Here is a 72,089-nt window from a genome sequence, read left to right on the forward strand (position 1 = left end):
GCTGTGCCGTGCGTGTGATCATTGCTTGTACAGCCCTCTCGCAGTGTCCGGAGCAAGTATGGTGGGTCTGACACACCAGTGTCAATGTGTTCTTTTTTCCATTTCCAGGAGTGTATATCGAGAGGTTGTAACAATGGAGAATTGTACTGAAATGCAGGAGGATCTGCAGCGAATTGACACATGGTGCAGGGAATGGCAGTTGAATCTGAATGTAGACAAATGTAATGTGCTGCGAATACACAGAAAGAAAGATCCCTTATCATTTAGCTACAATATAGCAGGTCAGCAATTGGAAGCAGTTAATTCCATAAATTATCTGGGGGTAGGCATTAGGAGTGATTTTAAATGGAATTATCATATGAAGTTGATCGTCGGTAAAGCAGATGCCAGACTAAGATTCATTGGAAGAATCCTAAGGAAATGTAATCGGAAAACAAAGGAAGGGGGTTACAGTACACTTGTTCGCCCACTGCTTGAATATTACTCACCAGTGTGGGATCCGTACCAGATAGGATTGATAGAAGAGATAGATAAGATCCAACGGAGAGCAGCGCTCTTCGTTCCAGGATCATTTAGTAATCGTGAAAGCGTTACGGAGATGATAGATAACTATAGTGGAAGACTCTGCAGGACAGACGCTTAGTAGCGCGATACGGGCTTTTGTTGACGTTTCGAGAACATACCTTCTCCGAGGAGTTAAGCAGCATATTGCTCCCTCCTACGTATATCTCGCGAAGAGACCATGAGGATAAAATCAGAGAGATTAGAGCCCACACAGAGACATACCGACAATCTTTCTTTTCACCAACAATACGAGACTGGAATAGAAAGGGGAACCGATAGAGGTACTTAAGGTATTCTCCGCCACACACCGTAAGGAGGCTTGCGGAGTATGGATGTGGATGTACATGTACATGTAGAATAGCTTCCAATTTGTCTCTGGTCCATCTATATACACTATCAACACAATTGAAGGATAACATTCTTGAAACGCCCTGATTGTCTTCAATTGCGACGCAAAAGTTGGCAGTTTGGCTCACCGGTTTCTGCATCCTTCCTCTGTAATGGTGAAAAAGCATGGTGCTCAGCGAAGACACGCTCATGCTCGACAACGCTTCGAACAGCAAGGTGTCTACAATATGGAGCTCAGAGCTTCGTGTGAGGTGTAGGATGGGGTAATGATGTCAGATGGGGACCAGATTTCATGACAATTTTGCCCAAAGACCCCGTGGACGTGTTACACTATGGGAAGATAGTAATACCCCCTCTTGCCACTTTTCATCCCATCTCTAGGGGCCGTTTAAAGCAATTCTACGAAACCTGAACGTGATTCGAAGCATCAAAAGGTGCTTACGCTTCTTCACCTCTCCTGCTTTGCACCCTCCAGTGGCATTATCACGGAGGAATGCACCATTGACACAAGCGTGAATAAAAAGGCAGAAGTTCTTCCAGTTCGGCTACACTCTTGATGCCACCCACCCGCCTTTGTTGAGCGCTTTAAAAATGTACCTGTAAAAGACAAACTGTGACAGAGTCCCGGTGCTTGCAAACAGACAACGATTTGATAATCCCCCCATCCCGCATGCTTACTAGAGGGTGAAAAGCAGCAGCCTAGAGGCTGACCTAGATTATGCTTGACAAATTAAACGGCGAAACCGACATGAAACCTGCAGAAGATGGGTCAAATCGGAAGACTTGCACTAGGTTGGGCCCAAACGACCAATTTTTTCATTTTTATCTTTCAAGTTTTCTTCTGTGACTTCTGGTGTTGAGAAGAGCTATCGGTTCCATTTTGACACACCTTTTATTCTAAGGGGCTTTTCAAGATTTTTCGTTCCATGTGGCCTCACTGCACTCGTGTCGTCAAGTTCTCGGTAGAAATACGTTGGTCTGAGCTTTACTTAAAAGTTTTCCTCATAACTAGTGGAATTGCTTAAAAATCTTCAATGTATGTGTTCTATCTCGACAGGTGATAATGGACTGCCCATCGCCATGCCATCGGTTTTCTCTTAATATTTTCTGTCAGACTGGAAGTAAGTTGACAAGGTAAGGCTCCTAACGAGTTCAGTGGAGCAATGTCGAAATTTTCCACTATTAGTTTCAAGGAATCAAAAGTGGGACTCTCGTAAATAGGAGGAAATCATCGAAACTGCCCATAAGACGCGTATTGCGCAGCAAATGCCGAATGGTTCCTTTGAAAGGGCACGGCCGACTTGCTTCTCCATCCTTGAAACATTCCGAGTTTGTGGTCCCCGTGTCTAATGACCTCGAAATCGAACGGACGTCTTCCTTCCTTCCGTATCCCAAAGTCGTGCCTTTCTGAAGTAGTGTACAATGTGAGTGGGGTTACTAATATTCACACTTCGCCACACATTCCGGGAAACTGGATACTTGCCATAGGAAGTCATTTAGTCACGATTACACTGCTCTTTGTGGTGCATGACTCTTAACGACGTTACGTGGCAAAAGTGATCATTAAACTGGATGTACACCCCAAAGCACATTATTAATCTATTTTCAATGGATGTACAGCCGAAAGCATATTATTAATCTATTTTCATTAGTTCTCACTAAGACCTCTAGCAGCAGGCTTTTAAGTGAAATGGAACGAGCGGAATAAAATCTCATCTAACAACCTAAGACCGCGTTATCCAGCGATTACGGTAACTATTTATGGAGAGACTGACACTTCCATTTATTGAAGTGAAGAATAAGAAGAAGAATATAGGCTCCCATAATCTGTCGCTGTCAATTCCACGTGACACATTTGTGACTCATTCTTGGCGAGCAAGGGATCTTTTACTTCTCAGGCATATACTACCCGAAAATGCAGATGTTGTTTACTGAAGCAGCTTGCAATAGTTTATTTCCGGACATACGTCTATGAGACCTTGTTTTATTACTGACCAGTGTTAACCCCCGTAACAATGCGGGGCTCATTTATTTTAAACACATGTTCACCTATTTTCATACTGTGCAAAGAACATGTGCGATTGTGGAAATATGTAGTGGATCAATCAACACATGCTGCATACGTAGCAAGACACAGGAGACTGAACGTAGAACACTCTGTCGCTGATGAGGGAAATTTTTACTTTCAGTCAAAGGGAGTGCTCTAAAAGCAGAAGCCGTTTGAATAATACCGGTCGATGGGCGTCGAAAGAAGCTGGGGAAGAAACAATGGCCGTCAGTGGGGTGTGAGGTGGCTCTCTGAAGAGACAATGGATCGGCGAATGCGTGCAGAATGATCACCAGATAGAGCTCCAGTCCCGCATTGTTCTCCATCGCTTTCGCTTCCCCCTGGTGGAAGACGGAAGAATGTTGAGTGGTATTGGCAGCCCTGCTGCTGTGATATTCTGGAGAACTGACACATCAGTACAAAAACTTTGATTCTTCTGTGACTGTCGAAGCGAACGCAATTAGTTGAATCTGAAGACGATATACTCGTCACAAACCAAAACGAATTGTTTATAGATCCGGATTTTGTTGTAAGAAATTTCTGTTAACCACTGCTGCTATCAATCGACATATTATGGTCCGGATTTTTAGATAATCGTTACGTAATTGCAACACAAATGGATGGTAAAATAAAATTCATCTTGCACATTATTCTCACAGATGTCGAGTTTTGGTAAAGAAAATACAAGTTCATTAATTAAATAAGCTCTGGGCTAAAAAAAAAGCATACTGTAGCAAATTAAATATTATTGTATTTCTGTTACGTTTGAGCAGTTACACTCCCATCGTATGGGACTGTAGGAATAATTTAGCGGGATACTTCTGTACAAAATTTATACATTTCTTTTTGTTGAAACAAGTTCTCTGTTGTCGCTCACGATCTATTTTTTTTTCAGCACCCGTTTCAGAGGTTCAAATCTCTGTCATCCGGTGGATTTATGTGGATTAACACGACTTTGGGGTACCTGTGATAGTGTCTCCAATGATCACAGATTCCTTTTTCTGTCATGTTACATCACATATAACATCGTATACAGTTGCAAACATTGTAAAACCTGATCATGGACGTTTGGACCTCTGAAACGCGTGGTGGACATAAAATGTGGCTGGTAACAGTACACTTCTTTCAATAGATATGTATAAGTCATGGTAATCCCTAATCCATAATGAACGAATTTCAGTTCCCTTTGAATTAACTGGCTCATCGTAGATCGACTAGGGCGCTGATGACCTCACCGTTTAGAGCTCTAAATCACTAACAACGAAAACAATAATAATAATAATAATAATAATAATAATAATAATAATAATAATGATGATAATAATAGTAATAGTAATCATCATCATCATCATTACCACCATTATCAGCTTCATCATCGATCGATGAGTGGAAAAAAAATGGTTTAAATGGTTCTAAGCACTATGGGACTTAACATCTGAGGTCATCAGTCCCCTAGGCTTAGAACTACTTAAACCTAACTAACCTAAGGACAACACACACATCCATGCCCGAGGCAGGATGCGAACCTGCGACCGTAGCAGCAGTGCGGTGCCGGACTGAAGCGCCTAGAACTGCTCGGTCACAGCGGCCGGCTAGACGTGTGACTTTTGTGAGTGAACAGAAACTTATTGCATGATGCTGTATATTTCCAGGTGCGAGTATGCGTCTGAAGGGCGGTAGGCGAACAGATTGCAACTACAGATCTCAATGAAAATGTTACGCTTCTTGGTTGCAGTTCGGTACATATTTCGTAATTCCAAAAAACAGGGAACGAAATACTTTGCAGTATCAACTCCTTATTCCCAACAATTTCGTTCAAAATTGTTCTATCTACACGAATGTCGTAAATAAAGCTACTTTTTACCATCGTACTCACAGTAATCAGTTCCAGTAACACAAGTGGTGGCCCGTTATCGTCTCCTTCCTTATAACCTCCTCCCTGTGTGTACATAATTTACAGTATGCCGTGGCAATTAGAAATATTCCATACTTATGAAGGCGATCTTTTCCTATAGTCTTGAAGTACGGGGGAGTGATGAATAGTAATGTCTTCGAAATTTTATGTGAAAACTCTTAAAGTTTTTAAATAAGGCAAACGTTATTAACATTCTATGTATTTATTCTTCATGCCCACGCATTTACTAGGTTGGTACACAAGTTCGCAGCGTTGTTTTGCGTGTTGGTAGTCTGATTGTTGTGGGTTTATTCATTAAATGGTTCAAATGGCTCAGAGCACTATGGGACTTAACGTCTGAGGTCATCAGTTCCCTAGAACTTAGAACTACTTAAACCTAACTAACCTAAGGACACACATCCATGCCCGAGGCAGGATTCGAATCTGCGACCGTAGCGGTCGCGCTGTTCCAGACTGTAGTGCCTAGAACCACTTGGCCACCCCGACCGGCGTTTATTTATCAACTGTCATTCTTTATTTGTGGTTCACTGCCTCTATTTGAGTCTACATATTGTCATTTTGTCAGTTGGAGATTGGGAGTAGAGTTGTGGACGCTGGAAGTTGGAGTCAGTGGAGATGTCGGAACAATCCTAACATTTCTTCTATTTGAATTATACAGTGGGTTTGACAGCATTGGAGGCAGCCATAAACATTTGTGCCATTATGAGGACATGCCAGTGGACAGAGCACTGCAAGAAAATGGTCTTACCGTTTTAGGGTGGATCGTCTTGGCATTAGCTACTCTCGACGTTCAGGAAGACCTTCGAGGTTTGATGAAGATCGTTTAAACGCATTTATCAGTAATGATTCATGACAGTATACTCGAGAACTGGCAGATTTGATGAACTTTGATCATTACACGATAGTGCGACGTTTGTATGCAGTGGAGAAGGTTCAGAAATCGGGTGTATGGGTACTGAATGCTCTAAACCAAAAATCACAAAAATCAGCTTACCTGGTTGCTCGTCATCAGTTGGCTCGTGAATAACATCGGCCTTTCCTATCGTATATCGTTACTAGTGACAAGAAATGGCGTCTTTAACTAACATAAGGAAGAGAAAGGAATGGTTGAGGCCCACAGTTCAGCAACTCCCCGTATGAAGAGCTGCGCGCGTCCACAAAAGATAATGATATACATCTGGTGGAACAGCGACAGTGTGGTGTACTAGGAATTACTTGCCCGAGGTGTAACCATCACTGCTGACATTCAGCGTCAACAACTGAGATGTCTTGCAGACGCAATCCAAGAACAATGGTCAGGAAGACTGCGTAAAGTGCAGCTACTCGACGATAGCGCCCACTCTCATTCCGCAAGACTTGCGCCTTCCAATCTTTTTCGAATCGCGGCCCCTTCTACAGTGATCTGGGTTAGGTGAACGACTGGCTTTTAGATATTCCAAGCAAAAGGTTTAAGAATCTTAAACTACCCTAACGGTTAAAAACTAAAATTACTCTAGTTACGTCTTTAAAGTTAGGCAATGCGTACGCCTAGTTGCAATAATAAATACAAGTTTTCGTTGTAATTACTCACCCCTTGCTTGGAATTCAGTGAGGAAGTAGCGCCTGCTTTCCATGTCACAGAGCTTTGAAGTCAGGACCCACCGAAGTTAAATAGAGTCTCAAATCACTTTCAGCGAAAAGTCTGTTTCTGCATTTATTTTTTAAATAGGCGTATGAAAAAACTACTTTTCGCACAAATATGTAGATGAAAAGGGCAACAAGGCAGTTATGGCTTTATTCGCTAACACAGATAACTTCTTTGAATTTAACCAAAAACCTATTAATGACAAAGATTTACACCTTTTTTGTAACTGAAAATCAGTGGAAGCTTCAATAATCTGCTGGTCTTCATTTACATTTAATGAGTATTCTAAAACTGTTGACTTTTCGATGGGATTGCGAATGTAATTGTTATTATTCAGCATAGCAGGCAAATATTCTCCAAAGGTTTTCCCACGTCCCTTCAAATGTTCTTTAACAGTTTCGTCCAAAGGAAGATGATTTTCCTGTAGCAAGTCGTGAAGACTGTCCAAGCACTCTGTTTGACTTCTACTGGAGCACATTTCCCAAAAATTCAGTATTTTGTGAATGATTCGATACCGCCTTGGACAATATAAACATTTATATTTGAACCTTTGAGAGATAAGTTTAAACCGTTAATTTTTCAGAAAATATCTACACGCACTTTAGTTTGCGAAAGGAATGACTGGTGAGAAAACATACAGTCTGGAAATACTTCTGCTTCGAGATAGCCACCTAACTTCAGGGTGAGACGATAATCACTTATAAATGCTTTTCATTTCCTCAGTACGCACTGCTAAAATGCGGGAATTTGTAGGGCAAGCCTTAATAAAATTAATTAGTTTCACTGCATCGTCCAGCACAGGTTTCAATCCATCGGGCATAGGTTTAGAAACAGGAGCCTGTCTATGAATTCAAGCGTGTGTCCAAGAAGCGTTCGTAACTATCGATTTCACTTTGGCAACAAACCCAAAATTTCATTTTTGACATAATTTGACGTGTCTTTCATCTGACATTGTCGAACAATGGTACTATTTTGACTTGTTTGTGAAAGATTTTCCAAACATGCACATCAATTACACGTGGCTGCACTAAATTTTCAGCTATTGAATGAGATTTTGCAGTTGTAGACGCTTCAAAGGCATTCTCATTGTAACTGTTCGTAGCGGATAGGAAAGTCTTAAATCATTTCTCCAGTCGTTAGCTTTTCCTGTAAAAAAAATCAATAGATTTGTTTATGTGTGTCGTATGTTTAGTTCCTAAATGGCGTTTAAGCAGAGAAGGTTTCAGACTACTCTTAGAAATATGTCGCCACAAACAACGCACTGTGATCTTCGACATCTCTCGTCACCTGTACATGAAAATAGAAAACTAATGTAATTACCATCATACTTTCTTTTCTTTACACACGGTTCACTTTCGTCGTATTGACACACATTACCTGTTGACATAAGACTAACTCGGGAATTCGTTTAATAATGTCTCCATTTCAGACTTACACTTTTCATCCAGTTATCCATTTTAATGCGATCGGAAACGATTTCGAGTCACAACTGACAATTTACTACATTTGCCACAAGGAAAGAAGTAAGCTGTTGTTAAAAAATCAAAGGCCTGACGACCATGTGACCGTTCCTTAGTGGGTTCACGGTACTCTTGTCAGTATTGTTACAAAACAAAGAAGCTGGCTAAATTTCCATTGTAGCGAAATCAAATGCATTCCTAACATTGTTACATAATTGTAAATAAAACATTCGCGGTAAACATTAATTTACTGTGGAACAAATGTGAAATTTCTCTATGTTACACACACAGTACAAGCGGTATTATAGGATTAATTTAATTTTAAAATAATGATAATGTTTCGTGTTCTTCGTCTCAAAACCACGTGATTTCTACAGCCATGGAATCGAAAAGTTTCTTTGGCGTTGGCAGACTGTTGTAAATAGTGAAGGAAAATATATGATTCATGGCTAAAATCTCAGTTGTACGTATCTTTTGTGTTTGTTGAGCTTATGGAAAGAAGCTGCGAACTTAGGCACAAACTAAATATTTCTAAACAAGTCACTCTGACGGCATATGTACATCTCCCAGAGAGAGACCAGTTCGTCGACGAAGTCACAGTAATATGTTTGATTTTGTTGACGGAGCTACAACCTCACCTCCCCTTTTAGCGCTTCATCACTATCAAAGAGAAGCCCTCGAAGGTTTTCTTTTAGTTCTGGAAGCAGATGAAAATCGGATAGGGCCTAGTCGCGACTGAAACACAGCTAGCTCTTTATTCCCAGTAATGAGTGCTATCGACAAGGGATCTCAGATCGATTCCATATTCCTAGATTTCCAGAGGGCTTTTGATACCGTTCCTCACAAGCGACTATTAATCAAATTGCGTGCATGTGCAGTATCGTCTCAGTTGTGTGACTGGATTCGTGATTTCCTCTCACAGTTCGTAGTGATAGACGGTAAATCATCGAGTAGAACAGAAGTGATATCTGACGTTCCGCAAGGTAGTGTCATAGGTCCTGTGCTGTTCCTGATTTACATAATGATCTAGCTGATAATCTGAGCAGCCCCCTTAGATCGTTTGTAGATGATGCTGTAATTTAACGTCTAGTAAAATCATCAGACGACCAGTTCCAATTACAAAATGATCTAGAGAGAATTTCTGTATGGTGCGAAAAGTGGCAATTGGCACTGAACAAAGAAAAGTGCGAGGTCATCCACATGGGTGATAAAAGAAATCCGATAAACTTTGGGTATACGATAAATCGCACAAATCTAAGGACTGTCAATTCGACTAAATACCTGGGAATTAAAATTACGAGCAACTTAAATTGGAAAGACCACATAGATAATATTGGAGGGCAAGCGAAACAAAAACTGCGCTTTGCTGGCAGAACACTTAGAAGATGCGACAAACCCACTCAACAGAAAGCCTACATTACACTTGTCCGTCCTCTTCTGGAATATTGCTGTGCGGTGTAGGATCCTTACCAGGTTGGATTGACGGAGGACATCGAAAAAGTGCAAAGAAGGGCAGCTCGTTTCGTGTTGTCGCGCAATAAGGGTGAGAGTGTCACTGATATGATACGCGAGTTGGGGTGGCAGTCACTGAAAAAAAGGCGGTTTTCTTTGCTGCGCGATCTGTTTACAAAATATCAATCACCAACTTTCTCTTCCGAATGCGAAAATATTTTGTTGACGCCCACCTACGTAGGGAAAAATAATCATCACAACAAAATAAGAGAAATCAGAGCTCGAACGGAGAGATTTAGGTGTTCCTTTTTCCCCCGCGCCGTTAGAGAGTGGAATGCCTGAGAAGTAGTATGAAAATGGTTCGATGAACCCTCTGCCAGGAACTTAAGTGTGAATTGCAGAGTAATCATGGAGATGTAGATGATCGATGACAGTAAGCGAAAGGCCTTGGATTGTTGCAGATTTAGCATCGCTCGTGTCTGGTCTGGCGTTGTCATGCTGAAGAAGAGGGTGCTCCATCTATGGAAGACCTCTTCGAATTCGTGCTTTGAGTTTTCTGAGGGTTTTCTCCCACAGCATCATAGTTACGTTGCACACTGCCATGTTACACGCTACAATTCAGAGCCCCCTGGTCTCCGAGGGCCGTAACTTGTTACAGCAAAGCGCAAAAGTCGTCTGAGTGAAATGCAGGACAAGTAATACCTCAACAGGTAGTGAGAACAGAATAAAAAATTTGAGCCACTACTTTTCAGTACTCACTCCTAAGCTGTGTTAGATGTTATCTTAAGGGATTCCTTTCATAGAATATGTGCTTTAGGAAACTATAGTCAGCATTTGCCCAGAGAAATTTCATACAATGGATAACTGAGAGTTCTTTTATTGATTTAGAACGTCCTCGCTTTGTTGCTACAGTAAAGGATTGGTCGTCTTGAGATATTATTGACTGTTAACTTTTTATTTTTTAACTTCGTTGCTTTAAAAAATTTAATTGCTGATTCTGAATGTCATCATATTGCTTGGTTCTTGTGTGATAGAGCTGGATCATTTACATAAGATACAGTTTATTTTAAGTTTTCAAAATAAGTAATTTGATTTATTTTTCAACTATCGTCTTTCTTGTGGCTTTGCCACCATATATGTACTGCTCATATATTGCACACATGTCCCTCTTTCTGTCCACTTCCTTCACCTCCCTTTCTCTCTGTCCTCCTCTGCCTCCCCCTGTTTCTGTACATCTCTTCCTCCTCCTCTTTCTTTTGCATCGGCTCACTACCCCTCACGCACCTCTGACTCCTCTTTTCCGGTAATCTCAGCCTCTCTCCTTCACCCCCTCACTAAGAGCATCTCCTCCTTCCCTCACTCTGTTTATCTCCTCCTCCTACTTTCTGTTCATTTCCTCCCTCACTCTCTGATATTCAGCTCCACCTCATCTCTCTCTATAACTCCTCCTCACCCTCTCTGTTTACCTGCTCCTCCCCCTCTGTCTGTCCATCACCTCCTCCATCGTCCATCTACTCCTCCCTCCCTGCATCACCTTCTCCTTCTCCTCCCCTCTCTGTCCATCTCCTTCCACCCCTCTCTTTGTCTGTCCACCCCCTCCCACACCCTCTCCTCACTGTCCCCTCCAGCCCCCCCTCTGATCTCCCTTTGTCCTACCCTCTTCAAACCAACTCAGCCTTCCACAGCCATGACCATCTATACATGTAGTCCATGCAAAACAGTTCAGTAAAGCAGGCCACTGCTACCCCTTCAAGTTTCTCATGAGGGTAGCTTACACACCATGGGATTAAAACATGCACACCTGTATTTTTGTAGTTATTAGAGCAAGATGTTATATGAACCCCCTACATTGGTCCTCTTGAGGCAAGGTGTAAGTGTATCAACTGTGAACCACTTTAGTTCAGAAGCCCAGGAGGAGTTCTCATGCATACATACATACCTTCAATTTTATATTTATATACTATGCTTTCCGCAGTGGCTTCACTTGCTTATATGTATGTCACATACAATGACCAGTACTGCTGGAAGAAAGGAGACTGCGGGAGTATAGCAGTGGGGATAGGTCGTGAGTCGCTCTTGGGTAGCTCAGTCAGTAGAGCGCTCGGTCCAACACCCAATTTTGATCTTCAGGCAGTTTCATGTCAGCGCACATTCCGCTGCAGCCCGAAAATTTCGTTCTGAAAACATTTCCCCAGGCTGTGGCTAAGCCATGTCTCCTCATTAGCCTTTCTTCCATGAATGCTAGTAATGCAAATTCCGCGGAAGACCTTCTGTGAAGTTGGGAAGATAGGAGACAAGGTTCTGGCGGAATTAAAGCTGTGAGGACGGATCCTGAGTCATACTTGGGTGGCTCAGTCGGTAGAACACTTCCGTGCAAAAGACAAAGGTCCTGAGTTCAAGTCACTGCCTGATACACAGTTGTAATCTGCCAGGAAGTTTCATAGCAGCGCACACTTCGCTGCAGAGTGAAAATTTCATTCTAGATGAGATATTGTCATATGAGAGATAGGACAGTCAGCAGCCAGTTGGTGTACAAGATACCACAACAGTTGAACTAGATAACACTATTGTGACTGATAGACCACAAACTGCAAGTACTTTTAACTATCATTCTGTAAACGTAGCAGCAAATGTAGGATTGAATGGGACAGTTGAAGTACCAAAAGAAGATATTAAAAACATCATTCCACAAACTTTTAAGCAGCTAGAAGTAGCAAAAACATATTTCATTAAAACTTATAGATTTACAGAAATTCTAAAAGACAAAGGCACATATGGTGTTGGAATTGCTAACGGAATTCTGAAAAGTTGTTGTAATTTGATAAATACTATCCGCAGTGATATATGTAGTGCATCACTGGCTCAGAGTATTTTTACAGACAGGTACAAGTACGCAATTTATTGTTAAGGCTGTTTATAAGAAAAGTGACAAGTAAAATACAAATAATTATCGTCCAGTTTTCCTAGTGACATCTTTTCCAAATTGTTTTAAACAGTAATATACTAAAGTATAGTCTCACATTCAAGTAGACGTAATTTACATAGCATATCACTTTGGATTCCAGAAGGATTACTCAGCTGAGAATGTTATTTAAACTTCCACAAATGAAATGTTAAAAGTTTTAAATAACAAATTATCGCTGGTTGGTATTTTTTAAATGCTTTCCAAGAGATTTGATTGTGCGAGTAATGTTACGCTGTTAGAAAAACTTAAGAATTGATGCCTTTACATGCAGTTGGTTTCAGTCATACTTGAAAAACAGAGTGAGAAAAAGTTGCGCTGAATAATGCAGACAAAATCGCATGGGTAGAAAATTTTAGTGGATGGAGAGAAATCACAAAGGGATTCCCACAAGGATATATTTTGCGTCGCAGGCCATGGAATAGACTCTCCTCTTCCAATCCAGCGTCCAGGAAGTACAGCACTGAGATGGTTGAGGACATCCACACTGAAGTGAGGTGGTATATTTTCATGTTGTATCCAAATCCTTTAACGAACAGCCAAGAATACATTTTCCAACGACTCAGGTAGAAATCTTTGCACGAACCTCACGTACACGTGGACTTTCAGACGGCTATGAAGAACATATGGCTCGTCCTCCTTGTTTCCTTGCAGTAAATAAAGAATGTACATGTTAATAAACAAATAAACAGCATAGTACGTGTCACTTTGTATGCTTGTTAGGTGTAAATAAGCTGGAAAACAATAATGCTAGACAAAGCGGTAGACAAGTTTAATTCCCTGTTTCCCTACGCTGGCTTCTCCGACCCAAGGATTCAGAAATCAAATTGTTCTGTGGAACATCCTCTATGTCCTGCTAAATTTTTTCGTGCTCTTACGGAAGTAGCCTGTTCCGAATAATATTCCACTTATCATTTAACAAACGGAATTGGTAGTTCTGCAGATGATACTAGTTTATAATAAATCCCATTAAAGGGAAAGTAACAAAAGAGTCAATTAATGATGTTTTACAAAGAATTATTAAGTGGTTCTGTGCATATAGAATCTCCGTAAATCTCGTGGAAACTTGCCATATTCAATTCTGTTCAATAAATAGTCTGAGACTAACAATTAATAGATTAGAAAGTTCCAAATATCTGGGTGCACATACTGAATTGGAAGAGGAATGTTTCTCAGCGTCTCACACAGTTACTTTCTTTTCGTATAACTGTTAGTCACAAAAAATAAGCTTCCTGATATATTTTGCGTATTTCCTTGTCTTATGGTATAGTTTTCTGGGGTAAAACATCTCTTATAAAGAGCGTATTTTTTGCACACAAGCGAGTAGTAATAATAATACGTGATATTCACCTGCAATCGTTATGTAGGCATCTTTTCACCGTCATAATACAAATATTCGCTAGTGAAATTTGTAATAAATAAAGCATCACAATTTGAGAAGAATTGTGATACCCATACCTACAACAGAAGAGGTAAAAATAACCTTTATTATCCGCATTTGTAACTGTCAGTGGCTCAGAAAGAAGTTCAGTACGCAGCAACAAAAATTCTGGTCACTTGCTCAATAACATAAAATCTCTGACAGGTAGCAAAGCAGGTTTTAAATGTAACCGAAAATCATTTCTCCTGGAAAACTCCTTCTGTCCCATGGACGAATTTCTATTTAAGAATGACTAGCCTGAAAGAAAAGAAAGCTAGTTTATAGGTTAAGTGGCATGAGTAGGGCTATGGTATGTGCCTTGATTAATGCGAACAGTTCTCATTTTTCATGTATACTTGTAAACTGAATCGTTCCACATCATTTAGGTAAAAGATGAACTCGATCAAAAAGGGGATTTGAATAAACTGATCAGGCAGTTCTCTTTCTCCGTAGTTCCGTCCTGTATAACGACGCCTTTCCCCTCTGTGATCGCTTAGAAGTAATTAACGTTAAGATATATAATTAGCACGTCACTGTATTATTTATTAAGTATCTAAAACCTTGTGGAAAGCTGAATGCTACATTCAGTGTATTTACAAGAAACTAAAGCGTACCGGTACTTTGCGTGACTCGTCAGAGACGTTTGAATGTATGATTATTATTTTTCCAAATAAGTTTAACTATTATGGCATTAGATGCGATGCTGCAAAATGGTTCAGATTGTACCTCTTTAACTTAAGACAATGTCCGTCATTTTATAAGACCAATTACTAATTCTGCAATTGTATTTAAATTGGGAAATTATCGTGTATGTTGTCCTCGAAGATTCCATACTAGGCCCATTGCTTTACCTTGTAAATGTTAAAGGCCTTGCACAGTTTATATTGCCAGATCATTAATTTGTTTCTTTACAGTTTTAGAATGAACAGCTCATGACATTTTCATGGACGATAATAACTGGCTGTTGGTAGTGGCAGCGCGGTTTGAGACACAATGTCACAGATTACGCGGCCCTTCCCGCCGGAGGTTATAGTCCTCCCTCTGGTATAGTTGTGTGTGTGGTTTTTAGCATAAGTTAGTTCAAGTAGTGTGTAATTCTAGGGACCGATGACCTCAGCAGTTTGATCCCTTAGGAATTCACACACATTTGAACATTTTTTGACAATAATTGGTTTGTAGGCAGTTATCTGTAATTAAACTTTTTAAAAGATCTGTGAGCAGTTTCCACTAAGTGTATGCACAAATTACGAAGACCTAGGTATAGAAAATGTTCATGTTAAATTATTAAGATTACAGCTCGATAATAAATGTTACTGGGTGGAACGTACTGAAGAAGAGCTGAAATATCTAAACAAATGTGATCTCCACCCGGATTCAGCTGTTAACAGCCGTCTACTCGTCGGAGCTAGTGGAGCAGTCCTCTGACATGCTCTCGGTGTAGTGCCTATGGAAGGATCCGGGCCTGCTCTTACTGCCGCTCTGTTGTCTTGACTCCATAGCGTTACCATTCGTTCTGCAGACTGTGCGCAAGAGCCAACTGGTTGTTCGGTCTGTTAATATGATATCATGTCCGTAACGCAAATCACTTATCTTTTTCATAGTCCCAGAGTTGGCGATAAACTGCATGAGAACGTTTTCTGGGTAAGCTGTGTTGTGATCTCCACATAAGAACTTTAGTGATGTTACATACAACCAACAGCCGTTGGGTAACCACAACATTCTTCGTCTGCATTGGCGATTTTTTCTGTACTGCACGTAATCTCGCATAAGATAAACTGTAATCAACATATACCAGAGCTCAGGAGAGACTCGAGTATTAGTATGCTAGCGTCGGAAGGTGTTTGCGTAATGTATTATACCATTCAGCGTAGAGCGTCTCTCACTAGAAGCGGGGGTGGGTTGACCTTTAAGGCTGGAGGCGTAGATGAGGGGTCATGTGTTTCCCGCCGCTAGCATCCTGTCCCCTCGACCTCATACGGCGTAATCTGGCCAGTGTTTGCTTTGGGCGCCCACTCGTTGCTCTTGCTGTCTTAAGGATTTGCCGAGTGTAGACAGATAGTGGCGCCGGAGCCGCTGCGTTTACTGTTCGCCCAACTCAGGGCGCTCTCCCAGGTTGCAGCGATTACAGGAGTTGTGAACACCTGCTGCGTCCCACCCCACACCACGACGCAGACTCAGAACCGTAGCCGCAGGGATGATACCCTGTGTCAACCCTGCCCTTGAGCGGAGGTGTTCTCCACTACTTACGAGGGAGGATTTTCTGGTTAATAACTATGTTAAAAGAAAAATTTGTCCTAAGTTGGAGCAATAATTAACGTAACATATGGTGTAGTTCAGAGTAACACGATTGGAAAATGGTTCAAATGGCTCTGAGCACTATGGGACTTAACAGCCTTGGTCATCAGTCCCCTAGAACTTAGAACTACTTAAACCTAACTAACCTAAGGACACCACACACATCCATGCCCGAGGCAGGATTCGAACCTGCGACCGTAGCAGTCGCGCGGTTCCGGACTGCACGCCTAGAACCGCGAGACCACCGCGGCCGGCAACACGATTGGAAATCATTGCTGAAGAGCCCTGGCAATAGTGACAATGTATGGGGAAAATAAGCTAAAGATATGAAATGAAGTTTGTGCTTGGGAGGTCACTCGACCTGGGTGGCTCGTGCACCGATGTTAACCGTAGTGATGCGGTTTTTAATGGTTAGCATTTGTGCCTCGTGAGCAAGAAGACCCAGTTTCGACCAATTTTAATTCATTTGTTCTGCTTCCATTGTAAGTTAACTGCATATATATATATATATATATATATATATATATATATATATATATATGTGTGTGTGTGTGTGTGTGTGTGTGTGTGTGTGTGAAATATATGTAGAATATATGTATGTATTTGACACATATAGTTACACAACTTTTTTACACAACTTTCTTTCCGTCTGTAGCGAATTTCGCCGAGCAATTTCATCTGAATCCTGAAGGAAAGGGTAAAAGACAAGTAAAACGTTGTTTCGAACATTTTTGTGTGTTCAGTGGATGAAATAAGCTGCCACCGGTTGCCAGAAGTTTGTTTACTTAAAACTTGTCTTAGGGTCCAGTACTACTGTCAATATCTTTTTCAGAAGTACATTTTGTTACACTGGTTACATTAAAACACATTAGATGAATCATGAAGTAATCAGCTCAAGTCACATAGAATGACTGTAATTAAAATCTGAAAATGAAATAGGCATTGCTATTGAACAGAGGCAACAGTTCGATGTCTGCTTCGGTTCAGCACCAATACCAATCTCATTTTTACGCTTTCAATGGCTATTTCAATTATGATTATTGCATGCGACTCGAGTTAGTTAACCTGTGATTCACGTAATTTGTTTTAATGCGACCAAAATAAGAGCATGTAAGAGCATGTGCTTCACAATAAGATAGAGTGGTATCGAAATTCAGGACAAATTTTAAGTAAATAAACTTCTGGCAGCTAGCTGCTCTCTTATTTTATCATCTGAAAATACAGATGCTCTTAACGGCCATAAGCAAGATGTTTATCTGTCACCATCTCTCATGAGCATTCTTACGCGTAGGGGTAGCAGCAGTATCTTACATCCACGGTACCTTTATACAAATAATGAGTACGGTATATATCAGTTTTGGTTTGAATTCCTTGAAAAGTTTATGACTTAGGATATATGTCACCCGCTTTCAGTCCACTCACAGCCACAGGTTACTGGTGGTGTCTTATTGTCACATCATTATTTTTTTTTCAGACAGCGGGTGATACGAGTGCCAACTTTGGTAGTAATTGCGTCAGGAGATATGCTGATGTGTGACTGTCTTCGCATTCCACACGCTACCAACGTGGCATAAAGGTGATAAAGACAGTCATCAATGAACTTAGAGTTGCCGAAAACTAGGGATTCGGTACTATTTGTACATGTCAAGATTTCTCAGCTCCACACCCCTATGGGTGGCAGGGGAATATTCTGTCATAACATTTTTATACAAACCATTTGTCGACTAATGAGTCACATACACATAAAATTTGATGGAATTACTCCAGACGTTGCTGTGCTATGTTTCATACTATTTTACACCCACCTATGCCTCCTTTTGGAGGTGAGTGGTTCTTACCTCCCCCCACTGCGGCCTTCCAGATGCTAACTGATGTGTGTACCATGTTTCTTTGAGTCTATCCTGTGGTTTAAGGAGGGTAGTGCTTTGTTCATATGTTCACACATGTAAGATATACACATACAAACACTGACTTCAATAAATATATTTAATGGCTGACAAAGTTAAAACCCAGAAGACATAGTCCGATGTCAATTTAACTTCGTGCACGTACACACTATTGGCGGATAAGTAACCGGCGAGAGTTGCAATTCTCTGTGACAGGTAGAGCGCATGCAAAAGTGCATTAGTCTTGTTTGAGTTCAATTTTGATACCAGGCCGAGGAGGGTATATAAAGGGCGTGAACAGCGTCTGATGGTGGTTAAGGTCTGTGAAGAACACGGAGATGCTGCGTACTCTTGGGTGACAGAGTTATCAGCACTGAAAGAGTTTGAAAGTGGTCTCTTTGTGGGTCACCAGTTGGCGGCCTGTCGAATCGTGCAATATCCAGATTTGTGGCGCATCTGTCTGATTGTATTGGAACGTGTGCACAAACATAGGTGTCGCCAAATTTCAGATCGACGACCTCCGAAAACCGAAAAGGAGGACCGCCTTATTGTGCACCAAGCACATTCTAGCCGCTTCACATATGTGTCTGCCGTCTGAGAATAAGTTAAAAACTCCCTGAAACATTCAGTGTCATTCCACACCAACAGTCCGAAGTAAGCAGCAGCCGGACTACGCAACCATTGTGCCTTGCGCAGGTTGCGTTAACACCACAACACGAACGGCTGCGTTTGGAGGTTTGCCGTGAAAGGGAAACATGGACTGCTGATGGGTAACGTCGCAATTTAATATTGTATGGCGACGACCGGGGTAGAGGTCCCATTATTCCAATGTTTTGGAGAGACAAAGCGATGTTACTTTTGGCATCGTGATATGTGGAGCCGTTGGATATGGCTTCAGGTAACGGCTGGCGGTGATTGAGGGAACTCTGACGGCACAACTGTACGTCACGGTCAAGCTGCGTCGTCGCGTGTTACCTCTCTGGTGGCAGTATCGTGCAGCCATTTTCCAACATGACAATGGTCGTCCATATATGGAACATTCTATATAAAGTGTCTGCAGGCTGTTAAGATACTTCTGTGGCCAGCAAGATTCCCAGATATAACATGTGTTCAAAAGTATCCGGACACCACTAAAAATACACGATTTTCATATTAGGTGCAATGTCCTGCCACGTACTGGCAGGTACTCCATGTCAGCGACATCAGTAGTCATTAGACATAGTGAGAGATCAGAATGGGGCGGTACGCGGAACTCACGGACTTCGAACTTGATTAGGTGATTGGGTGTCACTTGTGTCATATGTCTGTACGCGAGATTTCTACACTCCTATACATCCCTAAGTCCACTATTTCCGATGTGATAGTGCAGTGGAAACGTGAAGCCACACGTGCAGCACAAAAGCGTACGGGCCGACGTCTTCTGTTGACTGACAAAGAGCGCAGACATTTTAAGAGGGTCGTAATGTGTAAAAGGCAGACATCTATACAGTCCATCACACAGGAGTTCCAAACTGCATCAGGATCCACTGCAAGTACTTTGACAGTTAGGCGGGAGGTGAGAAAACTTGGATTTCATGGTCGAGCGGCTGCTCATAAGACACTCATCACGCCGGTAAATGCCAAACGAGGGCTCGGTTGATGTAGGGACCGTAAACATTGGACGATTGAAACAGTGGAAAAACGTTGTGTGGAATGACGAATCACGGTTCACAATGCGGCTATCCGATGGCAGGGTGTAGGTATGGCAAATGCCCGGTGAACGTCATCTGCCAGCGTGTGTAGTGCCAACTGTTATATTGCTAGAGAAAGTGCCACTGGGCGGAGTGGAATTAATTACATGAATTTCCATGGGCGAAGGTTCACGAGCCTGAGCATTCTTGATGCGATTCCGGCGCGAAGCAAAAGGCCTGGAATCGTTGTGAGTGTCCGATCTGAGCTTTTTCTGACAAACACTCTGAACATGTCCTTTTCTATTACAGAAAAAGCAAATAGCTTGGCGTGACGGGCAATTCTCACGCGAATGTCTAGTAGCACACCGCGGGCATGACTTTAGTACTGCATTTGCATGCTGGCGCGGGACACGTGGCTGCGCGGACGTGCGCGAGGGCTGTTTACAGTTTCGTGCAGCTCGCCCGGCGGGCCGGTTAACGTGACACACAGCTGGCGAAGTTTCAAATGATTCCTGAGCAAAGTCAAGTGTGTCGTGCCTATCCAATATGCCTATCACTTGTTGAAGGGAGGGATTGACTAGTTTCCAAATTTGCTCCCGTATACGAACATCAGAAACGTTCTGTGCAATAGCATCACGCACCATAGTATCTGAATAAGGGAGTCCACATTCACACTCAAAAGGACAATCCCTTGTAAGGCCTTGCAAGTTGCAACCCACTCCCGATTAGTTTGACCGGCCGTACGTTTTGTACGAAAGAACGTATACCTTTTTGCAACGACATTGACTGTTTCTTTGAAATATGCGTCTAAAGCAGACAAAAGTTCTTCGTAGGACAGAGTTGCTACGTCGCGTCGGGGAAATAATTTCACTATCACACGGTACGTTTGCACCCTTACACACGCCAATAAATGAGGCTGCCGCTCGTTACCTTGAATTCTGTAGGCGGCGAGATGAAATCCAAATTGGCGTGACCACTCCGTCCATGTTTCCATTGCCGCATCGTATGGACAAAACTGGGGTGCAACAGCATGTTGTGGCTGCGGTAGCGGTGAAGCGGCGGCTGCCGCATCGGTTTGCATTGCACGTTGACCCTGGACGAGCTGTCCAAGGGCATCCAATAACGCCTGCGTCTGCTGATTCTGCAAGCGATAAAATTCGGACAGTACATCTGGAGATTGTGGCGAAGCCATGACACAAGTAAATCAATCAAATAGAAAGAAGACTTTTTTCTTCAGCCTCGTCGCCGCTTGATATGTTGCTAGAGAAGGCAGAAATGCAGGCTATAAGCTCACGCAGGATGGCGTGAGGTCTGAAACAGGACACGTAATGAATGCTATAAAGAAAAGTACGTAGCTGCTGGAATACTTAACTTTAATCCATCATTTGTATATCGCTCTTGACGATACAAGTTAGACTCTTTAGATACATGCAATATAATGCTAGTGGCGCCTTGCTAGGTCGTAGCCATTGACTTAGCTGAAGGCTATTCTAAGTATCTTCTCTGCAAATAAACGAGGCTTCGTCACCAACAGTAATATTCGGAGGCGGTAGTGTTATGGTGTGGTCGTGTTTTTCATGGACCGGGCTTGCATTCCTTGTTGTTTTGCGTAGCACCATCACAGCACAGGCTTACATTGATGTTTTAAGCACCTTATTGCTTCCCACTGTTGAAGAGTGATTCGGGGAAGGCGATTGCACCTTTCAACACGATCGAGCACCTGTTCATAATGCACGGCCTACGGCGGAGTGGTTACATGGCAATAATATCCCTGTAATGGACTGGCCTGCAGCGAATCATGGCCTGAATCCTATTGACCACTTTTCGGATATTTCCGAACGCCGAATTCGTGCCAGGCCTCACCGGCCGACGTCGATGCCTCTCCTCAGTCAGCGCTCAGTGAAGAATGGGCTGCCATTCCCCAAGAAACCTTCCAGCACCTAATTGAACGTATGCCTAATTGAACGTATGCTGACATCAAGGCCAAGGGTGGGCTAACACTATATTGAATTCCAGCGTTACCGATGGAGGGCGCCACGAACTTGTAAGTCATTTTCAGCCAGGTGTCCGGATACATTTGATCACATAGTGTATGTGTCACGTAGAACACATGTAAGATCAGCTCGGACGTCAACTCTGTCCCGTGCCAGCATCCACGCTATCAACGACCATTTACAACAGTTGTGGACGATCTTATCTCATGAGAGCATACAACAGATTTATGGCACGCTTCTCAACAGAATTAGTGCATACCTCTAGTACAAATGGGTCCAACATAACACTGATAAATAGGCCCATCCTGCTAAGTCCTTTGTAAACTTCACTCGACTCTCTCAACACAGTACGTGAGATATCATTTCGTTTCAACGTTTCCTTCTGGATGCCATTTTCTTTTTCTTTTTTGTCTGTCAATGTAGATGTTTCATGAACATTTAGGTACATTGTCTCACTACAATTTTACCAGTGCAGTGCTGTAAAATAGCGATGGTGATTGGTGTGGTCTTCAGTCCTTGTTGCTCTATCCTGTGCAGCATCTCCATGTCTGAATAACTAATGCAGCCTACACGCATGTAAACCTTTTTGCTGTATTTATCCCTTTGTCTCCAGGATACAATTTCTATTCTGAATATTTGCCTCAACTACCAAACTGAAAATGTTTTGATGCTTTAGGAAACGTCCAGTCAATCAATACCTCTTTTTAAATTGAATTGAGCCTTTCACTTCTTTGCTCACCAATTCGATTCGGCACCTCATAGTTATTTACGCGGTCTAACCCCGTAATTTTTCAGAATTCTTCTGTAACACAGAATTTCAGAGTCTTCTGCAATCTTCTTGTCTGAACTGCGTGTGGTCGTTGCTTCACTTCTGTACAAAGCTTTGCTCCAGGCAGTACCATCAGAGAAAATAACTCACATTTAAATTTATATTAGAAATTGAAGAAATTATGTACTTTTGATATAGCCAGTCAGCTATTTATATCTTCTCTTCTTTCGCAGTAATCAGTTATTTCAATGCCTAAATAGCAACTTTATTAATATAATACCGTGAGTATTTCCTGATTTAATTCGAATACGTTCCATTACTACTGATTAACATTTGTTGATGTTCATTTTATAATCTCTTTTTAAGATACTATTCAGTCCGTTCGACAGATCCTAGAAGTCCATTGCCACCGCTTGTGGAACTACAATACTGTCGGCAAGTGCAAACTTTTTTTTCTTCTCTTAGAAGTATAGTTTCTTTTCCAAATTTCTCCTACGTCCTTTACTACTTGCCCAATGTACAGATTGAATAACATTGGAAATAGGTCACAAACCTGTCTCACTCGCTTTTTATTCAATGGTTCCCATTCATGTCTATCTGCTGTTATAACTGCTATGTGGTTTATGAAAAAGCTGTAAGCATTGTTTCGCGTCCTGTATTTTACCCCTGCTACCTTCAGAATTTCAAATAGTGTATTCCATTAGACATTGCCAAAAGCTTTCTCCAAACTTTCGAAAGTTATAAATGCATTTCCTTACCTTTCCTTAACCTATATTGTAAGATATGTCGCAGGCTTCTTTTACTACAAACATGACTTATTACACTGATACTTGACACTATTTTGCAACTATCAGTAATTTTTTTTTTTGGGGGGGGGGAACTGGAATAATATTTTTCTTAAAGTCTAAAGGGGTATCGACTGTTTCATACATCTTCCGTACCGAGTGGAAATAGTTTTGTAGTAGCTGGTTCTCCAAAACATTGCAGTAATTCTTGGGGACTGTCGTCTACTTAGGGACCTTGCTTCTACTGACGTCATTCAGTGCTCAATCGGATTCTTCTTGCAGTATCACAGCGCACAACACATCTTCATCTGCATACTCTTCCATTTCTATTATATTGCCTTAGAATCCCTTTCCCATGTATAATCCTTCTATAAATTTTTCCGCCTTCCAGCTTTCCCTTTCTTTCATAGTACTGACTTGCCATCTGAGCTCTTGATATTCGTACAACTGCTTCTCTGTTTACTAAAAGTCTCTTTCATTTTCTTGCACGTGGCATCTGTCTCTTAACTTACTAATATGTCGTGTGGTTTTAAAATTTTTCATTAACAGTTTGAAACTGTGTTGTAGGTTTCCTTTTCGTGTATGGCTTTTCCCGTGTTGCTTTATTTAATTTATCTTTACTGGTCACGATTTGTACATACTCAGACTGTGAAAGTAACTTTTTAATCACTCAGTTGCGTATCTACGATGACGAAATATTGTTGTTGTTGTTGTTGTACGAAGAATGTTTTCACTTGGGTCCACTCGCTGGTCTGTTCGGTGCTAGTCTCTCCATCTCTACGTAACTAGTGCAACCTACATGCATTAGAGCACGCTGACAAGTATCAAGCCTTGGTCCTCTAGGCTTCTTTTACTATAAAACTGACTATTCCTTGAAGCTTCAGGATGTGTCCTATCAACCTAGTTTCAGACAAGTTGTTTCATAAATTTCGTTTATGCCAAATTCGGCTCAATAACTCTTGATTAACTGTACGATCTACCCATCTGCTCTTGAATACACTACCCGATCAAAAGTGTTTGGACACCCCTATGCAATGCAGTACTAACCACTAGATATCATGAAAGACGGACCCGCCAATGTAGAAGGAGGTGGGAGTTATTGTTGATGTGAGTGGTGTCTATTCTCAAGGACGTGTACGACAGGACGCTACTCGCGATGAAACAACTGACCCATATATGAATAACTGGGATGAAGAGAATGGAAAGGAAAGGGAATGGAAAAGAGATAGGAAGGAAATAGTGACTTAAAATCGCACAGGGCATTTCGGCGATGGGGTGACGAGAGTTGAAAACTTGTACCGGACCGGTACTCGGACGTAGATGCTTTGCGTCTCCAGAACGGTTGCCTTAACCTCCTCGACGGTCTGGACACACTTTCCTTCAGGTCATATTCCCATTTTCCCGCTCACCATACTGCAACGACCCCCGCCCATTAACCACGTACTGACAGATTTTTGATTCCAACAGGAATTCGGGCGTTGCTAGTGCATTCGCAATAGATTTTTTCATCAAACAGCTGTCGCGCCGATAGAGCTGTAGATATGAGTGGTGTCTGTCCCGTCGGAACATCTAAACCAATACCGGGCAGATCTTAAGTACTCACAGGCAGGTACCGCCGAGAATTACTGATGGTGACTGTGAAAAACTGCATGCTATCAGCGGAAGGAATCGCTTGAGAGACAGAAAGTGCTCCCAGCAGTCCAGCTAGCAGAATGACTGTGCGTACGGAGTTAAAAAGAATGGGGAGCATTGTTGGAGTAGCTTCTCATGAGCCACACATTTCTATAGTCAGTACTAGGCAATGCTTGAGGTACTGTAAAGACTTACAGCACTGAACATTGTTTGACCAGAAGTGAGTGATTAAGAGTGAAGAACCACGCTATACCTTGTGGCACTTCAATGGAACAGTATGGGTTTGGCGAGTGCCCGAAGAACGTACTTACCACAATGTATATTGCCAGTAGTGAAGCACACAGGAGGTGGTGTTACGGTATGAGAGTGTTTTCCATTGTTAGTATGTCGTCCCCTTACGGCGCTTGCGGAAACGGAAAATGAAGAAAGATACGAACACATTTTACAGCATTGTGAAATCCGTAGAAAGAGGAACATCGATGGTACATTTACTTCACTCAACGGTTATGTTGCGAATAAGCTTGGGAAGGCTACGTTGAGAGTCCTGATGCCATAAAAAAAGGCGCCAATTTTGGCCGTGAGGTGAAGGAACACCAGATTTCCCGACAGCCCGGCGCCAAGGCACGTCCGCTGCATCCCGCGCTCTGTGGCCACGTCTAGTTATTCGTGTGAGATGCTTCGGCCTTGTTGGCTCGGACAGACAACAGTTAGGAGTGGCTGCATCAGGTGAGCCCCACTTGAATTGGAAATTGATGCAGATAGTAGGAGAGCCACCAAACTGAAAAATCTGAGCAGCGGAGATATCCGCCAGCGTCTCATTGTTAAAAAAAAAAAAAGTCCCCTCATTCCAGGTTAGACCCTTGTTAAATTACTTCTTGGAGTAACTGACTGTAGACGAAGAGTGTGTTCTTTCTAGACTTTCCGTAAAACGTGTGTATATGCGCTGCAGTACATTGCCCCATTTAGTTTCAAGATATCTGGCGGCCAGGGTGGCCGAGCGGTTCTAGGCGCTACAGTCTGGAACCGCGCGACCGATACGGTCGCGGGTTCGAATTCTACCTTTGGCATGGATGTTTGTGATGTTCTTAGGTTAGTTAGCTTTAAGTAGTTCTGAGTTCTAGGGGACTGATGACTTCAGAAGATAAGTCCCATAGTGCTCAGAGCCATTTGGACCATTTCAAGATATCTTTCGCCGGCAGCTAGTTGATAACACCAGGATAATATATATTGATGCTGTAGAAGAATCTCAAGAGTGTTCTCAATGCTGAAGGCATCAATAAAGTCATTTTTATTACTTTTATCTTATAAATAGCCTATGACTTTTTGTTGTATTGGGTAACGGTGACGCGAAAGGGATACTTTATCCCTTGCAAGTGAAATGGTCGTATGGCATTGACGGCAGGGATTCCCCATCTGAGGAAGTTCCACTGCGGAGTTGCAAGTCTTTTCAGTGGACGCCTCACTGGCCGACGTGCGTGTCGATGATGATGGAATAATGATGAGGACAGCACAACACCCATTCCCTGAGTCGAGAATATCTCGGACCTGGCCGGGAATCGAACCCGGGACCTCTGCATGGAAGTTAAATCCGCTGACCACTCAGCTAAATGGGCGGACTCCCTCGCAGGTCATGGGAAATAGGAAATCCACCACCACCAAAATCTCTCCTGCAAGTAGGCTAAGAAGTCCTATTTGTTTGTGCATCTTTCCTGCAAGTAGGCAGAGAGGTCCCATTTGTTAATGCAAGGGATAAATTATACTATCAGTCTCGTTAAGTTTAAATTAATTTCACCTTCACAGGCTCGACTGTCAGTGGCTTATCGCTCCACCCCAACTATCACCATTCACTCACCTCCTCACCCCCACGTTGCCGCAGCGTCACTAATACTTTGTGCGGTGAGCCTAGCTGTTGGATGTACGTCTTGCAGCGATTTCCAGGTATTCGAATTTGGCCTAATATTGTAAGCAGCTGTTGAGGTGGTTGCGCTGCCTGTACGGGTTAATGCAGCAGCCGGCTGACTGCCGGCCGGGCTGTGACCTCGGCTCCTGAGGCCGGCCCGTTGTTTACCGCGGGGGCGAGACGCTAACTGGAACGGAGCGGCGGGCATTATCCGGCCGTTGCAGCTCCTGAAACATTCACCCTGCCCGTAATTAGTCCTCGCCAAGCCATGCGTTAAGCGCACTCGCCTCAATAATGCAGGGGCGGCCGCGCTGCGTACACGCCCTCCCCCTGCAAAGTGGAGCCCGCACCACTGGCCACGCCCACCGCGCGCCTGGCCACGCCCACACCGCTGCACTCGCTCGCCCAGCACTGCCTAGTCACCTCTTGCGCTTCCCACTGTATCGTGTCAATATAGCTGTTGCCTCTGACATTTTTATATTAAATAGAAAGCTTCGTTTGAACTCTATTGCGCAGTGTGTTCCTTAAATGCCTGTCCTCATGGTACAGATTATGGGCTTCTCATATTCTTTCCATTCCGTGAATGAGGCCTGTGCCAGCAGTTGGTTATTAACCAAGATTGTGCACTTTCTAACGCTCTGGATTTCCTTTCGCGAGGAGCGTATGTGTTTGCTCGATTAAAGCGAATGCCGCTATGATTTCGTTGAAAAAGGCACGAACTAGTTATTATCAATGACTTGTCTTAGCAGCGATGAGCGACGTCTCTAAATCCGCTTTCACATGAACGACATTCTTGTCTTAATCGGCTACTTGCGGGAAAGTCTTCTGCAGCGCCCGTGGCATTCCATTTCTGTACTACATCGCCGCTGTCACGTATGGTCGTTTCGTTTACACTTTGCGACGAAACTGTGACTGTTGTTAGAGCTGTCTGCTGTCCAGTTTGGCACCTGAACGCTGTCATGTCAGCTTCTCAGGGCCTACGCCTCTTTACGAAAAAATCGAAATACAGTAACATAATGTTGGAACAAGAATTAATAGTGACGATTTTCATTGGCCAAAGAAAGATTCGTAATGATCCCACGTCTCAAAGGTCGTATTGTAAATTCTGCATATTCCTGAGAATTGGAGGAACAGGAAAAGCCAAAAATTTGCTCGAAAAAATGTATACTTACACGCCCATCATAAAATACACTACTGGCCATTAAAATTGCTACACCACGAAGATGACGTGCTACAGACGCGAAGCTTAAGAGACAGGAAGAAGATACTGTGATATGCAAATGATTACCTTTTCAGAGCATTCACACAAGGTTGGCGCTGGTGGCGACACCTACAACGTGCTGACATGAGAAAAGTTTCCAACCGATTTCTCATAGACAAACAGCAGTTGACCGCGTTGCCAGGTGAAACGTTGGTTGTGATGCCTCGTGTAAGGAGCAGAAATGCGTACCATCACGTTTACGACTTTGATAAAGGTCGGATTGTAGCCTATCGAGATTGCGTTTTATCGTATCGCGACATTGCTCCTCGTGTTGGTCGAGATCCAATGACTGTTAGCAGAATATGGAATCAGTGGGTTCAGAAGGGTAATACGGAACGCCGTGCAGGATCCCATCGGCATTGTATCACTAGCAGTCGAGATGACAGGCATCTTATTCGCATGGCTGTAACGGATCGTGCAGCCACGTCTCGATCCATGAGTCAACAGATGGGGACGTTTGCAAGACAACAACCATCTGCACGAACAGTTCGACGACGTTTGCAGCAGCATGTACTATCAGCTCAGAGACCGTGGCTGCGGTTACCCTTGACGCTGCATCACAGACAGGAGCGCCTGCGATAGTGTACTCAACGACTAACATGGGTGCACGATTGGCAAAACGTCATTGTTTCGTATGAATCCAGGTTCTATTTACAGCATCATGATGGTCGCATCCGTGTTTGACGACATCGTGGTGAACGCACATTGGAAGCGTGTTATCGCCATACTGGCGTCTCACCCGGCGTGTTGGTATGGTTCAAATGGTTCAAATGGCTTGAGCACTATGGGACTTAACTTCTAAGGTCATCAGTCCCCTAGAACTTAGAACTACTTAAACCTAACTAACCTAAGGACATCACACACATCCATGCCCGAGGCAGGATTCGAACCTGCGACCGTAGCGGTCGCGCGGTTCCAGACCATAGCGCCTTTAACCTCTTGGCCGCCCCGGCCGGCCGTGTTGGTATGGGGTGCCATTGGTTACACATCTCGGCCACCTCTTGTTCGCATTGACAGCACTTTGAACAGTGTACGTTACATTTCAGATGTGTTACGACCCGTGTCTCTACCCTTCATTCGATCCCTGCGAAACCCTATATTTCAACAGGATAATGCACGACTGCATGTTGCAGGTCCTGTACGGGCCTTTCTGGATACAGAAAATGTCCGACTACTGCCCTGGCCAGCGCATTCTCCAGATCTCCCACCAACTGAAAACGTCTGGTCAATGGTGGCCGAGCAACTGGCTCGTCACAATACACCAGTAACTACTCTTGATGAACTGTGGTGTCGTATTGAAGCTGCATGGGCAGCTGTACCTGTACAGAGGTGGTTGTTCTGAGTACTGATTTCTCAGGATCTATGCACCGAAACTGCGTGAAAATGTGACCACATCTCACTTTTAGTATAATATATTTGTCCAATGAATATCCGTTTATCATCTGAATTTCTTCTTGGTGTACCAATTTTAATGGCCAGAAGTCTATTTAAAAGACAGCAAGTATAGCCTTCTTTCTTCGTCTTTCGTGTTCTTTCTAAGTGCGAAATACCGGCAAAAATTTAACTCTGAGATCTCAGAGTTCTCAGAGTTAAAAAAATGGTTAATAAGGGTTATTTACCTATCTACGTTCTTTTTTGTGCATGGCGTCGGCTGTTTCTTTGTACAGGTATTATAAAAGGTAAATACTTTTGTGCTTCCAGATATTTCGCGTTTTTGTCGGAAATTCTACGGGCAAGTTACCAGGCCCTGTGTCACGAAACAACGCAGTCAGAAAAATATAGATTAAGATGACACAAAAGCAGAGAATTCAACTTCCGATGCGAGCAGACGACGACACAGACCCCACGACCGGTCTGCAGAATAGTGAAAATTTTATCACATCATCTGGGCTTAGTCACTGTCCAGCTCGCGACTGATACACCAGCGTGCATGTGACGAGCACCCACAGCGAGCAGTAAGGTCCTCGAGTAGAACGGGCTCAGTGACTTCGTTGTCGATGGGCAGTAGCATTCAGAACTTTCGTCCTTCGGCTGTTCGGTACGACGGCAAGGTTAAAAATGTTTGATCTAGCACAAATATTGCTTCAAATTTTGTTTTCTTTACTTCGGTCAAATATTTGCTCAATAACGAATCTCCAAGGTTTACATAATTTCCTGTTTCTTTTAACACCTCCTTTTAATAAATAGTATTTTGCGACAATAGCTATGTGTTAACAATATTTTAAATCTTGACTTTAAATAAGTAGTAAGCTTATAAATTAAACTGTAATTTTTAACTCCCATCGAGAACCTGCCCACGTATTTTTAATCTTGTTTTAATTTATTAGCTTTTATTTTCGGCCGGCCGGTGTGGCCGTGCGGTTCTAGGCGGTTCAGTCTGGAACCGCGTGACCACTGCGGTCGCAGGTTCGAATCCTGCCTCGGGCATGGATGTTTGTGATGTCCTTAGGTTAGTTAGGTTTAGGTAGTTCTAAGTTCTATGGGACTGATGACCACAGATGTTAAGTCCCATGGTGCTCAGAGCCATTTGAACCATTTTTTTTTAAATTTTCGTTTGCTAATAAATTTACGAGAACAGATACCTAAAATCGCTACGCCATCAACACTTTATTTTTTGATAAACGTTGTGTGGCAAATGTTGTTTTTATCTTATTAGCTTTTGGTCCCGTTTCCTAATAAATATACGAGAACAAATATCTAAAACACTAGGCCTTTCTCACTTTATTATTTGATAAACGTTGTAGCTCAGCACAGCTATTTCTCCATTTAAGTGCATAGAAAAAATGGCTCTGAGCACTATGGGACTCAACTGCTGAGGTCATTAGTCCCCTAGAACTTAGAACTAGTTAAACCTAACTAACCTAAGGACATCACAAACATCCATGCCCGAGGCAGTATTCGAACCTGCGACCGTAGCGGTCTTGCGGTTCCAGACTGCAGCGCCTTTAACCGCACGGCCACTTCGGCCGGCTATTAAGTGCATAGACTTTTTGTCACAAAACCACGAACAGCAGTACTTCGACTATAGTTTGTAAACCAACATCCATTGTAAGACGTCACGTGGATTCGTTGCCATTTTGGTGGCTGAGCACATTGCTTTCGGTAACTATTTGGCGTTACATTACGTCCGTTATATTGTGTTCGTATTTGGTGTTGGTAACTTAGTGTGCTTTTTATTGAGGTTAACTCTTTAAAACGTCGTTTTAAAGCGAAAATAATTGTATAACTAAGAACAGATTCTAATACACGGTCCAGTCTCATTAATGTGATCACCGCCTTTTTTCGACATCAATGTGCAAGAGCCACTCACTGTCAGCAGTGGAGGGTATACTGGGTGATTCACTAAGTTTTGCCACCTAGAATAACTCCGAAAATATGACAGTAGCTGAAAAGTTTGTGGGACAAATATTGCATGGGACAACGGAGGCCATAATATGACGTTGGTTTTTTGTTGCTACGTGGGGTCGCGTCGGAGATATGAAGGTCAACTACGTTTTTTAAAATGGGATGCTGTAATTTGGTATTTATTTTCTGATAGCGGCTATCGAGACGAGACGAATCCAATGACATGTAACAGTAAGGTCCTTGAAGGACAACGAAGATCAAAAAGGTGGCATGAAAGTTTATTTACAGAAGGTGTTCGAAGTGATGACCACTTGTACCAAAGCAGTGCTGCAATCTTCTTATCCTGGATTTATTGGTATTCCTTAACACTTCGGTACTTACCGAAGCACATGCCCTGACAAGTCTCTCTCGTATATCGTGCAAATAGTAAATATTCGTCGAAGACGGTGTATCCGTCTAACGTGCCATTGACATGTAAACACCATGTTTCGCAATACAACACTAATAGGAACAGTAAGATCAGTATCATTTAATAAAACGAATGTGAATGATGTATTCCTCCGAACCACAAGCCGATGTGCTTCTCATTTACGGAGAATGACAACGGAGTTCAGTGAGAGCTAGAGACTTACACGCTGAAAGGTATCCTCAACGTACTTACCCTACACGTCGTACATTTAAATACGTGTCTGATAAATTGTGAACAACTAGATCTTTAACGCATCGGAAACATATCCGGCAAAGGAAAGTTACTAACGAGGAAACGGAAATTGTACTTATGCCACTGTGGTTCGAGATCCTTTTGTTCACGTCAAATTGCAAGAGAATCTGGTGTGAGCCAGAGTAGTGTTTGTGTTCTGATTCGTCATAAATATCATCATATCAGTCTCCACCAAGAATTAACTGGTACGGATTGTATGCGTAGCACTGAATTCTGCTGATGGACTCAACTTCAGATTCAGACGGATGACACATTTATTAATTTGATTTTATTTACTTACGAGGCTACATTCACGAACCATAGAAATGTTAATATGAATAACATGCATTATTGGGCAACTGAAAATCCGTGTTGACTGCGGCAAGTGCACACCAAAATCCGTAGTCGGTGAATGTATGGGGTGGGATTCTGGAGGACAGAATTATAGACCCCTATTTCATTGAATGAAATCTTGATGGTAGGAAGTACACCAAATTCCTCCAAGGAACAGTACGTCTTTTATTGGAAGAAATACCTTCAGGAACAAGGAACAGAATGTGGTATCAATACGATGGGTGTCCGACACATCTTTCGCTGATGTCTAGAAATGAGTTGCAGAGACAGTTCGATCGTTGGACTGGACGCCGAGGAGACGTGTCGTGGCCGGCTCGTTCTCCAGACCTGAAGACCCTGGATTTTTTCTTGTGGGGATTCGTAAAAGACATTGTTTATAAAGACGTTACAACTAAACCTGAAGATATGCGAAAGAGAAATGTCAGAGGACGTGTTTCGATAAGTGCCGATGTGATAAGGAATACGACTCAACCCATGATAAGATGAGTGCAGCACTGCATTGATACCAGTGGTCATCACTTCGAACACCTTCAGTAAATGGACGTTCATGCCACCTTTGTGACTTTCGCTGACCTTCAATGACCTTACTGCTACACATCATTGGATTCGTCTCGATAGTCACCATTAGAAAGTAAGTACGAAACTATAGCATCCCATTAAAAAAAATTGCCCTTCATATCTCTGAAGCGACCCCACGTAGCAACAAGAAACCAACGTCATATTATGGCCCCCGTTTTCCCATGCAACTTTTGTCCCACAAACTTTTCAGCTCCTATCATACTTCCGGAGTGCTATTGGAGTCAATAGTTAGTGACTCACTCTGTATAAATCATGTCGGAGGAATGCGGAAAACAGTGCAGACGTTGTCACAAACCTGAGATGGAACGGTTTATCTGACGTTCAAAAGGACATCATTACTGAAATTCGGGACAAGGCTGGAAGCATTCCCGAATTGGTTGAGATTGTAAACTACACTCCTGGAAATGGAAAAAAGAACACATTGACACTGGTGTGTCAGACCCACCATACTTGCTCCGGACACTGCGAGAGGGCTGTACAAGCAATGATCACACGCACGGCACAGCGGACACACCAGGAACCGCGGTGTTGGCCGTCGAATGGCGCTAGCTGCGCAGCATTTGTGCACCGCCGCCGTCAGTGTCAGCCAGTTTGCCGTGGCATACGGAGCTCCATCGCAGTCTTTAACACTGGTAGCATGCCGCGACAGCGTGGACGTGAACCGTATGTGCAGTTGACGGACTTTGAGCGAGGGCGTATAGTGGGCACGCGGGAGGCCGGGTGGACGTACCGCCGAATTGCTCAACACATGGGGCGTGAGGTCTCCACAGTACATCGATGTTGTCGCCAGTGGTCGGCGGAAGGTGCACGTGCCCGTCGACCTGGGACCGGACCGCAGCGACGCACAGATGCACGGCAAGACCGTAGGATCCTACGCAGTGCCGTAGGGGACCGCACCGCCACTTCCCAGCAAATTAGGGACACTGTTGCTCCTGGGGTATCGGCGAGGACCATTCGCAACCGTCTCCATGAAGCTGGGCTACGGTCCCGCACACCGTTAGGCCGTCTTCCGCTCACGCCCCAACATCGTGCAGCCCGCCTCCAGTGGTGTCGCGACAGGCGTGAATGGAGGGACGAATGGAGACGTGTCGTCTTCAGCGATGAGAGTCGCTTCTGCCTTGGTACCAATGATGGTCGTATGCGTGTTTGGCGCCGTGCAGGTGAGCGCCACAATCAGGACTGCATACGACCGAGGCACACAGGGCCAACACCCGGCATCATGGTGTTGGGAGCGGTCTCCTACACTGGCCGTACACCACTGGTGATCGTCGAGGGGACACTGAATAGTGCACGGTACATCCAAACCGTCATCGAACCCATCGTTCTACCATTCCTAGACCGGCAGGGGAACTTGCTGTTCCAACAGGACAATGCACGTCCGCATGTATCCCGTGCCACCCAACGTGCTCTAGAAGGTGTAAGTCAACTACCCTGGCCAGCAAGATCTCCGGATCTGTCCCCCATTGAGCATGTTTGGGACTGGATGAAGCGTCGTCTCACGCGGTCTGCACGTCCAGCACGAACGCTGGTCCAACTGAGGCGCCAGGTGTAAATGGCATGGCAAGCCGTTCCACAGGACTACATCCAGCAGCTCTACCATCGTCTCCATGGGGGAATAGCAGCCTGCATTGCTGCGAAAGGTGGATATACACTGTACTAGTGCCGACATTGTGCATGCTCTGTTGCCTGTGTCTATGTGCCTGTGGTTCTGTCAGTGTGATCATGTGATGTATCTGACCCCAGGAATGTGTCAATAAAGTTTCCCCTTCCTGGGACAATGAATTCACGGTGTTCTTATTTCAATTTCCAGGAGTGTATTTGCGTGGCACCGAGGTGAAAGTATACCGTGCATGGCAAAATGGGGCTATGCAAAACCAGTACCGAGGCAACGGTGACGTACTATTGGCCACAGATGTCAAGGGTTAACGACAGCTATGGAGACGTGTACGGGCGAAGAGACGTGCAACTGTTGAGCAACAGATCGCGCAGGCGAACCAAGAGGCTATTTGTAGTGTCTCTTCAACTACAGTTCAGAGAACGATGCTGCGTATGAGTCTCGGCAGCAGGTACCTAGTTCACACACCCATGCTGTTCGTCGGTGACGAAGGCTGAAATTTGCACTCCAGTACCGAAACAGGACATCTGCTGAGTGGGGACGGCACTATGGTATCTATCGGTAGGACAATGCAGCGCATCGCACAGCTCGCAACGCACGTCCGAGCATCGGGATGAGTATGCTGTACTCACCTGGCCAACAAACTCGACGAATTTAGAAGTAATCGACAATCTGAGGGACCACCTTGATCGGGCTGTTCGCGCCGTGGATCCCTAACCCAGGAACCCAGTGCAGATGCAGTCGGAATGGCTGCACATCACAGTTGTTACCTTTCAGAACCTCACTGACACTCTTCCTGCACGCCTGCGGTGCAAAATAAGGCTTTTCGCCCTTTTGGCAAATGGTCAGTTTAGTGTAACTGCAACATGTAGGTAGCAGAGGGAATACATATCCATCCTGTTCACGAGATCCGGTACTCCCTATCGTCCATCGATTTAAAATCTGAAGAAATAATCGACTGGTGAAGGATTTTTGGGTATTTCACAGATCTTCAAAAATTTTATTTATAGCTTGAATATACACATTAGAATAATTTAATTCAAATTGAACTTAAGTAAAGGGAAGCACTATAGAAAAATAGGGGTGCTTTCACCTGAAAACTCAATGCTTCTCAACTAGGCCGAGAATCATTCAACGCTGTTTTGGACATATCTGAGATAGTCCTTAAAATGAATTTTACTAAATGAGGTGGCGATCATATAAATATACCGAATTTGTTCTCGGTTTTCTGCTGGAAGGTATCGTTGGTAAATGATTGCGAGCTATGTAGGAAACGACAGGGACAGAGTTTCTAGTTAGTGTACTGAATGGCAGTTCTCTTTAAAAGTGTGTGAATGAAGGGTGACTCTCATGATAGGAACGAATGAATGTCAGTGATTGTAAAAAGATTTTCTGGGAGAATTCTGGAAGGATGCAGTGCATTTATTAAGAAAACTTTGTGATCTCTAAGTGGTGAATCAATTCTCGGAGTACTTTTTGCTTGAGCTAATGCAACATTTTGAAAATATTACTAAGATAGTAACATACTCAAACAAGGCGCCGAGGGTATGAAAAAGGAATGAAAAATAGGATTTAGCGTTCAGCTGAAGACAAGGTCAACAACGACGCTCAAGCTAGCAATAGACAAGGTTCAAAATGGTTCAAATGGCTCTGAGCGCTATGCGACTTAACTTCTGAGGTCATCAGTCGCCTAGAACTTAGAACTAATTAAACATAACTAACCTAAGGACATCACACACATCCATGCCCGAGGCAGGATTCGAACCTGCGACCGTACCGATCGCTCGGCTTCAGACTGTAGCGCCTAGAACCGCACAGCCACTCCGGCCGGCAATAGGCAAGGATGAGAAAGAAAATCAACCGTATCGTTTCCAGCATTCGCCTTAAACTGTTTAGCTAACTACGGATAACTAAATCTCGATTTCAGAACAGTAATTCGAATCACAGTGTTTCTGAATGCGAGAGACATGTCAAATTAATCAAGAACCAATGGAAGACAGGCGACGCTGTTTTGTCATGAAACTGCTTTGAATAATTTTTACAGGCATAAGTATTACAGGCAGAGATAGCAACAGTTCCACTGTCTTCAGCACACATCAGTCTGTGAACTGGTGAAGTTGGTCAGACGCTGGACGCTCTCTCGTCAGAACTATGATGCTAATCCCATTCCAGCTGCAGAGATTCTCTTTGAATATGACCCACCGTAATCTCGATAGATATCGCCATAGTTCTTTCGAAGAAGGACACGATGGGTTTTCTTCCTCATTCTGAATTCATTGTTGTTGCACATCGATCGATACGAGATCAAATAAAACATCTGTCGGGTGCGACAACGCGATTTTAAATGGCTCTGGGCTCAGCCGTGAGTTCTGTGGTGGACTGTTTTTGACTACGCACCAGCACAGAGGTCGTCAACGTGGAGTCTGCAAATGCACACGCTACACGCCACAGTGAACCATACAGCGCGCCATTTACTGAGTGGGAGCTCCTCAGCACCCTTGCACATTGCCCCGACACAGCTCCTGGGCCACATCGGACCCATGGTCAGATGATTAAACATCTCTCATCTGACTACAAGCAGCATCTTCTGGTCATCTTCAACCGGATCTGGTACGATGGCGATTTTCCATCGCAATGGCAGGACAGCACCATCATTCCGGTGCTTAAACCCGGTAAAAACCCGCTTGATATGGATAGCTATCGGCCCATCAGCCTCGCCAACTTTCTTTGTAAGCTGCTGCAATGTATGGTGTGTCGGCAATTAGGTTGTGTCCTGGAGTCACGTGGCCTACTGGCTCCATGTCAGGGCGGCTTCCGCCAGGGTCGCTCTACCACTGATAATCTTGTGTTCCTCGAGTCTGCCATCCGAACAGCCTTTCCCAGACGCCAGCACATGGTTTCTGTCTTTTTTTATTTACGAAAAGCATATGACACCACTTGGTGACATCATCTCCTTGTCACATTATACATCTACATCTACATCTACATTGATACTCCGCAAGCCACCCAACGGTGTGTGGCGGAGGGCACTTTACGTGCCACTGTCATTACCTCCCTTTCCTGTTCCAGTCGCGTATGGTTCGCGGGAAGAACGACTGTCTGAAAGCCTCCGTGCGCGCTCTATTCTCTCTAATTTTACATTCGTGATCTCCTCGGGAAGTATAAGTAGGGGGAAGCAATATATTCGATACCTCATCCAGAAACGCACCCTCTCGAAACATGGCGAGCAAGCTACACCGCGATGCAGAGCGCCTCTCTTGCAGAGTCTGCCACTTGAGTTTATTAAATATCTCCGTAACGCTATCACGGTTACCAAATAACCCTGTGACGAAACGCGCCGCTCTTCTTTGGATCTTCTCTATCTCCTCCGTCAACCCGACCTGGTACGGATCCCACACTGATGAGCAATACTCAAGTATAGGTCGAACGAGTGTTTTGTAAGACACCTCCTTTGTTGATGGACTACATTTTCTAAGCACTCTCCCAATGAATCTCAACCTGGTACCCGCCTTACCAACAATTAATTTTATATGATCATTCCACTTCAAATCGTTCCTTACACATACTCCCAGATATTTTACAGAAGTAACTGCTACCAGTGTTTGTTCCGCTATCATATAATCATACAATAAAGGATCCTTCTTTCTATGTATTCGCAATACATTACATTTGTCTATGTTAAGGGTCAGTTGCCACTCCCTGCACCAAGTGCCTATCCGCTGCAGATCTTCCTGTATTTCGCTACAATTTTCTAATGCAGCAACTTCTCTGTATACTACAGCATCATCCGCGAAAAGCCGCATGGAACTTCCGACACTATCTACTAAGTCATTTATATATATTGTGAAAAGCAATGGTCCCATAGCACTCCCCTGTGGCACGCCAGAGGTTACTTTAACGTCTGTAGACGTCTCTCCATTGATAACAACATGCTGTGTTCTGTTTGCTAAAAACTCTTCAATCCAGCCACACAGCTGGTCTGATATTCTGTAGGCTCTTACTTTGATTATCAGGCGACAGTGCGGAACTGTATCGAACGCCTTCCGGAAGTCAAGAAAAACAGCATCTACCTGGGAGCCTGTATCTAATATTTTCTGGGTCTCATGAACAAATAAGGCGAGTTGGGTCTCACACGATCGCTGTTTCCGGAATCCATGTTGATTCCTACATAGTAGATTCTGGGTTTCCAGAAATGACATGATACGCGAGCAAAAAACATGTTCTAAAATTCTACAAGAGATCGACGTAAGAGATATAGGTCTATAGTTTTGCGCATCTGCTCGACGACCCTTCTTGAAGACTGGGACTATCTGTGCTCTTTTCCAATCATTTGGAACCCTCCGTTCCTCTAGAGACTTGCGGTACACGGCTGTTAGAAGGGGGGCAAGTTCTTTCGCGTACTCTGTGTAGAATCGAATTGGTATCGCGTCAGGTCCAGTGGACTTTTCTCTATTGAGTGATTCCAGTTGCTTTTCTATTCCTTGGACACTTATTTCGATGTCTGCCATTTTTTCGTTTGTGCGAGGATTTAGAGAAGGAACTGCAGTGCGGTCTTCCTCTGTGAAACAGCTTTGGAAAAAGGTGTTTAGTATTTCAGCTTTACGCGTGTCATCCTCTGTTTCAATGCCATCATCATCCCGTAGTGTCTGGATATGCTGTTTCGAGCCACTTACTGATTTAACGTAAGACCAGAACTTCCTAGGATTTTCTGTCAAGTCGGTACATAGAATTTTACTTTCGAATTCAATGAACGCTTCACGCATAGCCCTCCTTACGCTAACTTTGACATCTTTTAGCTTCTGTTTGTCTGAGAGGTTTTGGCTGCGTTTGCTCTTGGAATGAAGCTCTCTTTGCTTTCGCAGTAGTTTCCTAACTTTGTTGTTGTACCACGGGGGGGTTTTCCCGTCCCTCACAGTTTTACTCGGCACGTACCTGTCTAAAACGCATTTTACGATTGCCTTGAACTTTTTCCATAAACACTCAACATTGTCAGTGTCGGAACAGAAATTTTCGTTTTGATCTGTTAGGTAGTCTGAAATCTGCCTTCTATTACTCTTGCTAAACAGATAAACCTTCCTCCCTTTTTTTATATTCCTATTAACTTCCATATTCAGGGATGCTGCAACGGCCTTATGATCACTGATTCCCTGTTCTGTACATACAGAGTCGAAAAGTTCGGGTCTGTTTGTTATCAGTAGGTCCAATATGTTATCTCCACGAGTCGGTTCTCTGTTTAATTGCTCGAGGTAATTTTCGGATAGTGCTCTCAGTATAATGTCACTCGATGCTCTGTCCCTACCACCCGTCCTAAACATCTGAGTGTCCCAGTCTATATCTGGTAAATTGAAATCTCCACCTGAGACAGTGGTGTCTCTGAGGCTCCTGTCGCTTCGTACTTTCGAAGTTGGTGCCTCCCATAGTTCACCCATATCCAGGATAATAGGGTCCCGCAGGGCTCCATATTGAGTGTATCTCTGCTTTTAGTGGCCATTAATGGTCTAGCAGCTGCTGTAGGGCCGTCCGTCTTAGCATCTCTCTATGCAGACGACTTCTGAATGTCGTACTGCTCCACCAGTTCTGGTGTTGCTGAGAGGCGGCTACAGGGAGCCATCCACAAGGCGCAATCATGGGCTCTAGCCCACGATTTCCAGTTTTCGGCCGCAAAGTCGTGTGTTATGCACTTCTGTCGGCATCGTACCGTTCATCCGGAACCAGCACTTTATCTTACTTACGATCCACTCACTGTAGTAGAGGCATATCGATTCTTAGGACTGGTTTTCGATGCCCGATTGACTTGGCTTTCTCACCTCCGTCAGCTTAAGTGGAAGTGCTGGCAGCACCTCAATGCCCTCCGCTGCCTGAGCAACACGAACTGGGGTGCAGATCGCTCTAAGCTGCTGCAGAGCCCTGGTTCAATCCCGCCTTGATGATGGGAGTCTGGTTTATGGTTCGGCGGCACCCTCACCATTGCGTTTACTCGACCAAGTGCACCACTGCGGCGTTGCCTAGTGACAGGAGCTTTTAGAGCGAGTCCAGTGACCAGCGTCCTGGTGGAGGCCGGAGTCCCTCCATTACAGTTTAGGCGTGCGCAATTGCTCTCCAGTTACGTTTCAAACGTTCGTAGTTATCCTGCGCATCCGAACTACCGTCCCTTTTTCCCTGTCACGGCGGTTCATCTCCCGCATCGACGGCCCAAGTCAGGGCTTACAATTGTAGTTTGCGTTGGATCCCTTCTCTCCGAACTGGAGTCCTTCCCTTTACCACTTATACTTGAGGTTCATTCACGAACTCCTCCATGGTGTACACCTAGGCCGCGGCTTCGCCTGGACCTTTCACATGGCCATTAGGACTCAGCTAACCCTGCGACTCTCCGCTGTCACTTCCTCTCGATTCTCGACATGTACCGGGGCCATAAAGTGGTTTACACCGATGGCTCGATGGCTGATGGTCAGGTCAGCTTTGCTTCTGTTCATGGAGGATATATATAACAGCACTCCTTGCCAAATGGCAGCAGTGTTTTCACTGCAGAACAGGCGGCCATATCTCGTGCTCTTGAGCACATCCGCTCACGCCCAGGCGAGTCATTTCTCTTATTTACTGACACCTTGAGCAACCTACAAGTTATCGACCCTCGTCATCCTTTGGTAGCGACCATCCAGGAGTCCATATATGTCCAGGAACGGTCCAGTCGTTCAGTGATGTTTGTCTGGACCCCAGGTCACGTTGGAATCCCGGGCAACCAACTTGCCGACAGGATGGTCAAACAGGCTACGCAAAAACCGCTTATGGTGGTCGGCTTTTCTGAAACTGACCTGCGTTCATTATTACGCCGCAAGGTTTTGCGGCTTTGGGAGACGGAATTGCATAATCTCAGTACGCACAAGAAGCTGTGTGCCATTAAGAAAACTACGAATGTGTGGAAGACCTCCATGCGCCCCTCTTGCAAGTAGTCTGTGGTTCTCTGTCGGCTCCGCTTTGGCCATACCTGACTAACGCATGGTTACCTCCTCCATCGCAAGAACCCACCTCGGTATCGCTGTGGCTCACGAATGACGGTCGTCCCTCTCTTGCTGGACTGCCCATTTTTAGCCACTCTGCCGCGGACTTTTAACCTTACTAGCACCCTACCTTCGGTGTTGGGTGACAATTCCTCAACACCAACTTTAATTTACATTTTATTCGTGAGAGTGAGTTTTATCATTTGCTCTAAGCACATGTCCTTTGTCCCTGTATGTCCTCCACCTTAGTGCTTTCAGGGTGGGGCTTTTAATGTGTTGCAGAGTGGCTGGTTTTTCCTTTTTGTCCTTATGGTCAGACAGCCACGGTCACCTGCTTTCTTGTTTTAACCTCTTCTACCTGCATCTTGCGTCTTCGCGGTTTTCTTGTCCCCTTTTGTCCATTTAAGTGTTTGTTGCCCTTCAGTCGTTGGTATGGTATTTCCTTTCATTCTGTTTTGTGTTGTCTCGTTGTCTTATTCTCACCCTTGTGCCATTGTTTCCTTCGGAACAAGAGACCAACAAATCAACCAACCAGATGCAACTATAACACAACTCTCCCTCTCTCTCTCTCTCTCTCTCTCTCTCTCTCTCTCTCTCTCAAACACACCCACACACACACACCCACACACACACACACACACACACACACACACACACACACACTCACACACACACACACACACACACACTTTCTCTTGATGAGGGCTCGTGCTTAGTAATCAGAAGGAGATGAGGGTAATCAGAACGTGTACGGTGGCATACATAGGTTTCTCTCCGTATGCACGATATGTCTGTACTTTACACTATGTTAGTGGATTATTTTACTCTAGGACGTCCCCATTAGCACATTTTTTCGGTACTTTCCCAATCTGTTGCCGGAAGTGTTAGCTTATATGTTGGATGTGCCGCCATGTCTTTTTCACCTCGACAGATCAGTCAGCTTTTAAGGGGAAACGGTGAAGACTGGGCTTCAGATGTCATTTGAGATACAGTTCATATACAGTGGGAAGAAACTACATTTTTAAATTAGAAATAATTGTCTTTAACGTGATTTGCTCAAGAGACATGTAAAGACCGAAGTAGTTTAGTGAAAGTAGAGAAATAGGGATTGGGAGAAATCAAAATTAGTCAGCTAAGTGATTAATAAATCACAAATCTAATTAATATGTTAAAATTACTTTAATATAAACGCTATTTGGATCGGACATTAATCAGTTATAGCTACAGGACTGTAATGAATTGTTCTATTATAGTGGTATGTGAGCTGTTTTGAAACTTTCTAACAGGTTTTCACTGTGTGTGAAGTGGACACGAACCCAAATGTCTTTACTGACTGACCTGTCCAGGCGTAAATGACGTTTATCTCCCACAGCTTTAATGGTACAATGCAGATCCGTGTGTTATTACTAGGAATATTCAAATATGACTGAACATTTATACTATCTTAGTGAATTATTTCACTTCAAAATGTCCTCCTTAGCACATTTTTTTCGCTACGTTCACAACATTTGCCAGAAATGTTAGTTTACGTATTGGATGTGCACCAGGTACTGGATAACAGTTGTTTGTCATCTTCTTTGATTATTGCTTCTAAAGGGCAGGTGACCCTCGTCCCCCTTCGGCGTTTACAAACCGATAACTCGACGGTGTGAATGAGGCAGAAATTTTATCTAAGATATGTACAATTTAATCTTAATGGTTCTGTTGTCATTACAAATTACCTTTCAACAGTGTCATTTGCATACAACGTATGAACGTCAGACCTTTCCCTCGTTGTTTCACATACGCACATGGAGAGGTCTTAGCGACTATTTCGCCCGGCCCTTACAAAGAAAGAGTAACGAAATAAAAGATCAAATCACATATTCGTGCAGAAGAGGAAATTACAAATGTGATATGTGCAATAAATCGGGAAACGTGATATACAAATTTCCACTGTAACATCAATTTTTCTCGGTACCGTGGATGCACTGATGTTTTGCTGAGGTACAGGCCTATCAGATGGTTGTGTCAGAATAATTTTAATACCCGCGAGGAATATTGTTTAAGATAGTCTCAGGATGGCCCCGGTCTTTGAAGAAAGAAGCCGGTTAGTTCCAACTGGCTTTGCAGCCATGCTGTCCAGGAGGAAGACCGTTTTTTCACTGTGTGGCACATCTCCAGAATGACGAACTTAACAGCCAGCCCCACTATGATGCAGATTGCTGTCGGTGCAGATTGGTTTTGAGACAGATTGAAAAATTAGTGCGGCAGCTGCAGCTGTTTTCGCTTAATACGTACTGGTCTCCACTACTTTGGAATCAGTTGTATTTAGAGTCATATCGGTAAGAATCTGGTCGCGCCACGAGAGGATGCAAGCGACCACAGCGGGCGCCGAAATAGCGAACTGTGAGCTGACTGTATACCACACATCGATGCTATTTTGGTAGGACCTGCCACACATGCTGTCCTTTGTATTCAATTCTAGTTTCTCTCATCGTTAACAATATCCCCCATCCTCCTCTCAAGGTGGTTTCCCACGTTGTTAGTGTGTAGGAATCCCTAGGGTCCGAACGAATACTTTATTCGTCTTTGATAAGTTTGTCTTCTAATTTTTATACCCCCCTGGGGGCCTAGCGAGACAGTGAAAAATTCACAGTTGTGCTTTAGTGTCGTCCCATTCTGTCAAGATTGCCTCGCATTCTATGGTGTCGAAAAATTCTAGATACGGGGTGTCACTCCGAAAAGTCATCAGGAGCATTTTCTGTGGCGCTTCCGTAACTACTACCAACTGCGGTTTAGCGATATGTAGCTGGAGCCAGCCCAAACAATTACTGATCATCTCGTTCTTTATACTATGTCCGGTTGTGAAATGAAAGCGTAGGGTTCATTCCCGTTACAAAAACTGATTTTTAAAGCTGAATTTTACGTGTCCACTTTAAAGAATAGTCCCAGATTAGCGTAGTGCGATATTTGGTTTATAGATATGCAATAACAGGGACTGTAAAACACAAAGAGTAGAAAGCACTGAGTGGTTTCCTGGCTCGTGGCATCTGCTACCGCCATATAGCAGCGCTGCTCAGTCGCTGCTGGACTACTGGCAGTTGTTCATGTTTCACCGAGGCAGTCGAACAAGTTCAAAAGTGGCAGCATATTTTGTATAATAGCGAAAAAGGGAAGAGAATGTCACGGTTATGATAAGCGAATGTGGGTGGAACTCGGAAGAAAGTTGTTTTTCGATGTGGCCAGATCTTACTATGAACTTTCGGTCACCAACTTACTTTTCCAAATACCAAAATATTATTTTGCATCTCTCCTACATAGGAATAAATGACCATTATAATAAAAGGAAATAAATCAGAGCTCGCACGCAAAAATGTAGATACTAATTTTTTCCACGGGCTATTCGAGAGTGATATAGTCGAGAAATACAGTGAAAGTGGAAACAGAAAACACAACGTCTTTTTACAGAACTTTTAACCTGTTTTTAGTCATGTTCATTCCAAGTCTGAGCTCTGGCTTAAAATTAGGAAATAAATCCTTAACTTTTTTAAAAAACGTTGAAGTGATGTCGTACGTCTCTTCACGCATATACACATAACTTTGCACACCATTTGGTAACACCTGATAGCAATAATCACTTTGCCCTCTGTCGGTCAATAGATAATAACAGCGAAGAAAGCAACGTTGTACGTCCTTTCACGCATGTATATTAAGCCCCTTACATGATTTGACCTTTCACGTCAACAGCTATTAGAACATAAAGGTAGTTTGTCTGTTCCACGCTATATGCGTTCACAGACCTCACTTGATTAAGCTTCATGGTAAAGCACCTCAAGTACCTAGTTTTAAGAAACTAGTTTAGCTTTAGGTTCTTTTTACACTATTTTGGTACACATCCGATGACACTATTCAAAATGACCTCTGTCGGTCATTAATATTAATGGCGATGAAGGCGGCGTTGTACGTCCTTTCACGCAATTACATTAAGCCTGTCATACTAATTTGACCCTTTTCAGGTTAGTAGCGCTTAGAATTTGATATAGTAACTTTACATGCTTATTCAAGTGTAGTCATCAAATACTATCGCCGACCCAAGTAATCGAAAAATGGGTTATTCATCCCCCATACTTTAGCCTGCTTCTACCTGATGGTATTTTGTCTGTCCTGCTTGCATGCGTTTTGACCATCCGTGGAATTTGCTATGCCACATATATAGATTCAGCCTATCCACGTTCTATAGTTCTATGAAATCGTCCTCGAACTAGGACATTGTACATACACGCGCATTCACTTCCTGCGCCTTTGACCCGTTCATCAGGTCACTTTGGTAACACATTTTATGCCAATCACATGGAAGAAGACGATTTTTCAATTTGTGCATGCGCGTTCCTTTCCGACATTCTCACAGCCTAGCTGTCGGGGCCACCTCAGTTTACCTGAGAGCCCGTGACCCACCGAACCTTGGCTGGGGTGAGAAAGCACGCTTCTGACGTTTGAGCTAAGTACAGCTGTTGACATTGTGCACACGTACCGTTTATTTTACATTTTATGCGAGTCTTTTGCCCTTTTGGGCGTCCTATAATAATGTTGGACCATGCCTCTTTTAGGCAGTTCGTAGTTTTAGTGTGTTCCGAAGAAAGCGTGGTTATCCGCGCCGAAACCTAGGTCAACATCCGGTTTCTATTTGCAATCGAGGCCGATTCTTTATAATCATTAAGTCTTTGTAGAGGTTAGCGACATTTGTTCATGTACTCATTTATAAATTTTCTGCGTCTTGGTCGCAATTTATTGTTTCTTATTAGACACTCACTCATGCTCAGGCTTGTCATAAGACAAACCGTACAAATATGGGATACACATTGTTCCACATATTACAAGAAGTATTTGTCGTATGAGAAAAAAGAGTAAACGTGGGATACACGTTACTTCAACATAATCCAAGAAATTAAATCTGCTCTCGATGCAACAGGTAGCTAGCAACTTTGTTCTACTCAGATACCATGTGGTCCTCATAGCTTTGGCTAGTCAGAACGTTACAGGAAACAGAGAAATTCGTGAAATTATCAGCACGCTGGAAATACACAAACGGGTCCTGCCCTCGGATTGGTCGCAATAACGAGGCAGGGAGAACGAGAGGTGTCTCTGGAATCCCTCGCAGGTTTCCAACGGCGGGGCAGTCGGGTGGCGAGCAATGCTGACATTTTAGAAAAAGGTGTGGCAGCGAGCCGCGACCATAATTATGCGGCTCGCATGCGACGCATTCTGCGCATTGCTGTTGGGATGCCAGTCAAATTATTATTGCCGTCTGTTGATGCATACCACTGTCGCATTCCGATTTGGTTTATTTCAATCGCACGAATAACGATGTTCCAGCGTTATGAAATTTCTGCGCGCATTCGCGGCGTAGGATCTACCTGCAGAACGATTGGCACAGCCGTCTGAAAATTTGGTGCATGTTCATACCTCATATATTGCACTGGCAAGCAATGATTGGCTGCTGCCTTTTGTAAGCGGAAAGGACGGCGCAGGTGACAAATGTGGAGTGAGTTCCTGACTAAAACAACGAGGGGTCAGCTTGTTCTACATGTCTACTAGTAAAATCTTATGACGAATTTTTGTTACAGTATTTGGAATAGTAACTAGACTGAAAGTTTTGTTAAGGGCTGTCATGGTGTTCCTTGTGGAAATACCTAAACAGTGTTGAAGGAGAACGTCGTGCTTCGTATGTTTCTAAAAGCTTTAACCTCTAAGAACATTCTCAGGCTGTCAACGAAGGAGGCACGAAATTTCTTTATTTTATATCCAGCAAGTTGGTGAAAGTTTACTACAGCTTCAATAGGGTTTATTTCGGTAGTGATAATAAGTCATCAGATGTTTATTTCGTATACTATGTAGGTTGCATTTATTTCCATTTCAAGTTCCCTAACATCTGGCAAAGTTTGTGCAATATCGTGTGTTAGATTTTCTCCCAAAACAAACGAAAGTAAATTCTTAAGTATGACTATGCAAGACTTCTTTTCCAGATCAACTGTTTGTCGTAAACGTCTCGCTGAAACCTCCCACTGCCATTGTTGCAAGAAACTAGAAATATGAAGTGTACGTAACATTCGCAGTCTGTTGCCTCAGTTAGCAACATACTTTCTTGCATTAAAAAAGTGAACGCTCTGCCAGGGTGGGAGTTAAGTAGAGAATATTCTACCGGTTGTTACCACTGATTGTTGTTCATCGTCTGCTTCCATCGAACATCACTTGAGAGAATATTTGTGAATATTTGTTTATACTCTCACAAACATTTATGTGTAATTTACTTTTATTGTTGCAAGGCATATAATTATGAACATGATCACCGATACAACTTGTATAACGCAACCTACTGATACTCATTCCCACTTCGCAAGTCCTAAATGAAAAACGAGTGCCTTGAAATAGGAATGCAATAAAAATAAAAACCTTACTTGTATTTAATAGAGACTGTACACTGTATATGGTGAAAATATCACTACCGTAGACTTACGGACAAAAATCTCAACATCTTGCACAGTCTTCTCAAACTACAATGAATGGTGCTTGGAGACGATCGTGAAGATTTATAAAGCCATCTTGGAAGGCAATGCGTCACACTACTACTTGCTGCTGTTACACTTGGTTATGGGATGTTTCCGATATTGGAGACTGTGGCGTTAGCTATGCTTAGGATCGATTGAAAAGAATGAAACCCCCTTCAGTTTAGCACCAGTACACCACAGATCCAACTAGTGGATTTAATCAATGTGATGTGACGACTTTCATGCCAACAGTCGATTCCACTTCTCTGGTTCAGAAGTTCACTTAGGCTGTCAGGGTTTATAGCTATGTGAAAAGTCAATATTGAAAAATAAAACACGCCTTCATAATTCAGCATTTACTTAGTAAACAACTGGTTAAAGTCGCACGTGACTGATACCGAACATAATTATACAAAGCCGCCAATCAACATTTGGCTGGATACCACAAGAATTAAAAGCTTAGTGAGACTACGTGGCCTATGGCAACAACAGTTCACCCTGAGGTGAGGGTTCGCGTCCACATAAAATGTATTTAAAGATAGCACTCTTCCTACCTTTTTAAGGAATGCGGTGTTAACAACGCAAAAGATGTATATGTTAACAGTAATAAGCTGCCTGATAGCTAGCGCTTTCTTTTATTGTATAAGAATTTACTTACAATGATTTTTCATACCGATATTAAATCTGTTTGATTCTACATCAATGGAGTAGCAACGATACTTTAGTCCACTATTATATCTTAAAACCTCTCTGGAATCTTAGCAAAATAAAAGAATATAACTTGTATGAGCAGATACGCTATGTGAGCAAAAGTATCTGGACACCTGGCTGCAAATGACTTACAAGTTCGTGGCGCCCTCAACCGGTAATGCTGGAATTCAGTATGCTGTTGGGCCACCCTTGGCCTGGATGATAGCTTCCACTCTCGCAGGCATACGTTCAGTCAGGTGCTGGAAGGGTTCTTGGGGAATGGAAGCCCATTCTTCACGGAGTGGTGCACTGAAGAGGGGTATCGATTTCGGTCGGTGAGGCCTGACACGAAGTCGGCGTTCCAAAACATCCCAAAGGTGTTCTATAGGATTCGGGTAGGACTCTGTACAGGACAGTCCATTACAGGGATGTCATTGTCGTGTAAACACGCCGCCATAGGCCGCGCATTATGAACTGTTGCTCGAACGTGGAAAGATGCAATCACCATCCCTGAATCGCTCTCCAGCATTGGGAAACAAGAAGATGCTTGAAACACCAACGTAGCTCTGTGCTGTGATAGTGTCGCACAAAACAAGAAGGGGTCCAAGCCCCCTCCATGAAAACACACGATAACACCACCGCCTCCGAATTTTACTTTTGGCACTACACACGCTGGAAGATGACGTTCACCGGTCATTCGCCATACTCACGTCCTGTCATCGGATCGCCACATTGAGTACCATGATTCGTCACTCCACACAACGTTTTACCACTGTTCAATCGTCCAATGTTTACGCTCCTTACACCAACAGAGGCGTCGTTTGGCATTTACGGGAGTGATATGTGCCTTATGAGCAGCCCTCGAACATGAAATCCAAGTTTTCTCACCTCCCGCCTAGCTCTCATAGTACATGCAGTGGATCATGATGCAGTTTGTAATTCCTGTTTGATGGTCTGCATAGATGTCTGTCTATTACACATTACGACCCTCTTCAATTGTCGCGGTCTCTGTCAGTCAACAGACGAGGTCGGGCTGTACGCTTTTGTGCTGTATGTGTCCCTTCACGTTTCCGCTTCACTATCACATTGGTAACAGTGGATCTTGGGATGTTTAGGAGTGTGGAAACCTAGCGTACAGACTTTTGTGGCGGTGTTCGTAGCGACAAACAATTCGCGGTAGAAACGGCTTACGAAGTCACCGCCACACTTTTAATAGCGGGCCGACCGGTCCGCTGGAACAGTGAACAGAAAGATGAAAACCCAAACACTCTGATTAAATAAAAGTCGGTACTTATCTTTATTGTCGAAGATACAGAAACACAATAGTGAACTCCGTGTCTACAGAGATCTGTCTAGTTCGAGTCGGAGCGGCTAGGTCAGCGTCGGCTGACGACAAACAACAACTCTGCTGCGATGAACACACAACTGACTAGCAAGTACACAATTCGGTGGCGAGTATACAACTGAGCGGCGAATACAGAACTGTCCTAGCGCTCGCGACTCCAGCGCTTAAGAAGCCAGAAGCCAGCGGTGGCGCGCGCAGACTTGCGGCGATTTGCTGTCTCGCTGGCGCTGCTTATGCGGACGGCGTCCGGACTTTGATGCTGCCAACCTTTTGGCAGCGGGCTCGGGTGGCATTACTGGCTAGGATATAACACTGACGTATGACACAAGTGACACCCAATCACCTGACCACGTTCAAAGTCCGTGAGTTCCGCATAGCGCCCCATTCTGCTCTTTCACCATGTCTGATGACTACTGAGGTCACTGATACGGAGTACCTGGCAGTAGGTGACAGCACAATGCACCTAATATGAAAAACGTACGTTTTAGGTGGTGTCCGGATACTTCTGATCACATAGTGTACCAGGAGACCAGTTGCTTTGAGCTTCAGTTAAAATCCAGCCTGCTGCATATCATGTCTAGTTGCCTGTTGACTGATGTGACAATGGACACTTTATGATTTCTGTCGCAGAAGTTATATGACACCTGGGGTAATATTCAGTCACCACAGTGAAATCTTGCATAGCGCGGGAATATTACTTCTATCCAATTGCTCGGAGGAGAAAAATAGATATGTCTGTTGCAGACTTTAAAAAGCGGGACACACGCTAGAAATTATCTGATTACGTCATGTCAGTGACTATGTTTCAAATATATTGTCGCATCATTTGGTTTTGGACTTGCTGCCGTGATGAGCAAACATGCACAACATTGCAACATTGAATAGCGAGCATATTTTGCCCATCATATTTGTGACAGTAAGGAAGCCTACCTCTCAACTTAGATATGAAAGATGACATCGACGAGGTAGAGAATTAAAGTTACATGCTCACAGGAGATTTCCCCTTTCCCCGGAGGTGGCACAGTCCTTCATTCGATATTCTGATAAATATTTGTAATATACAGTATGGAGAAAAATTGTGTCACGAAATTTTAACCCTGAATAGCTGATGCCAGTAGGAACCAAAATTACTAATGTTGTGTAGATCGACAACGCACAATTTTTAAACTACGGAAGCTTGGCGCCACGTACTCCGATTGGCCGCGGCAATTCGCTGTTGCCGGATACTCTGGACAACGCATGACCGCAAATGCTTTGCCTACCGGACATCGTGATGTATGTAAGGGGGTCCACAAGCTCGGTGGTAGCGCACCACCCTGCCTCTATGGGGGGCGAACCTGCCGCGGTCCCGACACTTCAAAAAAATGGTTCAAATGGCTCTGAGCACTATGGGACTTAACAGCGGAGGTCATCAGTCCCCTAGAACTTAGAACTACTTAAACCTAACTAACCTAAGGACATCACACACATCCATATCCGAGGCAGGATTCGAACCTGCGATCGTGGAGGTCGCGCTGTTCCAGACTGAAGCGCCTAGAACCGCTCGGCGACTCCCCGACACATCCATTGTAGTTTCATGATAAGACGTACCGGGAACAAACCTTTTAACAGCTGTTATTTCGCGTACAGAAAGTCTTCTATAAATTGTGTCGACCCTGAAAAGTTCCTTTTTTGTAGCTAGGACATTGTTTACGTAAAGCAGGTGCTCGAACTAGCGACCCTCTGACGCTACACAAGCTTGGTAATGTCCAACGGGGTTTTGCCGAACTCTTTAAAAAATTCCCAGCATTGTCCTGATGTGACTGGTGGCATGCTGAATGCGATCCATTAATTCATCTTCGTTTCTGGGTGGTTCGCGTCCGGGTGGGTGAACCACAACCTTGAAGAATCCCCACAGGAGTAATTCCGGTGGCGTGAGGCCTGGTGATCGCGAGGGCCGTGTCCTACGAGCACTTCTGCCAGTTAACCGACTGACGAAGAGTTCATTTAAATATCTGCGCACAGCACGACTGTTATGTGCGGGAACCCTATCATGCTGCAATCACATTCGTAGCCGTACGTCCAGGTGAATATCTTTCAGCAGACCGGGTAGAGTTTCTTGCAAGAAGTGAAGCTAATTTGCCCCGAATTTGTCCCGGTAAGTCGAGGACGTAGAAGGACCGGTCCAATCAGATGGTCACCCACAACGCCTGCCCAAATGTTGAATAAATATTGTTCCTGTGTCCGTGGACGTACGTAACGTGAGGGTTTCCACTTGTCCAGTAATGAACGTTTCGACTGCTGTAAAGGCCATCGCGATGGGAGGTAAACAAGACAAAGGCGGGAAGGTCGGAATCTCGTGCAACACGTCGCAGAAGCCACCGGTAAAACCCTAGACTTTGTTCATAGTCCGCCACAGGGTTTAGGTCTTGGACAAGGTGCAAACTATATGGATGTTGGCCGTTATCCCTCAAAACCTCCCGCACTAACCGATGAGTGACCCCCATGTCGTGCCTAACCTTTCGACTACTTGTCGTAGGTGCTTCCTCGAAGCGCTCGAGAACTGTTTCTTAAACTGGAGCATCCCGTCGTGTTCGAGGTCTTCCAGCATCACCATGACATCCCGCTAACGAGCCTGTTTCGGCAAATCGAAGGTGAACTGCTGTAAACGTCTGCGGGTGTGGGTGGCGCCTTGCTGCGCATACTGTGCCGCCATGCTTACTGTATGACTAAATCGCTGGTGACGTGTTTGTGCTCCGAAGCGAAGCTTACGTGCGAATGCCTCTGACGTGAGGTGGAGAGAAACAGAGAGACCTATTCGACACGTGTGCGTATCACGTTGGAGCAATGGTGGGGCGGTATGTGTGAACTACAACCATAGCGCTGCCCGTCAACTGACGAACGGCGACAGGGCAATCCCACGGCCAATCGGAGCGCGTGGCGCCAAGATTCCCTAGTTTAAAAATGGTGCGTTGTCGACCTACACAACATTAGTAATTTTCCTACTGGCATTAGCTATCTAGGGTTAAAATTTCGTGACACAATTCTTCTCCACCTTTTTTACATACAGCTATATATAGGTCACACATGGAATAATCCTAGTGTAACTAACCCTCCACCTGGGCTTAGTACACTTGGAAGTGCAGGGCTTGGTCAAAAATATGAAACACCGCGAGAATTGCAAGCTTGAACAAAAACGCCAGCCAAGTCTGCAGATTGCACTGTTCCATTTGACCACGAACGGAGCCTGTACAGCCCGCAGCTCGTGGTCGTGCGGTAGCGTTCTCGCTTCCCACGCGCGGGTTCCCGGGTTCGATTCCCGGCGGGATCAGGGATTTTCTCTGCCTCGTGATGGCTGGGTGTTGTGTGATGTCCTTAGGTTAGTTAGGTTTAAGTAGTTCTAAGTTCTAGGGGACTGATGACCATAGATGTTAAGTTCCATAGTGCTCAGAGCCATTTGAACCATTTGAGCCTGTACAAATTTCTCAATACGTTGCAAGTTTCAGGCGTGGTGAGATTAGTGTTTAGCGGAGCTTTGAGTGCATTAAGTCGTAGCGAATTGTTTTCGAAAGCGGGCAAAATGGTTCGGTGCACCTATGGCGGTTGCTTCCGTAACCAATGTAGACGACGTGTTAGATATTTCGAGAGATCTGGTATCGAAGATTTGTACCGCATACAGGGATAGCAAAAAAACATCATCCGCGGAAGCTCGTAACTCTGTTCCTCCTTTCAATCGTCGTGCGAACGTCGAAATGGCAGATATTGAGATAAGCGATCGCGGAACTGAAAATGAGCTACAATCGCTTAGTAGTGGAAAGGCTTCAGGACCATGTAACATACCTATAAGATTCTGTAAAGATTATGCGAAAGAACGCGCTCCCCTTTTAGCAGTAATTTATCGTAGATCCCTTGAGTAACGAAAGGTATCTAACGACTGGAAAAAAGCGGAAGTCATTCCCGTTTTCAAGAAAAGCCGTAAGACAGATCCACACAATCGTAGACCTATATCGTTGACGTCAATCTGTTGTAAAATTATGGAACATGTTTTATGCTCATGAATTATGACGTTCTTAGAAAATGAACATCTCCTCTATAAAAATCAACATGGATTCCGCAAGCAGAGATCCTGCGAAACTCAGCTCGCTCTATTCCTCCATGAGAACGGCGCTGAGGCTGATGCCATGTTCCTTGATTTCAGTAAGGCATTTGACACCACCCCGCATTGCCGTTTAATGAAAGAAATAAGAGCTTACGGAGTATCGGAGTAGACCTGCGATTGGATTCAAGACTTTCTTGCAGGTAGAACTCAACACGTCGCTCTTAACGGAACTAAATCGACAGATGTAAAGGTAATATCCGGAGTATGATAGAACCATTGCTGTTCACAATATATGTAAATGATCTAGTAGAAAGCGTCGGATGCTCTTTAAGGCTATTCGCAGATGATGCAGTTGCCTATATCAAAGTAGCAACGCCACAAGATAGTAAGAAATTGTAGAACAACCTGCAGAGAACTGATGAATGGTGCAGACTGGCAGTTGACGCTGAACGTAAATAAATTTAACATATTGCGCATTCATAGGAAAAGAAATCCACTGTTGTACAGCTACACTAGTGATGACAAACAGCTGGAGACAGCGTCTACTGTAAAATATCTAGTCGTAACTATCCAGAGCGACCTTAAGTGGAATGATCATATAAAACAGATAGTGGGAAAAGCAGACACAAGACTCAGATTCATCGGAAGGATCTTAAGGAAATGTAACTCATCCACGAAAGAAGTGGCTTATAAAGCGCTTGTTCGCCAGATTCTTGAGTATTGATCATCTCTCTGGGCTCCCTATCAGGTAGGGCTGATAGAGGAGACAGAGAAGATCCAACGAAGGGTGGCGCGTTTTGTCACGGGATCGTTTAGCTGGCGAGAGAGCGTTACGAAAATGCTAAACAACCTCCACTTGCAGGCGTCACAAGAGAGGCGTTATGCATCACGGAGAGATTTACTATTAAAATTTCGTGGCAGCACTTTTCAGGAGGAGTTAGACAACATATTACTTCCCGCCGCATACATCCCGCGTATTGACCACGAGGAGAAAATTCGAGAAATTAGAGCCAATACAGAGGCTTACCGACAGTCATTCTTTCCACGCACTATTCGTGAGTGGAAATGTTTTGGAGGGATCAGATAGTGGTACCGAAAGTACCCTCCTCCACACACAATTGGGTAGTTTGCGGAGTATGATGTAGATGTAGATGTAGATGCCCGTAACAGGTAAATGTGACGGCTAAGACATAAAACCAGAGATGTGGAGTAGTGGTAAATGTAATTTCGTCGGATGAGACTTGTTTCACACAGTTTCCAACTTCTGGACGAGTTTACGTCCAAAAAGAGAAACATGACAGGTGTCCGTTGATGATTTGGTTAGCCATGTAGTACTGTTCCATGGATACCATGATCATCTTGCGAAGTCGCATTACTGCCAAGAATTGTGTGACCATTTTGGTAGATCAGGTCTCTTGCAAGATACACTGTTCACCAATAGTGATGCTATGTTTCATGACGGCAGTGGATCTGTTCACACTACTCGTTTCGTCCAGGGCTGCTTTCTTGAGCACGAGGACAAATTGCCGCATCTTGCGTGGCCCACACAGTCACCAGATATCAATACTATTAAACCTTTGCTGTCTGCTTTGGAGAGAATGTGTCTGATCGCTATCCACCTCCCTCTTGAAAAGCGTACAGGGCCTGTATTTATCCATTCCGAGACGACTGGAAACTGTCTTGAATGCCAACTATTTTGCTACACTATATTAGGATATGTAATGTGGTGTGTTTTTGGTGTTTCCATATTTTCGTCCACGCCTTGTAGTGGCCAATGTCTGACATATTTGCATTGAACTTAAAATACCTATAAATAAGAGTTTTGTTTGTTTTAATGTATATGGAACTTGACAAGCAAATATTATTTCATGTATTCTATTCCTAAGAGTTTAAAATTGATTATTTATGGTTTACATTCGTGATATAGAAGTCATTAACGAACGGATCGTAGGGGTTAGAGGGCTGTTGCATAATTGTCTCTCAGAGCAAGAACACAAAAATAAGCACTGTATAATTGCTTTCCGCCAAGGCACTTGCAACAAACATATCATTACATTACATTACTGTCGACGCGCAAGTCGCCGAAGTGGCGTCAAATCGAAAGACTTGCACCAGGCGAACGGTCTACCCGACGGGAGGCCCTCGTCACACGACATTTCATTTAATTACTTATCACCCTAATATATATATATATATATATATATATATATATATATATATATATATATATATATATATATATATGCTGTGCAGTTTGGGACAGTATGTTTCTCTTTACGGCGACAGCACTATATCAAAAAGGGCATTCGCTAACTCGAGTGAAAATATGAATGGTGAGCGTGTCCATGTCATCTGAGTCGAACTCACATATGCTTAGGGGCCTCTCCGTGAAGAGGTAATAAATCCACTGTCCAATATAACCTTTTTAATTTTAAGATCTCTTCATAATCGTATGTTTGTTGAGTCACTTATATTTAAGAGTGGCAGCAGCAGATTGAGAGGAAACGTGCCACATCGCACACAGTTATGTAACTTACGACGAAGATATGTGCGTCGCAAGAGCAAGTTTTCCGTAATGGCCCCGATACAATTACGAGGGACATTCAATGATTAATGCAACAATTTTTTTCTGAAAGCAGGTTGGTTTTATCCAGGATTCCAGTACACCATGTTATTCGTCATTCTTATGGATAAAAAATCCAATTTTTATACACAAGTTCAATGCGACTGCCATATGCCACTTTACTGGGTTCCAATGGTTCAAAAACCTCTGAGCACTATAGAACTTAACATCTGAGGTCATCAGTCCCCTAAAACTTAGACTTACTTAAACCTAACTAACCTAAGGACATCACACACATCCATGCCAGAGGCAGGATTCGAACCTGCGACCGTAGCGGTAGCGCGGTTCCACGCTGAAGCACATAGAACCGCTCGGCCACATCGGTCGGCCCACTTTACTGGGAGGGCGCGTATGCCCGCATGTTGGTCGAAGTCGGAGGCAACGTCTTCCTGCATCCATCAAATTTTTACTACCAGTCTCGTAAAGAGGAAACAATTCCGCATAGACGGTCCTCCGTTGCTCTTTATAGTCTTCTGCTAGGCGACAGGAAACCCAGAGGACACACACCTTAGACTACCCAAGCTGGTGATCGACTGTGTCAGCACTACAATCAGAGAAGTTCAGTTGAGGAGCGAGGTGTTCGACTACGATCTGTCGACAACCTCGAATGAGAATTTCCGCACGTTCCAATATTGAAGGAATCACAGCTGTGTGCTACCTGCCGGCACGCGGGAGATCGGACAGGTCTGCGCGACCATGTTGCGATGATGACATCGCCTCCCCCAACGACTCACCGTGCTTTTGTTCACTGCCGCAATGCTCTCGTTTCCCGCCAAAAGAAACTCAATGACAGCTCTCTGCATGGAATCCGCCTCCGTTACAGACGCTGTTTTAAGGACTAAGTATAGTGCCATCCTCCACTGTAACTTCATGAAGCTACAGGTGCTGAAGCGAGAGTATTCCACGATGTCGCACAACAAATTCCGCATTTTTTTCATCCGAAATGACCGAGAAAGAAATGTGTTGCATTACTTACTGAAAACCCTCTGTAATATTTCTGGCTTATTTAGCCATCATATTACGCTCCAGGAAGCTATTCCCAGGGCAGTGGAGATGCAAGAAGCATAGAGATGACGCAATGTGGGATGAGGTACCGGTGACAGAAGTACCATTCCCGTGAGAAAGACCGCCTGCATGATGCTGCTGCTCTGTGATTGGCTGCTGTGTTCGACGGTAGGGCGCCAAAACGTTAAACTTTAGTTGCTATTATTAATTAACTGTCATCAAAATTACATCTTTTTTTAATAAACATCTCTCAACAGCCAGCTATCAATCAGTAATTTGAAAATTATTAAAATCAAGGTATTACTAGAACAAAAGACTGGCGATATTAATGCCGATGCACTTCGGTGGCGTTCGGGTCACACCTTGTTGGCTTGGCGCGCGAAGTGTCTCGGTCAGTCAGAGTCTCCAGTTCTGGCCGTTTCAGTAGACAGACATGTTGTCTGTTATAGCAGTATTTGTTTCATGCAATTTTATTTACTACAGTTCCGACCGTCGCTAGGTACAGACATGTTGTCTGTAATAGTAGTATTTGATTCATGTAATTTTACTCTCCAGTTCTGACTGTTCCAGTAGACAGTCATGTTGTCTGTGGCAGGATGTATTTGGTGTTATTTTAGCCAGATATAATGACTGTGGAAAGATATGTTCAATACGTTGTGATCAAGAATAGTTTCTCGTGTCTATATCAATAAAAACGCGAGTGGCATCCCAAATGAGTTATATTTTATTCGTAGCAGCAGTTCCTTGCGAAGTTAATTTCAGCCTCAAGAAAAAGAATCCACGACCTGCGTCTGTTTTCTGCGTTGGGGACATCATCATCATGAAGACAGCAGGTTAGTGAAGTGTACAAGACCTTATGTATTCCACACAGGGCAGTGGAAACAACTAGGCACCTCACGTGAACTGCATGCAAAGTACAAATGTGCTGAGTGACACGTCATCTGCAGTAATGCAGAGGACGTAAAGAAGGATGAAAGTATTAAAACTATCTCACTTGTATTCATTTTTTCTTGCCGTACCTCGTAATACGACGGCGAATCACTGTAATAGAAAGCAACAGATCAAAAGTATTACTGAGCCAAGGAATAGTTGATAAAATCGTGAAACAACCGGATATAATTGCTCGTCCCATGATACTTCTAACTTTTCTCCGCTGGTGTATACCTTTCCTGCTGCGGCTGAATCGATCGCGGAGGACAAAGGAGGTAGGCGGCAGGCTGCAGTGACGCCTACCAGCCGCGTTGCGTCCCCAGGGGACGCCGGCAGCGGCGGCACCACGGCGAGGCAGCTGCGTGACAAAGCTGGGAGGGCTGACTAATGCCGGATGACGGCTGACGGCGCGCCGTGCAGCCGCCCCGCGGGAGCGCCGCGGTCTCAGCTCGGCTCCCACCCAGGAGCAGCTGAGCAGCTCAGTAGCTACAGCTACGATCGCCCACCACCTGTCGCTCTGCTCTGCGCGGTTGCGTCAAGCCCCTGCACAACTGACCCTCTGCAGACTTACAGGTGGATGCGGGTAATTATGTCCGTTATTGGCCAGGTTAATGCTCCAGCAGAGCCGTTTCTGCCATTAGGCAGCGCTAGACGGCCGCCTGTGGTGGTCCAATTATAGGAGCGGCGAAAGGCGTACGAAATTAATTTCAAATAAAACAGCGAAAAAACGAGCAAATGGGAAAAATTGAAAGAGAGAAAAATTTAAAACACCGAATTGTTTTCAAGAGGGTACGGAATAGTTACTTAATAGGTCTTTACTTAATTTGTCGAAAATAAACACATTACCTCTACCCTGGTGCCGGCGGAGGTTCGAGTCCTCCCTCGGGCATGGGTGTGTGTGCTGGTCCTTAGGATAATTTAGGTTAAGTAATGTGTAAGCTTAGGGACTGATGACCTTGGCGGTTAAGTCCCATAAGATTTCACATACATTTGAACATTTTTTACCTCTACCTAACTCAAAACTAAACTAGTCGCTATTAAAACTTTCAGCTTAGGTTTCAACGACCACCTTGAGCGACCCATCGGATTACAAGCAGTCGCCCGTCCCTAATTTAGGGCCACTGACTCCAGGGAAGGGAAAGAATCAGTGCCTTTAGACGAACACAACATCCATGCCTCACTGGATTTCGAACACTCGTCTTGGATGAATGATCAGAAGCCAGTCGTTTGGACCACTGCTCCAAAGTGGCGGCTAATGAAATGTTGGGAAACTCTCAATAGAAAATCCTAAGAAGGCGTCTCTTATTTACTTAATCGCAAGAAAGTCGATCTGAAAGACGAGATTTATTCCTCGTGTTAAAAGTATTTCAATTAAAACACAAACGGAATAACACGCGTTTATCCAGATTGCCGTCTGCATCACTCCCATCAGTATAGTAGCATTTCTAAATTCAACGAAATATGGATTCGCACCAGAAAATGGTTCTACACACTCTACAGTCCATCTTCTTGCAATTACCTACATGTAATAAATAATTGATACAAAATTTGGTTGCACTGGTATATTCAGTTGAGTTCTAGTTTAAAATGTTCAGCACATTCTTCCTATTTCAGTTGTTTTGGAAAACTTCTAAAATTGGGAACAAAAAATAAAAGCAAAGAACGAAGTGTAAGAACATTTGTTGTCTTTTGTCAGTTTTAAACGAATTGACGACAAAACACGGAAACTGAGGACTGTCCTCAGAGAATGAAGACATGTGATCACCTTAGTTTAATGATTTAAAGTATAATAGCAGATCTGTTTTGTGCTGTTCGATGTTGGTAGTGGTGGAGGAGGACGGGGGGTTGGGTTGAGGGGTGGGAGGGAGGTTAACGGGGAAACCGATTGGAGTAAAAAAGAGGGGCGGTCATTTTTCAGTTCTCGCCTAAGGCGACGTAACATATAGCAACAGCCCTGTGCTCCAGTCAATTGATAGCGATTGCTTCACTTACTACCTCGACACTACCACCGTCCACGCCATTCCTTTTACACTTACTACTGTCAGAGAGATGTAGTAATGCCTACTAACTTATTCATCTTATATAGTGCGACATACGCGTCCCATACACATCACCGATCATTTCTCAGTGCACTGACATACAATTTCTACTAAAAACATGATCGTCGAACTTTAGAATGAAATATTTTCATCGGTTTAATTCAGTGTGCTACAGATTCAGGAGATATGATGATTTAGAAATATATTGCAATGACTGAATCATGAAAGGGTTGTTAGAAAAATTTAAAAAATATTTAGGGAGGAATACAGACAGTAAAACCTGTTTTGAGGGGCGATCAAAAAGTTCCCGCTCGAAGTCCTCACAATCCATAATCGGAATGCCAATCAGTTAAAATCGCCTTGAGCACTGAGGCAATCACCCGATCGACGCACTTCGCTAATGTACTAGTGTGGTAAAACCGCCGTGTCCTGCTGTCTGAGCCGGCCGCTGTGGACGAGTGCTTCTAGGAGCTTCAGTCCTAAATCGCGCTGCTACTACGGTCGCAGGTTCGAATCCTGCCTCGGGCATGGATGTGTGTGATGTGCTTAGGTTAGTTAGGTTTAAGTAGTTCTAAGACTAGAGGACTGATGAGCTCATATGTTAAGTCCCATAGTGCTCAGAACCATTTGAACCATTTGAACTTGCTGCCTGATGAAGTTCGTAACTGCAGCTGCACATTCCCGTCCGACAGAGGTCTTTTTCAAGGGACCGAAAGCGTGTTAAACATATGCGGAGAGATCAGGACTATGGGGCGGATGCTCTAGTGTCTGCCACTTGAGGTAGCGTAAATTCTGCCTTACAAAATAGCGATATGGGGACGTGTGTGAACATGAAGCAGCAGTACTCCTTGTCACAATTTTCCCGGACGTTTCGCCTTAACTGCATGTCGTAATTTCTGCAATGTTGTGGATTACCATTCCCCAGTGGTGGAGACACTACGTTCATTGCATTCAATGAGCAAAGGGCCGCGCTAGTCAAAGAAGAGGGTGAGCATCACATCTGCAGCGGATGGCTAGCTCTAGAACTTCTTGGGACGATGGGCGCTGGATGATACCACTGGTTCGTCGATGCTTTCGGCTCCTATACCCAGTGGTGGCAACAGCTTTTATCGACGGCAACAATGCGTTCAAGGAACGTGTTGCCTTCAACGTTCAGACCCATCGGGTGCTTCAGGAAAACAGCCGTCCGGTTTGCTTTTTTGTTCGAATTTCGCATTAAACACTCGTGGTATCCATGACTGTAGGCCTTACAATAAACTAACTCTTGCTGCATAATGTGTTGTACGCTATCGAACCTGATGTCGAAATCCTTTGTTTTATCACGAATGGTTATGCGCCGGTCCGCCCTAATCGCGTCATCAACAGCTCCCTTGTTGTTGTCCGTAATAGATGAGGCTGGCTTACCAGATCGACCGGCGTCTTGTGTCGAATCGTGACCAGCAATGAACTTGGCGCACCCTTCCACACCGGCGGTTTTCAAAAAACATGCTTCCCCATGCACATCCTACAGTCTCTGATGGGTATCTACTGGTGTTTGTCCTTCGGTATCTAAGAAAAGAATAACAACACATTCTTCCTGTTTGGAAGCATTTGGTAATGACGGCGCATAGTTTACGTTTGCACATTTACTGCACACAAGTCGGAAAGATACGCATGCCACAGTACTCTCTTCCCTGCATTCTATGGTTATATACCGGCATCGGAGGTGGACTACGTTGCACATATGCTGCATCAACACCCTCGAACGGAAACTTTTTGATCGCCCTTTATAACTTAGATGGATACATAAAGTGGCAGCCGGCCGGGGTGGCCGAGCGATTCTAGGCGCTACAGTCTGGAACCGCGCGACCGCTACGGTCGCACGTTCGAATCCTGCCTCGGGCATGGATGTTTGTGATGTCCTTAGGTTAGTTAGGTTTAAATAGTCTGAGTCTAGGGGACTGATGACCTCAGAAGTCAAGTCCCATAGTACTCAGAGCGATTTGAACCATAAAGTGGCAGTCGCACAAGCTTATTCATTATGAGGTCGTAAGCATTAAGAAACAGCTGAATTCACGCTCGTTGATCGCAAACAGGACGCAGTCGACGACGCAGGCATGTACCATCTGTAAACAAACAGTTTCAGACGCAGTATATATAGCGACCGTCAGACGACAAATAAGACAGAGTTCCAGTCAGCAGCAAAGTTCGATCCTGCCAACGTCTCGGTTGATTAACACGCGACAGCAGATACTATGCGAGTGAGATTTATATGCAGTTAACCTTGCAAACTAAACAGGACTCATACAACTTGCCTGTACCTACCGCTGGACAGTGGTTAATGGTTTCCTTTTTAACGATTACCGGCATCTACCGATATCTGTTTATCACTTTGTGACGTGCACCTTAACTTAAAGGATCGATTTAAACACTAGTAACTGGCTTCAGTGGTCTGGAATACCATCGTTAGACGATACTGTTTGTACACTATCCCCAATAGGCTGTTAGCCTTGTGTGGATGTTTGTTCTAGTAATTGGTTAATAAAATCGTGAGGTACAAGCCTCAATCGCGTTTTAATCCCCGTCAAGTAGGACTCATTTTCGTTGTAAACACGTGAAGAAGTACACTCCTGGAAATGGAAAAAAGAACACATTGACACCGGTGTGTCAGACCCACCATACTTGCTCCGGACACTGCGAGAGGGCTGTACAAGCAATGATCACACGCACGGCACAGCAGACACACCAGGAACCGCGGTGTTGGCCGTCGAATGGCGCTAGCTGCGCAGCATTTGTGCACCGCCGCCGTCAGTGTCAGCCAGTTTTCCGTGGCATACGGAGCTCCATCGCAGTCTTTAACACTGGTAGCATGCCGCGACAGCGTGGACGTGAACCGTATGTGCAATTGACGGACTTTGAGCGAGGGCGTATAGTGGGCATGCGGGAGGCCGGGTGGACGTACCGCCGAATTGCTCAACACGTGGGGCATGAGGTCCCCACAGTACTTCGATGTTGTCGCCAGTGGTCGGCGGAAGGTGCACGTGCCCGTCGACCTGGGACCGGACCGCAGCGACGCACGGATGCACGCCAAGACCGTAGGATCCTACGCAGTGCCGTAGGGGACCGCACCACCACTTCCCAGCAAATTAGGGACACTGTTGCTCCTGGGGTATCAGCGAGGACCATTCGCAACCGTCTCCATGAAGCTGGGCCACGGTCCCGCACACCGTTAGGCCGTCTTCCGCTCACGCCCCAACATCGTGCAGCCCGCCTCCAGTGGTGTCGCGACAGGCGTGAATGGAGGGACGAATGGAGACGTGTCGTCTTCAGCGATGAGAGTCGCTTCTGCCTTGGTGCCAATGATGGTCGTATGCGTGTTTGGCGCCGTGCAGGTGAGCGCCACAATCAGGACTGCATACGACCGAGGCACACAGGGCCAACACCCGGCATCATGGTGTGGGGAGCGATCTCCTACACTGGCCGTACACCACTGGTGATCGTCGAGGGGACACTGAATAGTGCACGGTACATCCAAACCGTCATCGAACCCATCGTTCTACCATTCCTAGACCGGCAAGGGAATTTGCTGTTCCAACAGGACAATGCACGTCCGCATGTATCCCGTGCCACCCAACGTGCTCTAGAAGGTGTAAGTCAACTACCCTGGCCAGCAAGATCTCCGGATCTGTCCCCCATTGAGCATGTTTGGGACTGGATGAAGCGTCGTCTCACGCGGTCTGCACGTCCAGCACGAACGCTGGTCCAACTGAGGCGCCAGGTGGAAATGGCATGGCAAGCCGTTCCACAGGACTACATCCAGCATCTCCACGATCGTCTCCATGGGAGAATAGCAGCCTGCATTGCTGCGAAAGGTGGATATACACTGTACTAGTGCCGACATTGTGCATGCTCTGTTGCCTGTGTCTATGTGCCTGTGGTTCTGTCAGTGTGATCATGTGATGTATCTGACCCCAGGAATGTGTCAATAAAGTTTCCCCTTCCTGGGACAATGAATTCACGGTGTTCTTATTTCAATTTCCAGGAGTGTATTAAAATAAACCAGAAAGCAACGCAGAGCCACATTTCGTTATTAACTTCCTATCAGCCTCCTAAGCAAGTCATTTTGCACTGTTTCCAATAACAGAGACCGGAAAAAGTATCAGCCTGTCACCCTCACCACCTCTCCTCTTGAACGTAGACATTCGCATGCCTGAGAAGGAAGACCACAAATTCCACGTCACCTACAATCTGCTTGTGAGATTCAGTTTAAGTATGTTGCGACCACGTCCTGTGACGACACTATTGATGATTATTTAAACATTTTGGGTATGTTTTTAAAAATTGGTTTTGATTTAGTCCCGGAATAAAAATCAGTAATAAACTCACACTATCAAATACGTCCATTTAGCAGTAATCTGAGTAAAAATTTGTATGCAGATATATCGTTTTGATTTAGAATAGTATAGTCGTTGGTGTACAGTTGTTGTTGTTGTTGTTGTTGTCTTTAGTTCGAAGATTGGTTTGATGCAGCTCTCAATGCTAGTCTATCCTGTGCAAGCCTCTTCATTACTGCATAACTATCGCAACCTACATCCATCTGAATCTGCTTACTGTAGTCAAGCCTTGGTCTCCCACAATTTTTATCAGCAAACTTTATTCCCAAATTGGTAACTTCTTGATGCCTCAGGCTGTGTCCTATCAAACGAGCCCTCTTTTAGTCAAGCTACGTCCTAAATTTCTTTTCTCTGCAGTTAGACTTAGCACCTCCTCATTTGTTACTCAATGTACCCATCTGATTTTGAACTTTCTTCTGTAGCATCATATTTAAAAAGCTGCTATTCTCTTCTTGTCTGAAATGTTTATCGTCCATGTTTCACTTTCATGCAAGGCCACACTGCGGAGGAATGCTTTCAGAAAAAGACTTCCTAACACTGAAATATCTATTAGATGTTAACAAATTTCTCTTCTCCAGATATGCTTTTATTGCCAGTGCCAGTCTGCATTTTATATCCTATTCACTTCAGCCTTCGTCACTTATTTTGCTGCCAGAATAGCATAACTTACATGCTGTGTTAAGCGTCTCGTTTCCTAATCTAATTCCCTCAGCATCCCCTGATTTAATTCGACTACATTTCACGGCTCTTGTTTCTTTTTTTGTTGATGTTCATCTTATACTCTCCATTATAAGTCATTTCCTGTCTCTGACAGAATTACAACGTTATCGCCAAATATGGGAGTTAATATTTCTTGTCCATGGATTGTAATTCACTTTCCAAATTTACCCTTGGTTTCCTTCACTCCCCTACTATGGCTTCAATTTCATGTCCTTCTACTCTTATAACTGCAGTCTCATTTCTATACGCGGTATTTATTGGACGAAAATGAACTGCGCAAAAGGAAAATGCATAAGTTTCTTCGTATCTACAGTTCTCCTATAAAGCTTCGGAAGGGAAAATATTTGTGTAACTGGCAAATAACTGTCTGAAAGATGTTGTAAGCCCGTAAGTTGTTTATACTTTGCATGTTCAGTCGTATGCATTTGTTCCTCATGGTGATATCTTCTGAAACGCAGTACACATGATGCCATCATCATACCACATAAATTTTGCAGCAACACCAGTTGAACATCCAGCATTCTACGTGAGTACTCACACTGTCCACTGGAATTTTATGTTTCTAGGACGAATAGTTTACGCTAGTCAGTCTGTTTATTACACTGAACAAATAGGTGATGATGATAAGATACCAATAACAGTAATAATAATAATAATAATATAATAGTAATGAACAAATTTGAGAAAATCATCTTGTTCTTAAACATCACTGTATCGCACAACTATACTTTGGAAAATGCATGCAGTAAGATATGGCCAAATATAGGCATCATGCACGTGAAGTAAATGCTTCGTGGAAAAAGAAACCCTTTGCACACTGTCACTGTGATAACATCGGACACCGACGTTATGCCAGTATGGACTGTGAACAGTGTGCAGGATTGTATCTCTCGCTCTATTGGGAACTGCAGAAAGCCGTTGCCCTGAATACTTGCAGAATAATTCATCAAATTCTTGTTAACTCAGCGACAAATTGATCTTCAAAACAATTAACATTATATCATTAACATGTGAAACAAGTAACGTAATAAATAGTAGTAATAATAATAATAATAATAATAATAATAAAACCCGTGGAGGCCCGGGAAAAGAATAGGCCTCCGGTACCTTCTGCCAGTCGTAAAAGGCGACGAAAAAAACAAACCACTAATAGGGCTAACCCCCCTTTTAGTGTGATTAGTTGGTTCAGGACAGAACTAATGAAGCCTCGGACAAGCGCTGTCATGGTCGGGGACGACGCTTCAACCCTATGCCCGTCCACAATGGTAACGACACTGCTAGCCACACGGAAAATGATTTAAATCCAAATAGAGGTGTTTTGCAGGATATGCTACCTGCAACCACTCTAGAAGGAAAACAAAGACAGAGGATGAGATGGTCAGATGAAGTTAACTGACACCTCATGTTCTGTTATTACCAAGCAACAAACTTAGGAACCAACACAACTGGATACAGATCACAAGTATACACAATATTTATTACCAGATACCCAGAATTAAAATTTTTAACAGAACAACAACTAGCTATTTAGATCCGTGTAATAGTCAAAAATAACAGGATACCCCAGCCGGAGTTAGAAGTACAAAATAATGTCCAATCAGAAGAAGAAGAAATTACAGTAATGGACTCAAACATCCCAGAGCAAGCAAACAAAGAACAACACGCATCAATTAAACAATCAGAGGAAAACAAAATCTTAAGACAGCAACCAGAACAAGCACAAGTAGGACACGAAGTGACACACATGTTAGATATAGAAGAAAAATTTCAGCTGACATATATAGAATACAAAGACACAAATACAAACATTAGACCATTCTTGCATAGACCACTAAATAACCCACAAGTCGAAACAACAATAACAACTATCAACACAATCATACCCAACAAAATAAATGAAAATAAAACTATGGAAGAGTTACAACTACTGGTTTATATAGGAGCACTCACTACATTAAATATTCACACAAGGCAGAGATCAGAGCCAACCAACACACAGAAGAAACCCACAAAACCAGCATGGCAACACAGGCTACAGATCAGAATAGAAAAACTGAGAAAAGACATCGGACAACTAACATAATTTATAAGAAATAAAATACCAGACAAAAAACGAAAAAGTTAGGTTCAATCTCACAACAAGAAGCGATAGAGCAATTAGATGAAAAGAAGCAGAAATTACAAGCATTGGCCAAACGACTTAGAAGGTACAAAAAAGTGCAAATAGAAGGAAACAAAACCAAACATTCAACACAAACCAAAAGAAATTTTACCAGACAATAGATAACACACACGTTAAAATATTCAATCCACCAAACAAAACAGACATGGAACACTTCTGGAGCAACATATGGTCAAACCCGATACAACACAACAGACATGCACGGTGGATACAAGCAGAAACTGACACATACTAGATGATACCACAAATGCCTGAAGTGATAATTTTGCAACATGAAGTCACCTGAGCAATTAATTCTACACACAATTGGAAAGACCCTGGAAAAGATAAAATAGCAAACTTCTGGCTAAAGAAGTTCACCTCAACACATTCACATCTAACTAAATTATTTAACAGTTACATTGCAGACCCATACACAATCCCTGATACACTTACACAAGGAATAACTTACCTAAAACCTAAAGATCAAGCAGACACAGCAAACCCAGCAAAATATCGCCTCATAATATGCCTACCAACAATATACAAAACATTAACTTCAGTCATTACATAGAAATTAATGACACACACAAAACAGTTCAAAATTATAAATGAAGAACAAAAAGGCTGCTGCAAAGGAGCATGAGGATGTAAAGAGCAACTGATAATAGATTCAGAGGTGACATATCAAGCTAAAACTAAAGAAAGGTCGCTACACTATGCATACATTGATTACCAAAAAGGTTTTCATAGTGTACCCCACTCATGGTTACTACAAATATTGGAAATATACAAAGTAGATCCTAAATTGATACAGTTCCTAAACATAGTAATGAAAAATTGGAAACCCACACTTAATATCCAAACGGATTCAAATAATGTCACATCACAGCCAATACAGATTAAGCTGGAATATAACAAGGAGACTCATTAAGTCCTTCCTGGTTCTGCCTTGCTCTGAACGCACTATCCAACATGCTAAATACTACAAATTATGGATATAATTTTACTGTAACATACCAACACAAAATCACACATTTGCTATACATAGATGATCTAAAACTACTAGCAGCAAAAAATCAACAACTCAACCAATTACTAAAGATAACAGAAGTATTCAGCAATGATATAAATATGGCTTTTGGAACAGACAAATGTAAGAAAAATAGCATAGTCAAGGGAAAACACCCTAAACAAGATTATTACATATTTCATAAACACAGCGACTGCATAGAAGCGATGGAAAAAGCAGATGCCTATAAATATCTAGGATACCGAAAAAAATAGGAATAGATAATACAAATATTAAAGAAGAACTAAAAGAAAAATATAGGCAAAGACTAACAAAATACTGAAAACAGAATTGACAGCAAGAAACAAGACAAAAGCTATACATACTTACGCTATACCAATATTGACCTACTCATTTGGAGTAGTGAAATGGAGTAACACAGACCTAGAAGCACTCAATACACTTACACGATCACAATGCCACAAATATAGAATACATCACATACATTCAGTAACAGAAAGACATACATTAAGCAGAAAGGAAGGAGGAAGGGGATTTATCGATGTAAAAAACCTACATTATTGACAGGTAGACAATTTAAGAAAATTCTTTCTAGAACGAGCAGAAACTAGCAAAATACACAAAGCAATCACTCATATAAATACATCGGCTACACCATTGCAATTTCATAACCACTTCTACAACCCTTTAGATCACATAACATCAACAGATACGAAGAAAGTAAATTGGAAAAAGAAAACACTACATGGCAAGCACCCATATCATCTAACACAGCCACACATCGATCAAGCTGCATCCAACACATGGCTAAGAAAAGGCAATATATATAGTGAGACGGAAGGATTCATGATTGCAATACAGGATCAAACAATAAACATCAGATATTACAGCAACATATTATTAAAGATCCCAATACCACAACAGATAAATGAAGACTTTGCAAACAACAAATAGATACAATAGATCACATCACAAGCGGATGTACAATACTAGCAAATACAGAATACACCAGAACTCATGATAATGTAGCAAAAATAATACATCAGCAACTTGCCATACAACATAATCTAGTAAAACAACACGTTCCCACATACAAGTATGCACCACGAAATGTACTGGAGAATTATGAATACAAATTATACTGGAACAGAACCATTATAACAGATAAAACAACACCACATAACAAACCTGACATCATACTCACCAATAAAAAGAAGAAATTAACACAACTAATCGAAATATCCATTCCCAATACAACAAGTATACAGAAGATAACAAGAGAAAAAATTGAAAAATACATCCAGCTGGCTGAGGAAGTCAAGGACATGTGGCATCAGGATAAAGTTGACATTATACCAATTATACTATAAACTATAGGAGTCATACCACACAATATCCACCAGTACCTCAACGCAATGCAGCTACATCCAAACATATATATACAACTACAGAAATCTGTAGTTATTGATACATGTTCAATTACCCGAAAGTTCCTAAATGCAATGTGACATATACCGTACAGTTAAAAGGAAGTCACGCTTGATCAAGGTCCACGTCACTTTCCATTTTTAACCAGACATAACGTCTGCGAAAGGAAAGAAGATAATAATAATAATAATAATATTAATAATAATAATAACAGTAACAATAACAATGGAAGGAACAGGCAGAGGAGGTGGACAGGTAGGAAGTGGTGAACAATGAAGACAACACTGACAGCATGAGAACATTCGTTAGCATAAATTTACTTTACAAGTAATTTCGTAAGTGCTTACTAAACAGACGTAAGAAGCTTAAAAATTGACACCTGCAAAAATTTCAGCAACAGATTTATGAAGTATCGTGATAGCCACAGAGGTATTCCATGACAATCGTAATATCTGTGAGATTCTATATGAATTAAACGCAAAACGAAAGTCAAGACTAGACGTATTATTCTTTGACGCAGATTCTTCACACTGCTAGGAAATATCACCCCTTTAATTTTTTGGTCGCACCCAGAATATCAGGGCGCTAACTGTTTTTTGCCATTGTGATATAGGCGTGTCCCTCAAGCATTATAGTTTTGTTTTAGTTTATTGAGTGCTATATCTATGTGTGTGTATTGGGGGGTCTGAATTACAGAGTCTGACCAGTCTGCCACATTAGTGTAGTTTGATATCACGTGACATCATGTCTAGAGTATGGTACTGGAATATGTTTTCCAGACGATCTTAAAATTGGTATCTGTATATACAAATTCTGTATTACTCTGAAGAGAAATCCTAATTAGAAAGCTAAACTAAGCCAACCAACATCGTAAGTTACTTGTATCACCAATGTATCCTGGCATTCCTGTAGAGTTTGTGGTTGCGCTCTTGTTCTCTGTTAGTATTTTCTTTTTATGTCTGCTCGTTGCCTGATTAATTACACGTTCAAATCCTTACACATATGTATTTTATGACGAATGTATCTTACTGCAAAATGCTATGCAAATCCCATAGAGCTCATTTAATATTCGCTCTGGCTACACCGTCAGACAGTTACATATTTCACCTGATTTAGATCAACCATAAGCTGCCATAAATTGGATAAGAACTGTTTCCTGAAGATGGCCTGATAAGCGGAAAACTACGTTTGTAATAGACAAAAATCAGTAGAATAAAAACTGTGTATTTGTTATTCGATCTTAAATATGGAACTGTTGTACCGAGATATAACGGAAGAACCCATTAATAAGAACTGGACAGTTAACTGGCTCATTCGTTTATCACCTATTACTTAACTTGTGACTCACCTTGTTTGCATATTTTAGTGAGAACCGATTACAACATTTTACAGTGAAATCAGTCAATAACGAAAATTCCATTCGATTAAAAATAAGCATGGCTTCTCAGGCCGGATATTGTAACTGAAGCAATCAACGGCCGCGCAAAGCCTACATTGTCCCATTATAAACTGATCCTGCCACTACTAGAACTGAAATGATTCATTCTTAACCTTTCTTTGAC

Source organism: Schistocerca piceifrons, chromosome 1 (genome assembly GCF_021461385.2).
Source record: "Schistocerca piceifrons isolate TAMUIC-IGC-003096 chromosome 1, iqSchPice1.1, whole genome shotgun sequence".
Classification (NCBI taxonomy): Eukaryota; Metazoa; Arthropoda; class Insecta; order Orthoptera; family Acrididae; genus Schistocerca; species Schistocerca piceifrons.